Raw genomic sequence first — 56,698 nt, 5'->3', positions numbered from 1 at the left:
ACACACACACACACACACTCCTGTTTGCCCTCTCCCCTCTGCAAAGAGGGACAGTTCTGGGTGAGCAAATGGAGCCACTTCCCAATGCAAGCCATGGGGAGTGGAAGCACCATCCTGAACGTGGCTGAGCCTGAAGACTCCTGAAAAGGCTTCTAGCCAAAACCTACACTGAGGCCAGCCAGCATGGGGGTGGCAGCCATTTGTCAGAGCTCTACCAAGAGCATCCGGGCGCGCTGCTGTTGTCTTTCCTGGGTAATTTGCTCAAGGTCACACAGCTAATCTGTGAGCTCATAAGCATCCGGCTCCAAAATCTATAACTCGTGCATTATAATGGACTTAAAAAATATTCCACCACTGAGTAGTTTGATATGCCTCACATAAAACCTCTGCTTCTTTTCATCAGACTGCTGTAGATCTTCAAAATGCTTTTAAATAAAAGAAAAAATCAATGTGCAACTATGTAACGGTTTAAAATTTTAGCAATAATATTTTAAAACTAGGGTTAGGAGTTTATTACTCATGACTGAAATGAGTCGTCAAGCGGCTGAAGAAGTACCCCAACTGATACAAGCAGGAGAAACAGTAAGGCGTGGTTTCTTTAAAAGCCCCTTCCCAGCGGCTTTCCTCTTTGCTTGTAGTCTTGCAGTTCCCACTAGTGAACACACGGTGGCGCGATGTGCACACATCTTTAGCCCCCCCACAGCAAATGTGGTCACGGTCGCTTTGGATCTCATCTAAGTTCTGGAACATTTCTTATTGGTTACTGCGAATTCTCATAAAAGTGATCGTTCTCAGCCTTGAGAACTGGGAAGTGCAGGAGCTCTGGAAATGCTTACTTACGCAGCTCTGTCTCACTAGCACTTTAAGGAGCACAGACAGTTCTCTATGGTAGCAGTTTTAAGAAGCCCTTTGCTAGACCAAACAGATTTTCTGATTTAGTTCCATGAAGTTCTCCTGAATATTTTATTGGGTGACTTGCTACCAACCTGGTTCTGTATGGCAAACATTCTTATTGTAACACATATCCCATAAATCACCTGTGAAGTAGAATTTAGCCCAATCACAATCCTTTGATCCCACCCCAACTCCCCCAGGACAATATATTCGCACAATTACATTTATCATTTGTCAGCTATACAAATGTTGAATCCTACCTCATTGGATGATATTTCAAGAGTATCATTTATCTTCCAAATTAAAACCTGTTCAAGAATGCATCTTTGAATCTATTGGGAACAAAACCATGAACTGGGTTTGAACGTCTCATTCCTGAGACATCCATTCCACTGATGTGTGCAGCTGCCTAGAGCTGTGCTGGCCTCCTGAACATAGCTCAAAACACCATAGGCCCATATACTCACCTGGCTCTGTAAAAATGGGAGTGACATTCTTGCTTAGAAAGGGTTTGGTTGAGGGGTTCAGACAAATAGGAAACGCAGGAAGTCCATGTGTGCAAAATATTTGAGGGAAGACGAGAAGTCATGGAGAGGTGACTGCTCTCCACACTGGCCAGGGGGCAACTTAGTAAAGACCTGTGTGTGAGGCTGCAGTGGGGTTGAGAGACTGGGTCTTCTTGAGCGGGCCTTGTGCTTCAAGGGGGGTTGAAGGATGCATGGGTTCCTTAGCTAGGAAAGTGGCTCAGGCCTTCCATTATTGTGACGGAGCTAACATGTACATGTGATGTTTGAAAGTCTCCTGGAATCCACTGTCATGATTTTCTTTCCATTCTGCAACCAGAAATAAATAATCAATAAGGAAACCTACGTATGTAGGTTTTACTCAATCATGATGTTTTTCAAAGCCTGTAAAATATGGCCACTACCACAGCAGCAACCAGGCCATTTCTCCCGGAGATCCTGGGTAGCAGAGGGCACAGGATACAAGTGTAGGACAGGGGCTCTCAGCCTTCCTAATGCTGTGACCCTTTAATACAGTTCCTCATCTTGTGGTGACCCCCCAACCATAACATTATTTTCGTTGCTACTTCATAGCTGTCATTTTTTTGCTGTTAGGAATCTTAAAGTATGAGCAGTTCCCATTGGTTGACATCAGGCAACCCCTAGGAAAGGGTCCTTGGACCCCCAAAGGTGTTTCGACTCACAGGTTGAGAAGCGCTGTAGGGCCTGTGCTCTAAGAGAGGCAAGAAGGGTTAGGGAAGCCTGACTGTGTGCTGTCATGTCAGGTGTGTGCTGAGACTTCAAGTAGCAGCACAAGTGCTTACTTAGTTGGCCCAGAGATCACCACTCCCCAAAAGCTTGAGCATCCTCTAGCTTGTCCCTCTGGGTGGCACTCTCAGCCCACAGCTATAGCTACAACAAGAGGCCTTGCCTTCAGAAATACAGTCCCTAGGCAAGGAAAAGATTTAACGTAAATGAAGGAGACTTTCCAGATTTGGAGAACAGAGGAAAAGAAAAAAAAAAAAAGGAAAGCAAGAGAGCCCTCTCCTCTCGAGATGAAAGGTGACCTCCGCCTGGAAAACAAGAGAATAAAAAAGCGCCTCGGAATGGATGTTTTTCCTTTCACGTTTGTTTTTGCAAAGGGTTTTTCTGCCCTGAAAAACAAACTACTAAAATAGCAAGTTGTGTTTTCATTTATAAATCCTTCTCGAGAGGAAATCTAATAATAACAAGGGGTTCCCATTGGACTCCGGCTTATTACATAATGTAAATACTTTCCGGTCCTCTGGGGAGAAGAAACCTGCCCCGAGCCAGGTACTTTGCATTCGTTTGGATTCTGGTTGCATTCACTGTCTCTCTTCCTTTCTCTTACCTTGAACAACCTCTCAGACTGAAGAGGAATAATGCTGGCCCTGGCAGATGTACACTGATTAGACCACCCTCTTCCTTTAGTGACGTTTGACCGGAAATGGAAAGATAGAAACAATCTCAAGTGCCCCCTTTAAGCCCCATGTGCGGATCTCACCAGAGCCGGGCTGGGCATTGGAAAGGTTTTACTCACTCATATTCTCAACTGCTGCTGTGTTTCTCACAATATACACGCTCTGATTTCTCCGTTATCTCTTTTCACAAAGTAGGAAGACTAAAAAATAATCACATAGTGGGTTAAAATCGGAAGTTGAGACCTGAAGTGTCCCCTCCCCCCCCACCCATGTGATGTTGAAGGCTCCCTCCTCAGAGTAGTCCTGTGGGGAGGTCGTAGATGCTATTAGGAGGTGAAGCCTGGTAGCAGAAAGATAATCAAGAACATGCTCTTGGCCGGGCAGTGATAGCACACACTTTCAATGCAGAGGCATGTGGATCTCTGAGTTCGAGGCCAGCCTGGTCTACAGAGTGAGTTCCAGGACAGCCAGGGTTACACAGAGAAATACTGTCTTGAAAAAGCAAAACAAACAACAAAAGAACATGCTCTTGAAATGAATCTCGGGGTCCTTAGGTCCCTTCGTCTCTTGGTTTACCAGCCACCATAAGTTAACCAGCCTCTTTTGCTAGGCGTCCTCACCATGCCTTACCAAAGCAATGGGCATGGAAACTTCCAAAACTGTGACCAGAAGAAACCATTCCTCCTTATAACTTTACCATCACTGATAGGAAATGATGTGGTACTGAGGAACCTAGCACTGGGGTGGTACTGAGGAACCTAGCACTGGGGTGGTACTGAGGAACCTAGCACTGAGGTGGTACTGAGGAACTTAGCACTGGGGTGGTACTGAGGAACTTAGCACTGGGGTGGTACTGAGGAACTTAGCACTGGGGTGGTATTGAGGAACCTAGCACTGGGGTGGTACTGAGGAACCTAGCACTAAGGTGGTATTGAGGAACCTAGCACTGGGGTGGTACTGAGGAACCTAGCACTGGGGTGGTACTGAGGAACCTAGCACTGAGGTGGTATTGAGGAACCTAGCACTGGGGTGGTACTGAGGAACCTAGTGCTGGGGCCCAGGCAGATCTCACACCTGGAAACAGAAAGCATCACACTTAGAATGCTTGACCAGTTCTATTCTGAGGCCACAGAAATGGTAGACAGTTGAAGCTAGCCAATGGGAGAGAGATGGCAACCAGCCATCTTCTCAAAACCCCGCGCTCGGCTATACCAGCTGGGGTCTCATACGCTTAGCTTTCTTTTGACAGGCTGCATCTGAATTCCTGATCAGGAGGACAGCATCGTGAGGTCGACAACAAACTGCTACCATCTTAAGCCACTGGGCACTGTGGTAGTTTGCCGAGGCACAGGTAAGCAGGCTCAGTGCCTGTCTCGTGAAGTTTCGATCAGTTTTACAAACAACGCCTCCACCGTGAGAGCCCCACAGCCGGCCATCGCAATCGTTGTCTTCCCTCTGATGGCTCATTAGACACGTGGGCTTTGAGTCCTTTCCATACTCGTGGGGACATTGAAATCCCTTGCAGCTGACTGGCGTGGGAGTCCATGGGCTTTGGCATCTCTGATCCTCTTCAGCCTAAACAAGTCAGGTGCAGGAGAGCCGCTGAGTTCAGCCTCTGCTGGCACAGCCCTGGAACACGTGCGCCTTAAGCTAACATCGTGCCGCCCTGGTGTCCTAGGACTCATAGCACACTCAAGTCACCGCCTGTACTGTTTCTGTTTGTCTCTGTAAATCCCCCTGCCTCCCTGGACTCACTAGGCAACTGAAGAGAACTGAGTTGAAGGCTGTGCTCAGCTCAGTTGCCTGAGAGCTAACCCACTGCTGCTGCTGCTGCTGCTGCTGCTGCTGCTGCTGCTGCTGCTGCTGCTGCTGCTGCTGCTGCTGCTTGTGAGGAGCAGGGGTTCAGGGCCCTCTCACCAGCCTGCCTGAGAAGCTCTCAAGATCTTCAGTCTTCATGATCCCCAAGTAACCTGATCTTTTAAGCACAGGGTTTTAGGGAAACATTTCTAATGGTGACACCCTGGCCCATTTGAGGTGATAGTAATACTAGAACACAAAGTCATCTTGGTGTGTGTAGTGCGTGAGCTTCCAGAATTCAGAACTGCCAGGATAATGCAGACTGAGTCTACAGCCTCCCCTGGGTGAATGTACTGCCCATCCTCGTGTGTCAGGCAAGTCAGATGCAGGAGAGCAGCTACGTTCTTCTGGACATACTGGACCACTGCTTATACTCACTCTTCACTCCTTACCGCTGATTTTGCCTTGGTAACCCCATCCCTCCCTCTAAAAGCATAAACTTTTTAAGGCATAAATATCCCCTCGCAGTTACACCCGGCAGTCATCCTCTGAAGGGGTCCTGGGTGCTGCATCAGGCTGTGTGGGGCAGCTCAGGGATAACGCTAGAGAGAAGTGAGGTTTTGGAGACACGATGAGGCAGCCTAAATAAAAGCCAGTGGGGGAAGATGTGGGGCAATTATTTGCTTAAGGAATTCTTTCCATCATAGTTTGCCTCTGGCCTAAGAAAGAGAGGCTGGAGACCAGCCAGTTACTGGAACACATAGTTTTTGATGGGCCACTTTCTTCATTGGCTCGCTGGAAAAGGGGACGAATAGCTGAACTCAGAACTTCAAACAGCAGGCCAGGGAGGCCTCGTGTGCTGAGCGACTGTACCCAGCCAGACACCTGTACTAACTCTGTGTCTAAGGAGCACAGCTTGGCCCGAGGACTCCAAGGAACCACCAGTCTCACTCAGAAGCTGTCCCTGCCTGCCTTTCTGCCCCTCCCCGACCCTAATCCTGATCAGTCATCCGCACCCCTTCCAACCAGCTTCACAGTATCTCCCACGTTCCCACCTGGCTTGCCTTGCTCTGGCTGACCCGAACATGTGGCCTACGCTCATTTCTGCTCTGCCCAGAGCTTTGTTAACTTTAGAGGACTCTTCATAGCTTCTCCTTGCCCCATCTGGCTTCCAGCCAAGTTGATGTCTCAGGACGTAATAACAAACGAGCATCTAACCTACAGGTGTGTTGTCCGGTGTAGACTGAACCGCCGGGGGCACTTGGGTGGTGGGTTTGTCTAGTAAGGGTTTCTGCTTTGATGGATTCCTGATACCGCCCCTCTCCCTGTGATCTGTAGGTGAATGGGAAACACGCTAACCCTGTGCTGCAGGGGTGAAGAACCTGAAGCATCCTGAGCAGGTTTTTCTCATCCGACCTTGGGTTCCTTAAGTTGTGGACTTTGCTGCTATAGAGTCTTGTCCGTTGATTTTGAAACCAGAGTGAGGATTAGCCACAAATTAACCCAAGCAAATGACAGAGTCCAGCCTTGATGTTCAAGACGGGAATTCTAGTCCACCCTTTGTTTCCTCTTTATTAAAAGGGTGAGTTTCTGAAAAGGTTTAGCAGCCTCCATGTCTTCTGGGTCCAGACTTTTGCTGGAAGCCTTGCCTTATGAAGGTCACTCACTTTCCCTGGCCCTGTCAGGTCAGCTGAGTTGGCACGCTTGACTCTCAGAAGCCAGTTGTATGTGCAGGCCAGTACATGTATGCGTATGCGTGCATGCTCTCTCTCTCTCTTTCTCTCTCTCTCTTTCTCTCTCTCTCTCTCTCTCTCACACACACACACACACAAACACACACACACACACAAACACACAAACACACACACACGCATACACATATGCATACATGCACACACACATACATGTGCACGCACACACATACTATAAAGACAATACAAAAATCTTCTGGGAGGATGTGCTGCCTCTGTGACTCTAACAGTACCTAGAGCCTGGTTTCCTTGCTTGTCAGGAACTTAGTTAGCATTAAGGACACTTGTTGCCAAGTATGAGACATTTTCCCAGATTTTTTTTCTCTGATTCTTTCACAACTCCTGCATTAAGTAATAGAGGGGATGTTATAGTTTGCTCTGCACCTGACAGTAGTTTTAGATCCAAGATTAAAGTAACATTCATACTAGGAAAAAAGTATGTATTTCACACAGAATTGAATGTTTTGAGTTGACTTGCAAGACAGTTTTTGAAGTAAAGGTTCTTTAGTTTCCTTGCCAGAACTCTGATGAAATCTGTTCATGCTCCGGTTCTATTTCATAATATCCTATACATTTAATTTCATGTAGAGAAGTTGTTAATGAAGCGGGGCTTTGGGGTTGCTAGGGAACCAGATGGCATAGTGTGCACTCCTTTTGAACATCACTCTTTATGTGTGGCTGCTGTGAGTGGAGCTGCATGGGAGGGCAGGAGACAAAAGGGATTATTTTAAAAGTGTTTTCTGAGTTTACTCCTACATTGCAAGAATCTCCAAAAAAGAGTCAGGGGTTTCTTAAAACTTTGGTTTAGAAAATTTACACAATATCTTTCCACAAATCCAGCCCTACAAAGGATAATAGATGGAAAACATCAACATAAGGAGCAAAACTACACCCTAGAAGAAGCAAGAAAGTAATCTTTCAACAAATCCACACAACCTAATTCCACCTCTTACAACAAAAACAACAGGAAGTAACAATTACTTTTTCTTAATATCTTAATTTGAAAATTAATATTACCAACATATCCCAATCGATTGAAATCCAAAAAATATGAGGAATTAGAAATTTATTGACTGTCGTCCAATGGTCTCTCTAATTTGGTAATTGGAGAAATAGATCCAACATTGTACAATCCATATACACTTTCAGCTTGTTTGTTCATGACAGTGTCTTGCTGTGTACAATAATGGTCTTGAGATCTTTTTTTTCCTATCTCAGCCTCTCTATTAGTAGTATTGTTTATTTCATGTTTTTATACTATACTATGGTTTTCAGAACAGCTTATATATTTTAAAAGTATTTATATACCCAAAAGAAATGTAGACAATTAAATTGGGAGGGGGCTTGTAAGAGAAAAAAAAAACCCTTGGTTTAGAAAGAAAGGAAGGAAGGAAGAATGAGCAAAAGAAAGAAGGAAAGAAAGGAAGGAAGGGAGGGAGGAAGGAAGGAAGGAAGGAAGGAAGGAAGGGAGAGAGAGAGAGAGAGAGAGAGAAAGAGAGAAAGAAAGGAAAGAAGATTAATGTCTGCCTTGCTATGGAACAATTGCCCCTGATGATGGAAACCCCTGGTGACAGAGGCTCAGGTCACACAGTAGGGACACCGAGAAGGACATGCAGGGAGCTCTTGAGAGCTTGCCTCCAAATTCTGCGTCTGTGCTTCAGCAGGTGACATGGTGGAGAAGGAACCACCCACTAGACCCTAGATGGGGACCTTAGGTCACTGTAAATGAAAAGGCTGTAAGGGAGTGTTTGTTTAGCCCGACAACATAAGCATATTCTACATTGACAATGTATGCACACGCAGAGATGGAAGTATTCATATGCACATGCTGCTGTGATGCACAGAGGCATACACCACAAAGTCTCATGTATGCATACACAAATAATCCCATAGATACATGTGTGTAGATACATATATAGAGCATAAATCTCTTTCTCTTTCTTGTTCTCTCTCTCTCTCTCTCTCTCTCTCTCTCACACACACACACACAACAAAGACACAGATATATATGTGCAAAGACTCATAGCATAAAAATACCAGACACATAAATACCAGACACTCACAGGAATACATATTCCACATAGACACATGTGTGCAATGCACTGACAAACACCATGCAGACATAGGAACACACACACACACATACACACACACACACACACACACACACACACACACACACTAGATACTAAGATATATGTAAACATACCACTGGCACTCACCTCTACATACAGCCACAGAAGACACAAACACCACAGATACACATCTGACACACAGCAAGTCAGAAACCACAAACACATAAGCCATCTAGATATACACAGATGTGCACATCATACAGATGCACTCATTCATCCATAAACGATGGGGAGCAGAGGAAACTGTGGGTGGGTGCCTATTATCAACAAGGACCCTTCGCAGGGCAGTGGTAGTGAGCGCCTTTAATCCCAGCACTTGGGAGGCAGAGACAGGCAGATTTCTGAGTTCGAGTCCAGCCTGGTCTATAAAGTGAGTTGCAGAACAGCCAGGGCTATAAAGAGAAACCCTGTCTTGAAAAAGAAAAAGAAAAAAGAAAGAAAGAAAGAAGGAAAGAAAGGAAGAAAGAAACAAAACAATATCAACAAAAAAGATAAGGACCCAAATGTCTCAGATGCACAGAACTGGCAAAGCTTTATGCAGGTCAGGCTCAGGCACTCAGCCAAGCTTTCCTCTGGTCCCATGTGTGAATGTTGACAGAGCTTTGAAGGCAGTATCCTCTTTCTGGATGCTGAGAGCCTGAGACTGTTTGACAGAGACCCCGGAGTAGCTAATCCCTCCTCCTGTGCTGTACTTAATAAAAGTCTCGGGTCTTCAGGTTGTCACGCTGTGTGTAGACAATGCGTAGCCCACCTGATCCCAGATTTTCTGAACTTGTGCCTGTGTTGCTGTCCTTTCTTCATCCCTCCATTGCCTTAGTCAGGTTTCCAAGACTAAGCCAAGCTGGATACAAACACATGGGGACAGAAACACAGACACACCACACAGAAAGACATACAGATACACCGAACATACATATGCTCTCACACACTGAGCAGCGTGTCCACCAGGAAGACACTAACACACTTACACACATAAAACACAGATGCTTGTGCACACCTATATTAGGAGGACCAGGGATTGATTTTCCAGGAAAGAAGCTGCCTTAGATTAAGGGCCCTTAACATTTCCTCTGTGATCAGAGAAGAGGGGCATGAATAAAGAGGATGGGGTGAGGAGAGAGAGGCCTGAGGGGTTCTTTCTGCAAGACTGTCATTCCCTGGGCTTATTGGGATGGTGAAGTAAGAATTCCCACGTCAGAGGTCTCTGACTCTCCCGAGGCCACTACATTATGATCCATTGTGCTCTATCAGGACTGGCTGGCTAATCGGAGGAGGACCACACAAGGAACTGACTTTCTACCCTCGACCTGTGAGAGAATAGACAGGAGGAGAAGATACCCATGCAGGCCCAGCCCCCAGGAATGGCCCCGTTAGGACCCTGTGAAAGACAACAGCAGACAGGCAGTGCCTGTCACCTCCCCCATATTTGGTCCATCTGAGGTCCTTGGTGAGTGTTCTTCTAGAAACTACCTGGAGAGCACATGGTAAATGCTTTTACTACAAAGAGGCAGAGCAGGTTTGAGCCTCAAACCTGGCCCTGGCGCGGCTTAGCCAAAAGCTAATGTCAGGCGCATCACACAGCAGAACATACTCTGCATGCAGATGGCATCCTGTGGGCATTTATTGACACCTAATAATAGCATGCCCCAGTCACATGAAAGCTCAGAGGCAGATAATTAGACTCTGTGAAGGGAAGGAGGCCTTGCCTTGATGACTTGTGGAACCAAGAGACTCGCTCTACCTGTCTGTCTTTTATTAGCACGTAATAACATCTCATTTTATGGGAAGTTCCTTCAGTTGGCTTTCCTAATTAGATTTAACTGAGAGATGAAAGTCAAATCCGGCTCTACAAAATCCCTGGGAACGGGCTTCTCTGTGGTGAACACAGTAATTCAACATGAAAGCCTCGCACATCAAAGGTGTGCAAAATAAGAGGAGTATGATTTCTAAAGCTCCACGGGCCGGTGAAAGCTAATTTCAGATGAGCCCAGGGTTGTAAACATCACTGGAAGCCTCCACACTTGGGCTGGCATGGGAAGCATGGTGCATGTAACACAGGCATCCTGACTCCATTTTCCAAAAGCTATTCACCAGTGACCTTTAGGGCAGTGGGTAACCTGAAAAGGTCTTTCTTTTTTGCCTTCTTGAACCTGGATGGGAATGAAACGTGCCAAGATAAACAAGAGCTTATTCTTCATTAAATGAGCTTGCCAAAGGAGAGATAGAGACCTCTTCCTGCTCTTGGAAACAGTTACTCTTTTTTTTCCAGAGCAACTGACTCCTTTTGAGTTTCATGAAATGTTCAGCCACGCTGCCACTACAATTCCGGAGAACTTGGCACTGACCGTAGCTCACCTCTAGCTAGAGCTTACTCGTTGACAGCATATCCTAACGCATACCAAGGCCACATCTGGATTATTCTTATTTGCATGGCCTTCCATTCTGGTTGTCCAGATGTACGGAGCTATTTTTATACCGTTTGGTCTTGTTGAGTTGTAGGTATTTCCGTAAGCTGCCTTGAGCCATTTTTGGAATAAAGTAGGATGTAAATAAGTAAATAAAGAGTTGCTGATTGCACATTGAAGAGTTCAGATGCTTTAACCATACAGTCTAAGCTAGAGCAAGAAGATCCAAGCCAAGAACGCAAGACATCCACTCAAACACAAATAATGCAGCACCAAGACAAGCCAAAGCTAACTGCACAACTGAACTCTCTGCTCCGGGGGTGGGGGTCCCTACTCATCAGACCAGGGACTTCCGTGGAAATAAAACCCAGTGTTGCCTCCAGCAACACTCTCAATAAACCAGGACTTCTCTCCCCCAAGACTCACCTAGTTGGATCCACAACAGTAAGTACCTTCTGCAAGCTTCCATAAGGATGGACTCTTCCAAAGGTAAAAGAACTGAGAAAATATCTTCATGCACTGTGTGCTATTTTGTGGATTATGAACAATGCATCCCATGAACCCTAGGCTCAAAAAGGTAAAACTCTCCTTACCTTCAGACAGCCATCATAACCACATACATGATTTTTTTTTCTTGTCAAAAACATTGAGTCATCTCAAATTCTTTTCTAAGCAAGGAGTGTGGACAAGGATGTGCAGGATGGAGTCTAAAACTTTGCACATGCAATGTGGGCATTCCACCAATAAGCTACCTTCAAGCTGAACCTTCTCAGAGTTTTATGCTGGTGGGGTTTTCTGAACCCCCATGTTTCTGGATCATACCTCTTAAAAGAGATGGCCTCTCTTCTGAAGCTTTGAGGACCACAATTTCGAAGTTGAGTGTCTTATTTTGGAAACAATCACTTCTTTATTTCATTGGAATTAATTCGACTCGGGAAAATATGTGAGTCAGCTTTCTGTTCCTATAACAAATATCTGAGCTAATTAAGTTACAAAGAGGATTTGTTGTTGCTGCTTCTGCTGTTGTTCACAGCTTTAGAGACTTCAGCCTATGATCATCAGCCTATTGCTTTGAGCCTACCACAGCCCAGCCTTAGCAATAGCACATGGTGGAATGAAGTTGCTTACTTACCATCAGGAGGTAAACACAGACAGAAGAATACACTGGGTTCCTCCTCCAAACCCTGTCCTTCAAGAACTCTGTTGACCTAACTTGCTTCTGTACAGACCCATTAACTGCAGTAGAGCCCCAACAGCTCCACTTGAGGGTCAAGGCTTTGCTACCACGGGCTTGTGGACTCCACTTCACACAGGGACTATACAGGGAAGCAGTGCTGTCAATCTTATTTATAATGCCTCCTGCACAGTAATGGTGGGTCATGCAGCATCGTCAAGAAATATTTGTCTGTCAAACTGGAAATTGAGTGAAAAGATAAAAACAGAGAAGTGACTAGAAGCACTGGTGTCTCACTGGGATTGGGAAAGCTCCACTTTCAGAAGAGTAGGAATAGAAAGGACAGGCAGTTAGTTGGAAGGGAACCAAGTGGAAGGAGAGGCGAATATTCAGACAGAACTAGGGCCATGGGTAAAAACAGACTGATTTCAGCACAAGAGAAGAAAGCGTTTCTTAGAACTCCAAGTTTCTAAGTGGAATAAGATGCCTTAGAGAGTTGAGCAATGTCCCTAGAAGTATCCAGCTGGCACTGGGCATCCTCCATCAGTTACAGTGTCAAAGAATCACTACGTTGGATCTTGGTGGAAACTGATGAAATCCAAGGTTTCTTTGCATGCACAATCCTATTTTCTCCCTACACGCTTTCTGCCCTTCAGTAGTGAAAGGGTTAAGCCCCAGTGCTCAGCTTACCTTGTTGCTCACACTGGTCTTGTGAAAATTAGTTGCTGGGATAGATGTTTAGACTTTAGAATACTTGGCTTAAGTCACAGCATCTGGGGCTCACTAACCTGAGCTTTAGTAAGCATGCCTTCTGGTTGAAGACAGGCTGAGTGGTTAGCATGGAGAAACATGGTGACACTTTGTAGGCCTAACAGGGACAGGCGGGGCAGCTGCTTCAAACTTGTTTTTTAGGAGAGTTTTGGAGTGTCACCTGCATAGCTGTGTAATAAGGTTGCAGAATTTCAGACTGTGACAATCACAGTTCCTTCATGTGTATCAAAGGTAATCTAATGACAATAATGAGTGATGCCTTATTCCCACCGGATGTCCTTCTGTGACAGACAATATTGTGAAGTAGAATTAGCTAAAGAAAATACCCTGAAATTGATCCAAACCCACAAACTAAAGTTTGTAAGACTTGGTTAAATGAGTAAGCAGACTTATCTTTGAGGTTCCAAGGATTTTCACAAATACAGGAACGGATTCCACTTCTGCACGTGTAACAAAATATGTTTATGAAAATTAATTTAGAGGGTTAGCAAGGTCTCAGATTTTCAGACCAGGGTGGTGTCAGCATCAGAGATCTTTCTGAAATCAACACATATTATGTTATTCATACAAAAAAGGATAAGAGTTCTAGACAGGATGAAGGAATCCAGAGATAGAAAGCAGATTGGTGGTTGCTGGTGTGTGTGTGTGTGTGTGTGTGTGTGTGTGTGTGTGTGTGTGTACTTTGTGTGCCTACGCACATGTCCCACATAGATGCAGACATCAAAGGGGACCAGAAGAAGCTGTTGGATCCCTTGAAGCTACAGTTAGAGACAGATATGAGTTTCCAAACATAGGTGCTGGAAGCCAAACTTGGTTTCTCCATAACAGCAGCGAGTCTTCTTAACCATTGATCCCTATGGCCCCAAGAGTAACTTTTTAAAGAGGACTTTCTGTGTGATGAAATGTTCTCAAAGTAGATAATAGAGATGATTGTACGAAGTGCTGAAGGGCTGTGTTTCATGGAGATGCACTCTTGAAGATGGTTAAAATAATAAATCTAGCCTGTGTGTTTTTCAGACAGGTAAGTCATTATTCAAATTACACGTAGGCATTGTGTTTATGTAAATCTAGCTGTATGTCACTCTTTCATGGAAACATATGCCAGGATTCACAGAGAGCTTTAATTGATGTCACCTTATCAATACTCAGAGATAAGCCAGCGTGGTCACCCTCTTTGATCACCCATGTGGCCTCTTTCAGTCTCACATATAGTATGGTGCAGGATAGGACATGCACCTCCACTGGTGGCAGATGCCTAGACAGTAACCATGATACTCTCTCTCTCTCTCTCCTCCCTCCCTCTCCCTCCCCCTCCCCCTCTCCCTCTCCCACCTTCTCTCTCTCCTTCCCTCTCCCCCTCTCTTTCTCCCTCTCCCGCCTCCCTCTCCTCCCCCCCTCCCTCTCTCTCAACTTGTGAGTCCATAGGAGTCTCCCGGGAAATTCCATTGAAAAGCAGGTTCAGAAGCTTGAACAAGAGGGCAGAATCATGAACCTGCAGCAAACTATCCAGGTGCTGTGGTGCTGGTGGACACAGAATATGCATTTTACATGTATGTACAGATGTCTTTTATCACCCTTCACAGTATTTTTTGAGACAGGGTCTCCCACTGAACCAGAAGTCCATGGATCTAGCTAGACCAGCACACCCAGGAAGCCTCCAGGACCCTACACTCTCCTCCCTTAAGTGCTGGAGGTACACGTATATCCCACTGGGAATCTGGAATAAGGTCCTTATGGTTGTACAGCAAGCAAGAATTTCACCAGCTGAGCTTTCTCTCTCTGCCCCCCCATCCCCTCTTCTCATTTTGTAAGTTAAGAAGCAGAGTGTAGAGATGTGGAGGACTTCCACAAGGGCTCACATGTAGTGGGGGAGCACAAATTCACACAAGTCTGTCTGTTTGTGTGTGTGTGTGTGTGTGTGTGTGTGTGTGTGTGTGTTGATACCACAGTACACAATAGAGCTCAGAGGATAGCTGTGCAGGAACCAGTTGGTCCTCTCCTTCTACTGTGAGGGCCTAGGGGCTAGAACTCAGGTCGATTCTCTGGCTCAGTGCAAATGTCTTAACTGGCTGGCCAGTGTTTGCGTCTACTTCTTGCCTAGAAAGCTAAATGTACCAAGCAGGAAAGATATTCTACTTAAAAATGGAGTAAATTGACCCAGCTCTACCAGACTTTTTCAGAGAGATCAGCCAGGGAGAAACCATCTCTAGGGCAATTCTGTGATGCTCTCATCTCTGTGTACATCCTGAAGTCAGATGAAGGCAGGGATAGGGGGCTTGACATTATCCTTCTTAGATGTACATGTAGCGTTCCTAATTCCTGCTTGGTTCCTGATTATTTCAATCACTACCATTTTCTCTAAAATCCCAGTGTTTCTCAAGTGACTTAAAATGGAAAAGTTAACATATCAGCTCACCATGGTCTGGAAAAATGATCAAAATCTCAGACCATTTAAGTGAAAAATTGGGTCTAGTGGAAGGCCCAGTTTTTGTGTCTGTGTGGTTCCCTCGGAGAGAGTCTGCTCAGGAGCAAGAAGGATCGCTGGGTTTAAACACAGCTGAGCATTTGAATTCATATGCCCTGCTTATTTATGCTGAAAATGCACACAACTTCCTTTGGTTTTTGGCTCAAAATATCACTTTGATGTTTTATTTATTGATGCAAAAAAATGTGCTTGCCTTTCAAGTGTGTTATCTCTCATTTCAATGGAATTTCTCAGAGTATTAAGAAATGAGCCTCACAGATCTGTCTGCTTGGTTTTGAGTTGGCATGAGATTCCGAAGTGTTATTGGTGCCCCTGGGTGTTTCCTGCCGTTTATTTTCAGGCTAATAAGGAAACACTGAGGTTGGCTAGAGTTTGCTATGGATACTGGCATGTGCAGGGATAGACTCACAGAAGGCTCTTTAGACAGTGCGCTTTGTCATGCCAGGGACGTTGCTTTGTTGGCTATCGAAAGCTTTTGTGTGAGGAATCAGAATGATCTCTCTTCTTTTAGTAAACCTTTCCCGAAAGCCTAGATTTCCATGTTTATAAAACTCTCTGTGACATCACTAAGTGCTTTTCATGATACATAAACAGCAGTCAAGGAAGGGACCAATATAAAACGCCGTACACTTTGGAAAGAAATGTCTTTAAAAGTCTTTTATTTATTTTTCTATTGGTGTGCCTTTTATTGTGCTCCAAGACATCTCAATTTGTTCTTATAATCCAGGATCTAGCTCATGCAACCGAATAACTCAGGCTTTACACATTCGCCCACTTACACTGCTTCTCCCCACCCCTGGAAACAGACATCATTTAAAGAGTTTTAGCATCTCCTTGTTCATAACTGTTGCGCTCACTGAATCGAAGCTGCTGAATTTGAGACAGGTTCAAGATCACTTCTTTCAAGGCCTAACTCTTCCCTGAATCGAAGCTGCTGAATTTGAGACAGGTTCAAGATCACTTCTTTCAAGGCCTAACTCTTCCTTCTGGGCTTGAGAGCCACAATGAGCAACACCCGTTCCCATCCAAAGCCTGGGCAGGATTGGGCTTTTCACCTAAGGAATTTCAGATTTCAACAAGCGGCCCATTCTCTTGAGTTATAACATTGGTGAGGAGATACACACACACCAAGGCTATCCTTTAATGGAGTCTGGAGTTGTGCTTTGACTGTGTTCTGTGCCTGACTGGACAGTGCGCATAAATAACTTTAAAAAAAAAACCCAATAGTTGGTTCCTTCTGATTTTCCCACCAGTTGTCAACCTGCAGCCTCTTTTTCTTTCTGAGGAGACAGTATTTTAACCTCTGTCTCCTATCCCAGGAGAGTCTCTGTCACATCGCCCCCAGCCTGTGGGAGTCTGACCTGCTTGCTTAGACAGGAAGACAATTTGCAAAGAACTTTTAGGCAGGCAGACTCTTGTCCACCATAACTTTGGTCTTCTGAAGATTTCTTTCGATTTGAACTTCTTACTCAGGTTGTCCCATTAGCTGCAGAAAGACTAGGCCAGCAGTTTTCAACCTATGGGTCGTGATCCTTTGGGGGGTGTCAAATGACCCTTTCAGAGAGGTCACCTAAAACCATTGGAAAACACAGATGTTTACATTACAGTTCATAACAGTATCAGAATTACTGTTATGAATTAGGGATGACAATGATTTTATGGCTGGGGGTCACTACAACACAAGGAACTATATATTAAAGGGTCACAGCATTTGGAATAGCAAGGACTTCTAGACTAGGCCTTCTGTCCCTAAAGACCTTGGAAAGTCTATCATTGATTTTAAAATATGCATTGCTTTTACGTAGCTAATAGGTATGGGTGTGCATATACCATGCTGTATCTGTGGAAGTCTGTTGGTTCGCTCCTTCTACCATGTGGGTTCTAGGATCAAATTCAGGTCAGCAGGCTTGGCTGCAAGATCATTATACTGAGCCCTCTCCATGGTAAGTATTACCAAATTCACCCTCAACTCAACAGGCAAAAGTGGATTTATTTTTCCTGCTACTGGGGATTGAATCCAGAAGGATTTCATATATGTTGGTCAAGCATTCTACCACTGAGCTGCATCCCTCCATGGTTGTTTTATGTATTTATTTTTTATTTATTTTGAATGAATGAGCAAAAGTCTGAGGCAACTCCCTATTTGTTGGCCATGGGCATAAGTATCCATTGCCACTGAAGCTTGGGAAGTGAATGCTGAGCTGGTGTGGTGGGTGACAGATCCAGGAAAGTCAGGATACCTCTGTGCTCCCAAACTCCCTTGGTGTCAAATAGCAGTTCAGTGGCTCAAAGGAAGAGGTCAAAATTACTCCAGTGGTGTTTCAGAGAGTGTAGGGCTATGGAGTCTCTGTAAACAGAGATCAGAAACAGAGAACAGACAGAGTCCAAGGAAACCATTGGTTGCTTTGTGAAAGAGACTCCACTACCCAGGATGTCTATTTTCAGGAGGAGGTTGGCGCACAGATGTGTGAATATACACTGCTGCATAGTTTTGTGTCAACCTGACACAAGCTGAAGTCATCTGAGAGGAGAGAAATTAAGAAAACGCCTCCTTGCTTGGTCTACAGAGTAAATTCCAGGACATCCAGGGCTACACATAGCAACCTTGCCTCAAGAACAAAACAAAGCAAAAAAGAAAGAAAAAAAAGAAAGAAAAAAGAAAAAGAAAATGCCTCCAAAATATCCAGCTGTAGGCAAGCCTGTAAGGCATTTAAAACTTTTAGTTACTGAAGAGAGAAGGTGAAGTCCATTGTGGGTGGTTCCATCCATGGGTTGGTGGCCCTGGGTTGTATAAGAAAGCAGGCTGAGCAAACAAAGAAGAGCAAGATAGGAAGCAGCCTCTTTCCATAGCTTTCAAATCAGGTCCTGCTTCCAGGTTCCTGCTTTGCATGAGTTCCTGTCCTGACTTTCTTTGATGATCAATGGTGATATGGAAGGGTAAGCCAAATGAACTCTTTCCTCTCCAACTTGGTTTTTGGTCATATTGTTTCATAAGAGCACTAGAAGCTGTAACTAAGACCGTGTGTCTGGGTTCATGCCTTTGCTTTGGTGTTACTTCACTTCTGTCAGGGTTTTTGGAATTTAACTCAGCATAAGACGTCTATCTGATCATATCCCAGTGATGGAGAGGTCAGAGGCCACAGCTTCCCATGTGTCGTTTCCCTTAAGACTATTGCTATGCTTTCAGCTGAAGCATCAAGGAAGTGAGATAACGACTAAAAAGGAGCCACCTTCATAATTGGTGATTGTACTGCTAGCCAGTGACTCTCTGACCCTCTGTTTTTTAGGACATGTAATTTTATAGGTAAAGAAAGAATGCTCATGAATTTTCTCTAGAATCTGGATGTCTGTGGAGAGCCTTTACTTGAACTGTCTTCACTTGTTCTTTCTGCAGACATAGCCTTACGGGAGCTGTTTGGACCCATAAAAGCTAAGGTGTCTATGTAAAGACTGGGGATGCCTGTGTGGGGGAATGCATGGCCTCTGCTCTGTCTCCATCCAACCTTCCTCTCCATTTTCCTTTGGGATAGTGCCTGATTGTCTGACTAGATTCCTTCTTGCTTTCTGAGTCTCAGTGTCATGTACCTCGAATCTTGTAGGGATGGGGATGCAGTATTCATAACAAAACATTGTATGGTCTGTGTAGGGTACCATGGAAATCATGCATTTTGGGTAAGTTGCGGGAGATGGTAGAATACCAGTTGGCTCTTTTACTTAAGTTTCTTCTTCAACCAGAAGCCACAAGACCACAAGCTGTTTCTGCAGGTCACCATGGCATTCAGGAATGCCCAGCAACCCTGGTTGTGGCTCTTTATGTTGGGCACTGCTGAATTGCCCCGTGTCTGAGAAAATGAACCCTTTGTTCTGTGGCGATTGAAGGGGAGGCTCCATCAGTTTCATTTTGAGATTGAAGGGTGGGGGCAGCTTGAATTTTAGAGTTTGAAGTCTTCATTTTACTGTCAACTCAAGGGACTTTTCTGACTCTTACCAGCAAGCTCCTCAGGAAGAAACGAAGCCTGGTGCTATGCTTTGACTGCGTCGTGCCGAAATTCATGATTGGGAGTCCTAATGCCTCACTGTGGCAGGGTTGGAATGTGGAGCCAATAGTAGGGCTGGAGATCAACGATGGAGCCATAACGAACGGAATGATGCTGTTCTCAGCAGTTCTCAGTCGCATGGAACTGAATTCGTTGCCAGAATAGGCTGGATAAAGCAAGTCCACCCTCACACTCACCTCAAGTTCACCTGAGGCTTGCTGCCAAGTCAAAGCTGCTGAAGACCCTCATTGGATACAGCTGCTCGATTTCAAGCTTCAAAATCTCTAGAACCACAAACCAAAATAAACCTGTGTTCTCTGCCAATCATCCAGCCTCATGTCCTATTACACCAGTGGCCTAAAGCCTAGTTGCAGCTGATCTGTGAGTTCTGAAAGAACCTTCCATGACTTATGACTTCCTCAGATCTAGAATTTACTAGCAGAATTACCCACCACTAACTAACAGGGAGACTTGCCAGGTGCTGAGCACTGAACTATAGAGGATTTCAAACTTGCTATGTAAATGGAATATTCTAGAGTCAGGCATACCTTTCTCAGACTTGTTCCAAGCCAGAGATAATAGAACTGGTCTGTCAGCCCAATATGTTTTGGGTGGAGGCAGAAGGACCATGAATTCAAGGCCAACCTGGGATACATAGTTAGACACTGTCTGAAAAGTAAGCAAGAGTTGGAGAATAGAATTGTGTACTCCCTTTGCAGAGGAGCAGAGTTTGTCTCTTTGCATTAACACTGGGTGGCTCTAAGCCACCTGTAACCCCAGCTCCAGGGATCTCTCTGTGCTGTGTGACACCTGTACTCAGTAGGTATAAGTAAAGGATGTACCTATACCTACCGGTTCCACCATATACACATTAATTAAAACAAGAGAAATCTAAAAAAACAAAGAAAGCATCTTAGTATTGACTTGTCATGGCTTGACAAGCCATTCAAGCCTGGATGATCTCAAACTCCATTGTGGCTTCAAGGTCACCAGAAACCACATAACATCAAGATCCCGGGTCATGTGAAGGACCTGACTCTAGAGATCCTATGGCTGTTAGCATGATATAACCAAGCCAAGAGGAATACACTTGGGAATGATGGTGACACACGTTAGTGTATTGGTGAGTTGTGAATGAGCTGTTGATTATTTCTCTGTAGAGATTTCTATTACATCAGAAAGCGATCACACAAACTTCACAGACTCATCATGCTACTCTATGTATGTGTTGGTATCTATTCATATGTGGCGAATATGCAGCATATTGTTAAACAGTAGAAATAGATGAGTTTAGATGGGTTGCAGTGAATCAAGTGGCTGTAAACCAACTCCCGATTGATCCCTGAAGCACATCTTAGGGTCAGTACAGGTTCACACCTTAAAGACAGTGTTAGAATTCATTGAGTCGACAAAGAAGACATATTTCGTGGGGTTACTTCCAAATTCTTTGTTTATTAAACTTAGTAGACATTAAGTTAGTACTTTCATTTTTTAATAAACCCCCTCAAGTATGCACCATGACTTAAAATATAATCTAAATATAAAGCACTCTGGTACTCCATGCCTTCATTATAATTTAACACCACACTGAATGCTACTGCTTCATAAAGTGAATTCTTAAATACACAACTGACTCTTCTCCTGGGTCCTGGTCTCCATGTCTGCTTTCAGTTCCATCTGGGTTTTCTGTTTCTCTCCCACTTGCCTGCATGGGTCTCTGTGAGCAACAGCACTTGGTGTTTATAGCACCAGTTGCAATAATACAAAGGAATGGGAGGCTATCATTCCCTCCTCCCTTCTAATGTCTGTGAAGCAGCGAACCCTGAATGAGATGGCTCTGGACCTCTCAGCTGGGGCAGAGCCAAGGAAATGCAGAGAGGAAGCTGAGTCAAGCCAGTAATTCTAGTAACAGGGTGACTCCTCATAGACTCCATGGAGCCCAGGGACGGCCCCTAGCAGAGTAGCTCATCTGCGGATGAGTCCCACCCCAATCTCTTCTCATCGGTAAGTTACTGGAGCACTGATGTTCAGTTTCTGTGTGTCAAAGATGGCAGAGTGGATGTGCCCACCCTAACCACAGTGTGAGCCAATGACGCAGGGCGTTGGTTCACTTGGAGAAAACATCATAGATCTCCTTGTCACTTGTGTGGCACTTAGCACAAGGAATCTCCCCCTCCACTGCTGCTTCTGGCTGTCTGCAACAGGAGCTGCTCTGAATTTCCCAACTGGACCGGTCTCCTCTGAGGGTTAAACCGCAGGCTGTATTCTGTAGCCACCAAAGCAAGTATATGGCACACATCTCTTCTCAAGAAGTAAAAACCAGTGCTAGTCAATGGACGTTAAGTTACTTTGAAGCTTTACGGACACCTCTCTACTCAACATGTCTGAAAGTGTTGACTGGCATTAAGGCTGGGACAAAGACTTAGCTGAAGCTTGCCATCTTCTCTTATGTACACAACGACACCCCCATCTTTCCTGTAGTCAACACGGGGTCTGGATGGTGGTCCCGAGCCAACTCTGCACTGGGTTCCAGTGTAGAAAACCTGGAGTGTGGAAGGGATTTGGAGAGATAAAGAGAAGCCATGGCAGAGAAAGGCTGCAGCTTGTCATTTGTATGTTTTAAGCTCAGCTCAGAAATACAGACGGAGCCGGCGGACAGAGAGAAGAAGGCAGCTGCCACCCCCCGTGGGCACCCCTAAGCACTCTAGCTCCAGCTCTCTGCAGACTTAAAGTGCAACCACTGCTATGAAGTTCCCAGGCCACAGATTGGGCAGGAAGAAATTCAAAGCTGAAACCTCAAACACACTGCTCATGACTCAGAGGCTGGGAGAGGGGAGAGAGGCGAGGCAATGGCAGATCTCAAGGTATTCAAGTGCATCAAAAGAATCAATGTCCTTTCTCTGTGTGAAGAAAAGTCATACATGGTAAAGAGTCTTGGTTTAGAAAATGTCTTCTATCTGAGGATGCGCCAATGTGGTAGAGTCCAAAGGCTGACAAAGGCAGGAAGCAGCAGGGGCCCAGCTGTCCTCCCTGCTGCCCGGCCATACAGATGAGCTTGACTGTCTTCCAGTAAGTCTTCGGCTCTAGGTGAGGAAGAGGCACACTGGACCAAGGGCATCTGGTAGGATGTGGCTCTCTTCTCCGGTCTGTCTGGGCTGGAGCCATCGCTGGGCCTCTGGCCATTGAACAGCAGGTAGCGGCCCCGGGCGTCTTGCTCCATTTTGAAGATCTCATATTCTGTGTGAGGTAGTTTGATGCCCAGAGCCACGCAGCCATTGGTGTGTGTCACATCCTGTTGGATACCCACCTGCCAGGAGCCCTCAGCCCCACACTCATTCCCACTGAAGACATTGAGGAGAGAGGCTGTGGCCGCATCCATGGGAGTGACCTTCATGTGATTCACTGTGGAGAAGAGAGATATCCATGACTCTAGGGACACAATGTAGGAGACAGACACTTCTGACAAATGCTAGGGACATTGTTTCAACACAGCTGCTCTGACGGGCTAACCCAATGACCCAGCTACCTTCTTTATTTGGTATTACAAACCAATCCCACTTTTCAGGCATTCAAACTTAAAACCAAAGCAGCAAGCCCTCACTCGGTGTCAGGGCAGGTGTCTCCCACCCCAGCTTCCTTGCTTGGGTGAGCAGTGCATAGAGTGAACATTCCCTACGATGTGCTCACCTTTCCAGCCTGGAACGGGCTCTCATAGGTAGCCTCAGCTCAGATGGGAAGTAACAGCTCTCAGCGTCAAGAAGTAACTGACCCCTGCTGTGTATTCCTCACTTAGGAAAAGGACACAGCATTCAAACAGGCCCAATTCTACCAGAGAGGCTGCTAGATTTCACAGCAGGAGCATTCCTGCTTCTCACATCACAGTGGCCCATGTGATGGTTAGGGTTCCATTGTACCTGAGAGTCATGTGGAGGCCTGGTACTAGCCTGCTCTAGCAGGAAGGAGCTCAGATGGTATTTCCAAGGATGCTTTAAGGCAAACAGGGCTCTAACTTCATCCCCAGATCTCAAGCAGCAAAGATGCCAAGCGGTACCGTGAGATGTGAAGCAGCCGACTTACCTTTGAACACAAACTCTGTGCCACCCATGACCCTAGATGAGAGCACACCGCGGCTGTAACGGCCTCGAGCATAGATGGTGAATGTGGGGTGCTTGCAGACGGGGTCTGAGTAGTGGTAGTAATGCCCTTCCCAGGTGTTGTTGTTGTCGTGGAAGATGAAGTGGCGGGTGAGGAAGAGGACCTCGGGGCGTACCTCGCAGCGCTGGCTCACCCATTCCCCATGGAGGCCAATGGTCAGGTCAGCCTTGGGGGGCAGGATGGGAGGGTGGTGTTCATCGGACCGGTAAATGATGCGGCAGGCTATGCACGCATGGTTGTGGTTCTGAAACAAAGAAACGAAGACATTTAGAGACTTTAGTCTTCTCATGGGATCAGTGTGCATCCCTGAAAATGGGGTCAGGGGCGAGTTCACCACAGTTAGGATTGGGTACTTGGGGCACCATTATTTATACCCGAAACCCCCAAAAGAAATAGAGCCAGACTCTGGTGCCCAGAGAGTAGAGCTCAGTGTGAGCCAGGATGTGTATTCACATATTGCACACGGCTGTAACAGGACAGCCTGCCTAATGTCAGTTATGGCATGGACCCTTTAGAATCCTGTTGAGGTTTCGGATCATCACAAATCCAGTGGATATGTGGGTGAGGGTGTGGAGACACATCCCAATCCTTTGGTCCTAGTTGTGGGAACATAAAATGATACTGCCTTTGTGGACCAGAATAGGATGGTTTCTCATAAACTCAAACATAGAATTACTATACCATCCAGCTATTACCCTAACTACATGTCCAGAAGAACTCAGAGCAAGGGCACTGCCCCACAGTAGCCAAAAGGAAAGCAATCCAGCTGTGTGGCCACAAATGAACGGTGAAGCACACTGTGCTCTGCATGTGTGATAGCAGAGAACTCAACTTTAAAAAGGCAGGATTTCTGCACAAGTTACAACATGGATGGACCTCGAGGACACTGCGCTAAATGAAATAAGCCTGTCATGCACACACATACACTGCTTGATTTTATTCCATTTATCTGAGAGATATTTAACGATGAGATCGAGAGACAGGAGGTGGGAAGGTGACTTTGAGGGACAAGCAGGGAGGTAGAGACAGAGAGCCCGGGTAACAGGCAGAACTTTAGTTTCACAAGGTGAGAGTTTTAGATATGAACAGAGGCCAAAGCTGTTTGACATTGTGCCCTTGAGTGGGTATCCATGAGACAGATGTATGGGTGTATTTCAGCACAGTTACACTTTTTCAAGGGAGAAACTGCCAAACACACCAAGGAAAATGCAGAGCTGTGACAACAGATGAGAGGTATCACGGGGTCCCCTTGAGAAAGTGAATGCAGGAGGTAGAGGAGCCACACAGAAGGGGATGGGGGACCCCTGGGGCATGCACACACCCTGTCCATGTGTGTCTGCAGGCCAAGGTGCACAGGTCTTCAGCTCTTGAAATGCTTGCTTTCCCAGCTTGCTTTCTGCAGCTTATGGTCTACAGTAAAGCTATGCTCTCGCTTCCAGGAGACACTGCCTGGGGAGTGTTTATTTGGTGCCCGTATGGCAGATAGTCAGCTCTGACTAACCTGCTTTCCTAGAGGTTTCAGAGCTGGCAACCAAAACCTGATTGTAGGTCAGGAGGACTGGTCCTGAGACAGCACCATGATATTGTCACCACATCCAAGCCAAAGGACAACTCTTAACCCAGTGGTCTTCTCTACTCTTTAACTCCCTCAAAGTTTGTACAAGACACAAGGGGTGAGCAGAGTTGGATCATAGCCTTTGATCTCTGCCCTCTGGTCAGGAGGCAGAGCTCACTGGGACTCTCAGCTCATGTGACCTCAGACCCACAGTCACACACCTTCACCCATCGGAGAGAGGGACACCCTTGTTTAAAATTTCACCTCCTTCCCCAAGGTAGGGTGGGAGCCCTCATAAATGTGACTTGGCAACGGTGACAAGTTTGCCTTCCTGGAAGATTGTGGTGAGGGTGCGGGGGCAGGCAGGTGGCTGCCACCTGCCTCTTCTACTCCCCCATGAAGCGAAGACTTTGTACTTAGATGGCCCTTTCCATCCATTGGATGAGTTTCGTTACCATGTACAGTAGAGAACACTTCCTTTGTACCTGTGATGTGTGGCTTGCAGATGGTGAGATAACTGTGGGGACAGAGTTAAAGGGGGGAGAGGACAAGCCTTCTCTCTCCCAGGGTCCAGGTGCATTTGCTGGCCTGGGATTCCTGCAGAGGGCTTTCGGGCAAGGGAAGAATATAAACCATGCTCTAGCCTGTTATCAGCAGACCACAGGGTGATAGGAACCAGGGAGATAACAAGTAAACAGCCCATTGAAAGCAGAGCTGAATCAGAATAGAGGAGAATATCTCTGGCCAGATTACGAAGGCCTGAGCCAGCCCTGCTGCCTACCTCACAGCCGGCGGTAGCCACAAACAAGTTATTCATCTCTCTCTACTTCGACTTCCTCACTTACAACAGGGTGACTCTCAGACAAGCTTGCCTAACTGCTGCAGGAGAGAAATGGAGGAGGAAGGTGGTTCCCACTTAGTGTCCCCACTTGGGTAGACCAAAGCAATAGTCATGGATGGTCCTTTGGGTTCATGGTAGGAAGAGAAGTACAAACAGAAGTAAAAAAAGAACCCAGAGTCCTGAGCTCTGACATGCTATGTCCTCTCAGAAAACTGCCAGGAGGTGAAGGATCCAAAGCTTTTGCCCTAAGTGGGTTCTTCTGACATTTAAAGGCCAGGACGGAAAGTTAGGTTGGTGTCTATAACATGTATACTCTGGGGGTCCTGCCGAGAACAGAGTATGTCAGAATATTACCACAATCAACATGAAACCTGTATGCAACGCCATTGAGGCCCTGCCCAACCATGAGAGTCTAAAGCCCCTGCAGGTGGCTTATCACACTCCAGAGGAGGCATCAGAAGCTGATGTTCCATCAGGGTCAGAAACATGGACCCATAGGATTTCTAGTGGTCCACACAGAGCTGGGTCCCTCCCTGCTGAAATCTGCACAGCAAAGATGTTTGCTGCCTACGGCACCCGATTCCCAGAAGGTCTTACAAGGTCCTGTGGGCTGATTCACCCATCTCTACCCCCACTTCTTCTCCATCCCACTCTCCACAACTTCATTTTTCTATATCTGATGAGAGTTTAGGATCATCCGCTGAACCACCTTCACTTCTGGCCTTTCTAAGAAGTTACGTCTCAATCCTGGAAATGATTTGTTTTCCCTTTCTGCGCCAGTATTGGTTCAGGGACAGCTTAGTGCTGATGGAACGCCGCTGAAGATCAATGCTCTTTAGTCCGACAGGAAAAGGTTGGGTGGGGGGAGGCCCCAGCTGTTACCCAGGCTGTACCAGCATGGCACCTGGAGTGGTCAGTTGGTGTTCATGAATAGCACTGCTTTAAGAACAGCGGGCAGGAGTCCTGGGCTCCAAGAGGATTCTTCTGGCCTGTGGTTCTGCCAGATGAACTATGCTCTCGAGATAAAGGGTTTCCACTGGGCAGAAATCAAAAGTGGGCCAGGCATGGTTGAACCTGTGGGTTTGTGGGATTTGGGTTCATGTGCAGTGGCCAGGAGGAACCTGGCTCTTAAGCATTGGTATTACTAAATTCTTTACTCTGGTTACTTTTGTTTTATTGTGGGTTTAAATAAAGGTTGTATAACTCATCATCTTAGTAAATTTTAAGTGTACCATTCTGTGGCGTTAAATACAGTCACCTGGTTAGGTAGCGATCACACTATCTCTAGAACCTTCTCATTTTCTCTAACTGAAATGACCTTCCATCCTTCCCTATCCTAGCCCCTGGCAACCACCCCTGTACTTTTTGTCTTTGAACATGACAAGACTAAGGACCTCGTATTAGAGATAACTAAGGACCTCCTGTAAGGAGACTTATATAGTATCTACAATTTTGTGACTGGCCAGTGTCATTAGCAATTGTATTCTAGGTTCTCCCATGTTAGACCATGTATCAGAACATCCTTCCTTTTTAAGGCCCAATCATTTCATGCAGGGACACACTTTGCTTATCTGCTCCTAGACCTTTAGACTGCTTCTCCCTTGTTGCTGCTGTGAATAACATCATGAGCATAGCTAGCTGCATGGGTATGCATTTGTATTCCTCCTGCAATCATTTTGAGTATATACATAGGTGCAAAATAGCTTTACCAGATGGTAATGCAGTATAAAATAGCTAAACCATATGGCAGTGCAATGTTTGCATTTTTGAGGGAATCGCCTGTGTTCCACAGTAGTTGTGCCATTTGACATCTCTATCAGCAAACTACAAGAGTTCCAATTCCCTCACATCCTTGCCAAGATTTATTTTCCACTTTTTTTCCCCTTTGGCAACAGCTGTCCCAATGGGCAACTTACTATTGTGGTTTAAATTTATCCTTCCGTAACGATTTGATAAAGAGCGTATCTGTCACTTGTAAAATTCTTTGGAGAAGGGTCTGTTTTGCCCACCTCCCCATCCCCTTTGAAGCAGTTTTCCAGTTACCATTAAGCAATCAAAGATGTCATAAGCAGAGGCAGAGTTTTTGGCCTCAGGAGATGATATCAAGAAGGTGACAATTTTAGTCATGAGGGTTGTTAAGGCAATGCTTCTGTTGTGTGAATTAAGTTTTAAAAATTATTCTCTTAAATTCATATACTCTTTGGTGTGAATAAAAATTAAAGGGACCTACAGCAATAGTGTCACTGTAGTGGAGAGCAAAGCCTACACTCTGTATTGCTCTACAGCTCCGTTTCTCGGGCGGCTTAGTGAGAGACCCTTTACAGAGTACCAGACGAGAACTCCGTCTGCAGATCATTCACATGGAAGAGGATTTGCACCATCAGATGGCATTTGCTTTATAAAACTAGTTTTACTAAAATAAATAAATAAATAAAATATTCTGATACAAGATTCCCACTTGAGAAATGTCCTTTCCTAGGCTCGCCAAGTTGGCTCTGTAGCACTTCATTTCCCTCCATGTTAGAAAGAGTTTCAAGTCAGGGCTTCTGCATACACAGGGTCTGAAGGCTAAAATCAGGGGGGCCAGTAGGTGTTCCTTTGCTGTTCTTTACACCCACTATAAAAAGCTCTAACCTAGGGACTTGGAGTGCTACTGCAGAGTACTCATCTGGCATGTTAAGTGATTCTGGGTTCCATGCGTGGCACCAGGGGCTGGAGGAAGACTTAATTCAAGAGGGTTAGAGCTAGAAATAAGCCCCATACAAGTGTCCTCTGAAAAGAAGAACTCATGTTAAAAATGGAAATGGACCCTGCAGTTCCCAAGTACACGGTATTGCTGGCAGGGAGCAGGGTTTGCTTGTCTGCACACTGATCTTGAGCAGCAGGTTCAAGAACTGCAGCCCGTGTATAAGGATATGGGATTCTAAGGCATTCAAGTTCATCTATGTCTTAAGGTTAATGAGAATGCTGGCATATTTTCCAGTTGGGGTAACCAAGGTATATAGAGAGAAAATAACTTGGACCAGACGACCTCACAAACTTAAAGCTGTCTTGGGCCTCTAAGTCAATCCTAGAGGGCTTATGGAACGCTACCTCCAACTCCTTCAGTGCTCAGGCTTGAGGTTCTGCAAACAGCAAATGTCCCCTCAACAAGGACTGTAGCCCCATGGAAAAGGGCTCTGAGACTGATGACTGATGGGGGCTCTTCAGGCTTCTCCTGTTTCCTGCCAACATTTATTTCTGGAGGGTTGGTCAACAGCATCTGCTGACAGTGCCCACTTGTTTCCATGGGCTTCCCAGAATGGAAGAAATGACTTGAGAAGATCTTGTGAAAGATCAATTAGAGGAGCAGGCTGGACAGAGCACGGGCTTCAAAGCAGCCATTCTTGGCTAAAAGTTTTGTTCAAGGAGAGAGATGGGAGGAGAAGATGGAAACTTCTTTTCCTAAGGCTTTGCTCCATTGGATAAAAAAAAAAAAGAAAAGTATTCATGATTCTCATACAGAGACCCAGGGTAGCTGTAAACCTATGGTGAATGCTCTCCAATGGCAATTTGCTGTGTGCTGGATGACATTTCTGTTCCAGACAATCCGGCTTCCACATTAGTCCTTTCAAGCCAAGACCAGAGCGCTCCCCCTCACATTCCCTAGGTCCCCTGGCAGAACACTGCCTAGCTTGATGAGGCTTCTGATGGACAAACTGATAGGGAGAAAGGATCATAGGATATTTAAGGAGCTGAATAATGAAAGTCACATTTATCCATCAGGAGAGATGCTGTCTGTGGGAGGAGGCATCTCACAATGCTTTCCGGAGATAGATCCATAGTCAAGGAGATGGCTCAGTGGATAAGGACCCTTGTTGCCAAGCTCTGTTTGTACGTATACACATAAAGTAAATAAATAAGTGTAAGGAATAAATTTAGAATTGGATTCAGGTAACCTATGACCTCTGGTTCATTTTGATCCCTTAAAGGGGCCGGGATGACTTCATGGATCACAGAGGAAGTTTCCCGCCTGCTCCCCTCCTCTCTCCCTAGCTGCAGAGGCATACTTTTTAAATGGCCAATTTCCTGCTTCTTGGGGGTTTCACTCTGGCCTCTCAGTGTTTTTGCCTTTTAAGGGATGAAATGTTTACCGCGTGCATTGTCCTTGACAACAAATCTTTCCTAGCCTGCTAACTCCTTAAATAAAGCAACCCTGCATGCCTGTTTGTCTGCCAAAACCCTCTGGAGGAGTCAAGAAATAACAAGATCTATATCTGCAATCAGGGCATGGCCGCCTCGCTGTAGCACAGCCTTGGTGTAATGCTTACCACCAAGCAAGCAATCCCAATGGCCAGCACCCTGTCTGTATATGCACCATGCAGCATGTGCTGCCTAGTGAACACCTTGGCCCAGGCATGGGAAGAATTTTCATTAGGAAAATCTACCTAAGAATGGTCCTGGGAAACTCTCAACCCTCGGTCTTGCACCACCTCATCCATCTCCTACCATCTCTGCAATGCCCTATCCTTTTCCCACTCTGGTGGAAGAGAAAGCACACAGGGTCCTTCCACAAAAGCCCCTTGTCCTTTCCCTGAGCTGGTGTCCTGTCCCATTACCCAGGAGTCCCGTAGCGCATGCTCAAGGAACTAATAACAAACCTAGCCTGTAGCAGCAATGGGCTGAAAAAGTCTACTGCCCATGGCCACCTGTTCCAGTCCCTCTGATGTCACTAATGCCAGGAAGTTCCACAGATCACTGTCCTTCTCACACGCGCTCGGCCCTCCCCATGAATGGGTTTCTATCTGAGGATACATCTAAATTCAGATCAAAATAGCAAGGGAGAAACACTGCACCTGTACTGAACCTACACGTGTCTCTGCTTGCAGTATCCTGAAGGGTACAGTATAACAGGCATTTATATAGACTCGGGCTCTCTAAGACAAGTCCACTAGAGATGTGTAAGTATATGGAGGTATGCAGAGCTTCCATGCACACATTACACCATCATAGGACTTGAGCTGTCTTTTGATGTCTGTGGGGTCTTGGAACCAGTGTCCTGAGGACAATGAAAGCCACCATTCTTAAACAAGACTCTGAATTACAAACTGATGCTGGTTCCCAGCCTGGGAGTTTCTGTAGAACTGGAGAGTGTGTCAGAGCTCTGCCCCCTTTCTTGGTCAGGTGCCGTGAAGTTCTCATGTTGTCCTCCTTCCCACCCCCAGGCAGCTGGCCCCAGGCAAGTTTGCTAGGCCAGAATATTTAAGAAACGCAATGCCTGGGGGTTACTTTTAGACAATCCTTTTGATTTGCAACCCTGTGGATGAATCTGTAGAGGATTTTGGAGAACGAGCAATTCCATCAGTTTAAAACTCTTGCCATTTCCAAGGCTCCTGGCCATTATTTGCTTTTAATAACCATTTCAGTCTATCACTGCATGAATGAACTGGGTGTACATTCCAATTATACGGCTCTCATGAATCAGGGCAGAGGGTGGTACTGTGCTGGGGTTGAACTCCCACTTGGAGCATCTTCTTAGGGGTTATTTTAGGTCACCTTGATTTTTCTTAAGGAAGAGTAGCCAATTTCCTCCTGAAAGAAATCCCCACACACCTGAGTCTGCAAACAGATCTTATTTGCCAAAGGACTCAGAGCCTTAGAGCCAAGCTGCAGAAAGCCTAGAAAAACAGGCTGCCTTGAAGTTTCTATTTTTACATGGTGTCCTGTTTCCACAGGGGCTAAGACTAGCGGTTTCAAACTCAATTTAGCGTTAAACTAAGTTTCAGCCAGGTCTCCATGGACCAGCAATTAGGGAGAGGCAACAAGTTCAAAGCTAGAGATCCCAGGACCCCTGCACGGGCGTGTGTACTCTTTGAAGAAATTCTCTCCCAGTTGCTTCCTGTCCTGGGCTAGACAGCCACAACCCAGCCCAAACAACCTGCTGCCGGAATGTCCCATGGACACAGGCAACTGGGCTTTACCATGCCCAGTGTCTAGAAAGATACTGGCCAAATCCATTCACCTTCTCCTAGCTGGCTTGGGGAAGGATCTAAACACTTCCTGAGGGGCATCGCTATGCACCAAAGCCCAGAGCTACAAGACAAGGGAAGAGAAGAATGGGTCCTTTCAGCTGCTGAAGCCGTCTTACAGGTCTTGCTGCCATGCTGGCTAGGCAGCCATAGTGGTCCCACAGCATAGGTCTTGCTGAGTCAGGGACCCCGAGCCCTCCTCCCAGTGGCTACCAGCCTTATTTATGGTTTCACTATTCCTTATGATGCCTCCCTGGAATTTTTTTTTTCTTTTCTTGAATTTTAATTTTCCCTTGCAATGGTGTTTAGGTTCTGCAAGACCATGGTACAAATGACAAAAGGCACCTAAAGGAAACCTCAGGCTAGCCACCCCGACCCTTCCTCAGAAGCCATTGCTAAGTTCCCCTTCTTCATACCCTCTGTTCCTCCCTGTTTGCAAGCATTTGGTTTCACACAAATGAGATCACTTTGCACATGTCGGCCTTCCCCTTATCCCTTTTATAAGAAATGTTCTAGATAAACCTCACTTCCTCAAATTCTTTCCACCATTCATGCTTCTGGAATCTTGGATTGGGACCTGGGGTTTAAGGAGGCTGATTCTTGAGAACCTAGATAAATGCTCCCACAACTGCCTCATCAGAGAAGGGAGGAGACGACAGGACGATGTGTCTCATGGCCGAAGGCAGCGCTTGTATACTCTCCAGCCGGCCATTTTCATTTCTCCAGGAGCTGTCAGCCAGAAGGGCTCCTCTCTCCAGCTCAGGGAGACAGGACGGACAGCGTCTGTGGAGTTCCTCCATTTTAAAGGAAAGAAGTACGGGGGCTCTAAGGGGTCAGAAAAGGGACACTTGACCCCTGCTGGTGCCAGCAGGACAGCTTTGGACTAGGACTAGCTCCCATTTCCAAATTCCCCATGCTTGCCAATTTATCCAGAGTTCAAGAAAACCTTTTAGCTGTTTAGAAATAAAGACTGCCCCAGAGAAGGTCAGCATCATGCCCGTCACCCTGAAATCCCAAGCCAGGCTGGGATAGCTAGCTCCAAAGACATTCTCCCCCAGCCCCGGGAGTCATAAGCCAGTCGAGCTCTGACCTCGATCAGGTAGAAACACTAACCTCGGAATAGGTCCTCCCAACCTGGACGGAGGACCATAGGTAAGAGGCTCATCTAGAACCTTCACACCCTGGAGGTATAGCACAGAAGGTGGGGGAGGAGATTCATGTAAAAAGGGATGGGGCGGAGTGGGGGTGCAGGAAACAAAACCAGTTCTCCTCCTTCTGGTACTTAAAAGGAGCTTAAGATAGCAAAGAGCCCAAGTGGGCACATGTGGGTAAGGAAACAGAGCCTGGCCCTGGGCAAGCAAACAGTGGCACAAGGTTAAGTAAGGGGCAGAGAGCCTGGCCTGGCTCTACCCATGACAACTGAGGGGATAGGTTTTTGCTGTTTTTATTTTGTTTTATTTTGTTTGTTTGTTTGTCTTCAAGACAATGTCTTATACTGTAGACAGTAGGCTATATACTCAGGCTGGCCCTGGAAGTCACTATCTCACTGTGTAGCCCAGTCAAGCCTCTCAGCAATTCTGCCTCAGCCCCTTGAGTGCTAGAGTTAGTCCTGAGCCTACGAACTAGGCACACAGCTGTGTGCTACTCACTGGAAGGGGCGCGAGGGATGACAATGGCCCTGCCTGCTTGGCGGGTTGCCATAGCGATTGGAGTGACAGAACAGGGGCGTGTTCCTGGCTAAGGGGGTGTTGGTGGACCACCCAGACCACACGAAGTCAGTCTGTCAGTCTTTCTTTACTCAAAGGACACCTCACATGTAGGTGTGAAATCCCCCACCCTTCCTCCACTTCGAATCCAATTCTAAGAAAGATGGCGTGCATCTGTGACGCTCACTGCAGAGTAGAGATGGGGCTACCTGCCAGGCGGTACTAAGAACAGAACCGGAAGCCAGCAGTCCTTACCTGCTTTTCTAAAAGATCTACGGAAGCCTGGCCTAGAACCATGCCCCCAGCAGCAGGCAGCATCCTGTTCAGCAGTTCTAACACCGTGAAGGGATGGAGCTTGAGGTCCCTTGCCCATCACAGTAAGAGGATACCAGGCCTTCCCTAAGTACCACAGCTCCCTCTGCCTCTTGCTGCTTCTGAACATTAAGGACAGAGCACAATGGACTTTCCCCCTCCTCCATGTGGGAAGGAAACTCCAGGAGGCCTGCTGGTCCTACTGGTGAGCTGTCCACAGCAGTGCACCATCACCTCAAGCAGTCTCAGGCTTGTGTGCTTTTGGGTCTCCATGAGGCATCACCTTGCACATGGGGCATAATTTTCCTGATTTTAATAAAGATGATTATTTAGTAAAGCTCCTTTACATGAGTGTACAATGGCAGATGGAAAGAAAGGCAGCCCTGGACCATCTCCAGCAGACAAGTACCTGAGATAACCTGGTTAGTGATGAGTGAACTCAGAGGGACCTATGAAGAAGGCTTTAATTACTGAAGAAAACTCAGCCACATCCACTGTTCTTAGCTACATTCCAGCAAGGCCAACTAGCGGGCCTGGTGGATGCTATAGAGAAAATCCCCTGACCACTCCCACCGGCTTGAATCTGTCTGCTTACCCAAGCCCAGGACCACAAGACATTAACTGACATGATTTAGAGCATAGGGGAGGAAATGTCTCATGAATTCCAAATACTACTCGAACATAACTCTAATAATGAGAATTATAAGATGTAATTGCTTCCTGTGCTCCCCCGTCCTCCTTCTAATTGCAGTGACTTTCCAAGTCATGTAATAAAAAGGGAAGACGGGTCTTATAAGAAAGAGATTTGGTTCAAGTGTTGGCCTTGAAATTTACCAAGTGTATGACAAAGACACCTGACCCAAGAACCTCAGAGGGCAATGACAGCATGTCTCAGGAAGCTGCTGACAATCTGGAAGCAGGAACAGGTAAATGACCACAGGGAAGTCTAAGGTCCTATGGGACAGCATGCCACTGTCCCAATAGAAACACTGTTCCTTCCACCTTCTCCAGTGTTGGGGTGTCCTGCTGATGGGAGTCTTTCCCAGCATGGTCATGGTACCCCCTCATGCTGTCCTCTGGGCTGTACAGAGCTACTGAGATGTTGGAGTTTATTGTTGATGGGCATCACAACTACTCCCCAGAACATGAAACATGAAACATGGGGGTGGCAGCCCTGAGCTCCCAGCTACATGTCCCTTCCCAGCCTTCCACGTTTCTCCTTTTGCTCCTCTATGAGGTAGAACCCTACATTCCTCAGGTTCCCCGGGATCTCTCTGACATGCCCTATGGACGCCCTATTTTAGTCAAGGGGATGCAGACTCTGCTTGGCTCTGGGGCTAGGTGAGTACCTTGGCATTCTGCAGAGGAGGCTGGTAACTGGACGGCCGGTAGAACACCCTCTGGGTGGCGTCTGTGTGGATGTCACCCAGGAAGAGCTCCTCTACCAGGTGGTCCAGGCTATGGTGTGGATACTGCTTCTCCACACGGATGAGCTGCAGCTCATGCATGGCAAAGTTCACAGCCTTGGTGCACTCGTGGCTGCTCTCCTCCTGCCACAGGTCATAGGCTACATCCTGTACCCAGGGACCACCAGGAGCCAGGAAGCCCGGGCAAGTTCGGTTCACCAGTCGGCTGAGTTGTTCAGCAACTGCCTCTGTGTGACAGATGACCTGGACGCCGTGAAGCTGGTAGTCAGCCTCAGTGCCCCCACGGATGATCCAGGATGCCTGACGAAGCCGGATCTTGCCTCGGATGATGAGAGTGTAGGTGGGGTTGGTACAGCGGTTGCTGCCATAGTAAAACTGGTAGGCCTTGAAGGTATTATTGTTGTAGAATCTGTAAGACCTTGTGATGAACTCTGGACCCGACCTCACTTCACAGCTGTTGAAGACAAGAACAAGGGAAGAGCTTGGTAAATCCAAAGGCATGTGGAAGACAGCGAGGACATAACAAGTCATGGCCATAAGAAGAACAACGTCTTCCATGTGCTTTACTAATGTCAATGTATTGAATCTTCACAGTAGCCTAGGTACCATGTATGACTACCATCTATCGTTGAGGAAACTGAGGCAAAAGATGAGGAGCCTCGTACAAGATCACATGAGCCTGACGGTGAATCTAGGCAATGCAGCTTCAGTAACTGACCCTAACTACTCTATTCTAAAAGATTTTCACACATTGTATGTGAGGAGAAACAGGGGCCCCTTTAGGGAAGCCCCCTCTCTCTGGATAAGAGGGAATAGTGTGCTGCTGGCCTACACCAGGAACACCCACCTGGTAGATGAAGCACAACTAGACTCGTGAATACCTCAAATCCGGGACCTTGTCTAGGCTGGTACGAGATGCCCTTTGTTCTGAAATGGAATCTTGGCAGAAATGGAAGTCTGCCCTTCTATCTACTCAAAAGTTTTATCCTCTCAGTGGGAAAAACAGTAAGAGGCAGTTAAATGGAAGCAAAGTTAACATAATAAGAGAGACCGGGATTCCTTTGGTGTGTGTTGACTGACCAGGAGGAAATGCCCTTAGATAGATGCTAGGCTCCCAAGCCAGAAACCCTGTGACTGGGTCCTATGGAACAAAATGGCTTGACAGGCTCAGGGCCATCCTCACAGGGTTTGCCACCAATCCATGTGGACAGAGCAGAGTCTGTACAGTGGAGGCAGGGACTCTTGAATCACTGCCCAGAGTTTGCCCATGAAGCTTTTTAGACCCTGGTTTTTCCAGTTAGGGCTTCTGGCTCATCAAAATTCTCCCTCTGCTCATGAACAACCCTGAGCTGAGCTGACAGCTTGTCTAAATCAAGCAAGTGGGATGCCAGCCAAAGCGGGAATGCCGGCCGGAGCACAGGTGCTTCCCAAAATTGACAGCGACTGGGACTTTTAGCTGGCAGACTGATGAACGATAACTACTGCTTAATATGGGTACCTTCTGTTATGTAAATACATCTGTTAATGGTAAATAAGGCTTTGTGGATGTAAAATACATAGTCCTTTGAGCACTGGTCATTGGAGGCAGAAGGGTCAAAGGCTACCCCAGGCTTTTGACCCAAAGGAACTGGAGTTGAGGGTGATTAGCGACAGAGGTCAGTGGAGGTGGAGGTGGGAAGAGCTCTTCTTTTTCATTTTTCTTTTGATCTTTTCCTTTTAATCTCAACATCAACAATCTGTGGGCTCTGTCTCCTGAACTTGGTGCATCTCAGACCCAGCCATTTCTCCATTGCTCTCTCATCCTTTGCAATCCAGCCATATCAACTCTGGCCAGAAGTGTACGCATCTCTCAAGGGTCACTGCCCAGTCTACGATTGCTCCTGTGTATTTGCTCACAACTGTTGCAGGGCCCTTTAATAAATTTGGATCCTATTTTAAGCAGCACTTCCAAGTTTTCTTAGATTAGAATACCTGTAAGCGAGACACAGTGGCACATACCTGTAGTCTTACTATCTCAGAGGCTTAAGCGGGAGAAACATTTAGCTCATGAGTTCAAGGTTTAGCCTTAAGCTAAGCTAGTTCAAGGGTAACAAAATGAAATGCTGTCTCAAAACCAAACCAAACCAAACCAAACCAAAACCAAAGAACAAAGTCAAACCATCATCCACAAGAAGTCTACTCTAAATTAACAACAATAACAGCAACAACAAAAAGACCTAATCTTCAAGATGGCAAGATAGCTCAGAGCCACCCTGCACAAGGGGAGCTGGGTTGCAGGGCTGGGATCAGTGAGGTCTCCTGGCTGATCAAGCCATGCCCATTCTATATCCAGCCATAACTGCTACTTTCTCTACATAGATAACTCTTCCTGCAGGAAGAAAGCAGACTTTCGGGGCCCATCCTGGTTCTAAAGCAAGGCTCTCTCACACTCTCCTCCTAGAGAGTCATTGAGCCTCTGCTCCTCTGGGTCCATCTGCAAAATCTCCGACAATACAGACCAAGCCTGTTTGAGCTATAGATACAAAATATACACAACTGCTGGCCACACAGCAGCCAACTAATAAATGATCATTTTCAAGTTATAACTTCACATTTCAAATGTATCTGCAAAGAGTTTATCACAGTCATTTTAAGAGATCCATTTTTAGGAGCAATAAATCAGTTTCATTATTTTATAGGATTTCTTTTGTCTTATGTCCACATGTGTTGAGTTATTCCCGGAAGGTCTCTTGGGGCTGCTCTCCATATCCCAGGGACTATGCACAGGGAGACGTCATCAGGTCCCAGTTAGTCTTGTTAATGCTCAACCATTTAAAGGGTAGAAAGAAAATCGCTGATCCGCCTCTAGGCTATTTTTAAAAGCTCTAATGGAAGATAAGCCAGAGCTCAAACTAGGATAAATCTCAGCTTCGCAGCACAGAAAAGAATCTAAGAACTGGCTAGGAAGGGCAGCTCTTAACTCACTCTTGGTGCCCTGAAACCTTAGATTAAATTACCAGAATATGGCAAGAATATTTAGACCCTAAGAAGCTTTGCAGTCATGTTTCAGGGTTGGTGAAACGCAGTCGCTTAATTTCACTTGCTAATGGTTTCTCTTTATACACGAGTGGTCCCACAGAGTTCAGTAAACAAGGATCTATTCACTCATACTGTGCAGTTCCCAGTGCTATGGCTCCATGGCTGCCTCAGAGTAAGATTTCTACAGTTCTTAGTTCTGTTTGCATAACCAACCATAATGTTCAAGAGCTGCTTGGTTCTCTGTTGCTGTAGACCATGCGAGGCTAGCATCTAAACCCATCAGAGGGTCTTCCTCAGACCCTGCTCCCAGGTTGCTCTCTGCACTTGCTGTCTCAAATACAGCTCTTACCCTGTGGACACCCAGTGGCCCTCGATGGTTGGGGGCATCTGCACTGTGATCCGTGCACCATTGTGGAGGTGCTTGAGCATATGATGGCACTGGGACTCCTTGAAAGCCCTCCAGGCGCTTTTCTCTAAGGACCGAGGGTGCGATCTGCTGTCTGGATGAAGGAGGGCAGAGCCCTCTCCCAGCCCTGAAAAAAAAAAAAAAAAAAGAGCAGAAAGTAAGCGTGAGTCTGGTAGGCCATTCTGCCTGCAACTGAGAGTGACTGCAGTGGGAAAAGTGTGCCTACTCTGCCAGGCTGGGCACTGTGCCTTGCTCTTTTGGAACTCCATGCCAGAATGAGGAACACTCTTGGAGACCCTTTCCCAGGTGGAACGGAGGTCTGTGAGAATCAGAACCTGGCTTGCTTGGGGCCACCCAGCTAGTTCTTTGCAAAGCCAGGGTTCAGGTACATTTACTTAGGTTTTTTTACACACTCACAAGAACTTGTGTGGTAGAGCCCTGAATGGACCTCACCAGGTCAGTTCTAGAAGCACTGAAAAAGAAGGGGTGGAGCTGAAGAAAGAGGAGGGAAAGGGGGATATCAAGAAGGGTACCTTCACACACTGACATATTGAGGTGAGGAATAACAAGAGCAAAGAGATCAACAGTGTTGAAAACATAGCCTAGCCGATGTGGAAAGAGAAGTGGCTAGGAGACAGTTCTCAAATGCCTGGCTGGGACCTGCTTCTTGGCTAGCCTCCCATATGCTTGCACCGAGTCTCCTAATTTCTGGCCACCACAGACTCCAAATGGATGCCCTTGTTATGGTTTATCTAAGAGCTTATGAATTTGAATCTTGGCTCCCAGATTGGATGTTAAGAGATGGTAAGGCCTTTTAAGTAATGAAGTCCAAGAGTTGTTATCAAGGGCATGGTGGGAGCCGCCCTAGATCCTGTAGGCTGCTCATATTCAGATATCTGCACCCCGTGTCTCAAACACTAAGAGGACAGAATGAGCTGTCAGTGTGCAGTCCCAGCGGGTAGAAGATATATGTCCCTGAATCTGAGCTCTCATGGCTGCTTTTGGGAAATACTGCTCTGTTGGACAGAGCAACTGCTTCTTCTTAGCACTATTCAAACACAGTGGGGAGCCATGAGTCTAAGGCACTGATGGGCTCTGTTCGACTAATGAAAATCTGAGTCAGAGACTCTTGACTTAAGTTGATGGTGATATGTTATGGTTTGAATGTGGGATGTCCCCTGACAGGATTATGGTTTGAAATGTTTGTTCCCTCTCTGGGAACATTATTTTGGGAAGCTGTGGAACCTTCAGTGGGTAGAGCCTTGAAGGGAGAGGGAGGTCACTGGGGATATAGGCCCGGGGAGGTGATAGCCCTGGCTCTGGTTCTACTGCCTTCTCTGCTTTCTGTCCCCTGTCACATGACCCCACCACCATGAGCTGAGCTAGTCTGCCTTGTCTTCCCTGTCATGGAGGACTGACACTCTCTGAAGGAAGGAGCCAAGTGGAAGTATTCTTTATTGTCAGATATGGTGATGCAAACATTGCTAATACATGTGATGCTCAGTTTAAGGCCAGGACCACTGTTTTTGGCCTGAGCTGCTTGCAGGCAATAGTAAAAACAGGCAATTGCCATCATTATTATAGCAATATTGTGACATCATTATTAACAGTCATACTTATGCAGCAAGGGTCTCCACAATCCAGGGAAGCTTCCTCCAGTGATTCTCCTAACATTACATTCCATCTCACATGTACTATCTCAGATGGGCAGCCTGGGCAATGGAGGAAGAAGCAAGCTTGCTGAGCTCAGACCTTTGCTTTTTTCCCCGAATCACCACCTGCTAATACAACAGCATAACCAACACACACATACACACACACACACACACACACACACATAGGAGAAAGGACCCTCCCCCTGTTGTTGTTCAGCTCTGATGGCACTGGGCCAGGACTAGTCATGAGTGAACTACTGGCAATTCTGTGATGGCCATCATCTACACCAAGTGCTCTCTCATGCAGCACTTAAGCACAACACTGATCACTTAATACCTATTTGTCTGACATCTACATTGACCTTTCATTTGGTTGTGAACTAATACAGGGGACAAAAGTGCCATTCATCGTACCTCTACCAATGCCAACAGCTATAATTATCCTGATGACAGTAAACAAGCCCCATCCCTTGTCAGGCAATCAAAGAACAAAATGTTATACAACTCACTATCTGGTGGATCGATGATATAATCAGTTATAATGTGGCTAACTTCAAATAGACTTTAATTAAAGACCTAAAGTATGAGAGGACAGGAGTGGATTCTACTTGAAATGGGACTCTAGGCAGTCAATATAGATGCCAATATCTTGGGGATGAGCAAATTGTGTCCTGAAAGCTTCATGTGCAAACTTCTTTGCACTCCATGGATGTTTTCTCATAAACTCCTGGATCTTAGAAGCCAGGAGCTCAAGGGACAAGGCTGAAGCTACCAGAGCTGGGTTGTCTGAGTTTGAAACTGGATTTGCTGCTTACAGGATTTTATTCAACTCAAGACATCCACGGTGTCTGAGACGCATCGTTCCTTTACTACCAGCAACGAAACACTTGGCTCTAACAATGGCATAATGCTTTAACAATGCCCATGAACCATTCACAGCAGCCTCAGATGGCTTTGACGTTTGTCTGTTCCAGGAGAATTGGTGAGTTTTCTGGCCTTTGGTGTTTGCTCTTCATGTGTCTTGGTCACAAAACACAAACACAGCTTCATGTTTTTGTGGGTGTCCTTGTGTCCAAGCCACCAACACATGCTGGGGGAGGAACTATGGCATTGCAGTTATTCTTTCCATAATAAATATTTGCCCCGCTAAGGGCTTATTAACACCCCTTGCTCTGTTGGGAGACCTGTTTACTCTGAGGAGTTTTGTTCCTCAGGCTTAGAGTCTTCAGTTGGCTATGGACAGAAGGCATGTGTGCTGAGTCAATAGTTGACTCTTTTGATTTTCAAAACCAGTCTATTCTAAGCAAACTCAAGGAGTACAAGCTACCCACGCAGGAAACAAGCGTGGATACACGAGGAGCAACAGTGTCCAAAGGCAAGAGCAATGCCATGGATCAGGACTTCAGCTCAGCGGCAGAGCACCCCACTCTTTACTACCACTTGAAGACCAAAGAGACTGTGAGCCCCACCCACCACCTGTAGTCACTCACCACAGAGATCTTAAAGCAGAAAAAAAAGGGGGAACGCCATCTTGTGGTTGGTGAAATACGCTATAGGCTGATGAACTCACACAAATTACACAGCCTCTCTGAGCTTCAGTCCACTTATGTGTAATGAGCCCACTCCTCCTGGGCTGGGTCTAATTTAGCACGGTGCCTTTCATGCACCGTTAATACTATTCACTAATAACACTCTTACACCCATCTCCAGAAGTCTCTCCTAACAATTAAAATAACGGTGGTCCAGAGCTGGCCTCCCTCTGAGTTCTGAGGAGAACGAAGTACTCAGAATTAAGCTTGGGCTGGCAGACAACATTTTATGGTTCTGAAGAAGAAAGCAAAGAGTGGGGCTGGCAGCCAGCAATCTACAATGATTCCGAAGAAGAATGTATAGCACCGGGCACGTGGTTGTTGACAAGTTCTGCTCAGCTTGACAAATATCGGTCAACTACTTGTGTATTTTAGAGGCAGGGTGTACAAATATGAGTTAAGGTAAGTGCTGTTGTCTCAGTAATCTGGTTAGAAAATGGGTAGAGATGATTAAGGAGGACTCTTGGAATACAGCCAGGTCCTCAAAGGCAGAGGCAGGAGTGATGGGTTGCAGTATCCCCACGGGTCACTCAAAAGAATGGAATCACACAGGGAGGGAAAGTTATGCTTGTGTTCTTAGCAGGTGGCAAGAGAAATAAAGTCTACCATGGAAATCACTGGAAAATAGGAGACCAATGCCAACCTAGGATGTAGCTCTTGGTCACGAATACACCTTAGCAACCAGGTGAGGCAGCCATTTCAACCAGGGGACACATGACCAGCAGATGGAGACAACTCAGCCGGTGTGATAGTGAATTTATGTGTTAATAATTGTCTTCATTTATTTCCCATTGTTAAAGGAAGCTACCTGAGGCTAGACTTTTTTTTTTTTAATTAAGTTTATTTTCGAATACAAAGTATGTCATTGACTTTTGCTTATCTCTGCTGGGGGCTGTGACCCTTCACACTGTGCTGGATCCCAGCTTGCTTCGTGGCACTGAGTTGGGAGTACACTCAAAAGCAGGTAGGGGCCAAGGATCTGCTATAGCCACTTGCTCCCTGAGATCACAGTAACTCTCTTCAAGGGCAATGTCTCCAGTGACTCAATCACTTCCCACTGGGCACCCCCCCCCCAGTTTGGGGGGAAGAGGCGCAGTAGTGGGGATCGAGCAAGCCTAGAGCTTTACACGAGTAAGCCCTTCACTCCTGAGCCACATCCCCACCCTTAGCCCTTTTACAGGGTCTCAGTTGCCCGAGGCTGTCCTTGAACTCACTCAGTAGCTCTCCTTGGCCTTGGTCTTTTGAGATTTCAAGAAACCGTGATTACAGGCATGTACCAGCACAGCCTGGCTTAGGCTTCGCCCTTTCAAGGTTCCACTATCTGACACCATTACACAGCTTTCTACACATGAATCCTTGAGGAGCATACCATGCCTGAAGTATAGTATTGGTTTTGGCTTCTTTCTCTTTGCAGGTGGATAAAACCATCTCTGGGGTTTTGGGGGCTGGCCTTTTTTAAAGTGCTAATTTTGTTTGATGTTTAGGAATTGAAGCTTATTTGATGTACCAATTTCATTTTTGGGGGGAGAAGCTAAAGCCAACATTCTTATACCTCATTTCAAGGCATAGATAGCCTTGGTGTGTCAGTCAAGGAGCCCAGCCTTAGACTTCTGGTCAATGCAGGGACTTTGTGGTCACACAACACTTGACAATTCACTATTTAGAAACATTGCCTCATTTGGTCAACTGCTACTACCACTTAGGCACAGGGGCAGTCTGAGGTAAATTTATAAACAGTTGCCCACAGCACCCATTGACAGGGAAGCTCCTATCACTGTTCCCAGTCCAGGGGAATTCTGACTAAGTTCTCAAAGGACTTCTCCAGAAAATGATCTCAAGCATGGCCTGGACCCAAATAAAATCATTATGGCAAAAGGGTAGGTTCTTTTGAAGGAATGTGAGGGAAGGGTAATGTGAAAGTCTGGAAGAAAACTGTTCGCTTATTGAAAAAAAAAATTAAGTTCTGTAAAGTTAAGCATTTATAGGTTATCAGGTTCTAAATATTATGCAGACCTTGGAGTTCTGTATGGACTGTGTGCATAGGGATAAAATCATGAGTGGCACACTCCTAAACAGGGAGGTGGATTACTGCTCCCAGGAATCCTAGGTTTTGCTATGATCTTACCCACCAACATACAGCCATGAGCTACTTAGCTACTACAGTAGGAAGACCCAACAGCAACATAGACAACCCAGATATGCTTGAATAAGAGGAAGCACAAGGTTGACTTACACTGAAGTTTGTGCTCCAAATAACAGAAGTTGGAGTGCCCAGCTCTTACATCACTTGAAAGCACAGATCACACTCTTGGAAGGTGGTACTTAACAGAGCTTTCACAGGGAGAGATGGAGCTGGGGTGTCCACTGTCACCCACACATCTCCTCCCTAGACCCACAGTGCTATCAGGAACAAGCCAGGCCATTGAGACACTAAAGAAGACCCTTGAAGAGATGGGCTGGAGGGAGAGGCAAGGGTTGTTCAGTTTCTGAGAGACAGCATTCATTTACTCAACAAAGATCTAAAATAACAACCATGTTTCGGGTTTTTTTTCTTATACAAAGTTCATTGTTGACTTATGGGGCTAAATCCTTGATTTTTTTCAATATTTAAAGAACTCAGTTATCTACAGATCCTGGTTTTCACATGCCTATGTAGACCGACTGGGAAGAAAATTCCAACACATTTCATAGATAGCACAATGCAACATTCACTGGAAAACACTACTTTTCAAGCACACTTGCGTCTGAAGTAAACTTTGGTCAGGTCAGTCTCTAGAGTTATATGCTAATGGTTTAAAACTTAATTTAAAAAAGTAAATAAACGTAATATTAACACATTGGCCATAGTTTCTCTGGGCAGAGGGTTCTGAAGGATCCTTCCCTCAACGCATTTTGCAGTTTTTCCTATTTTACATAATGTGTGTGCCTCAATAATCAGAGGGGTAAGGTATCTCAAGTCAGCACTAGTGTTGATATAGAAAATGAGACTGATGAGCTTAACTGCAGGTAATTACTTACCCATGAAATCGCCCTGCCCAATTAAACGAGCCGTCATTACTGTAAAGCATGCTTTGAAGTGGATACAGAGATAAGCTCCAGCACAGCTCCCAGGTCCTGGAGTAAGAGCTTGTATGCTGCAGATGGTACCATGGTGCATACCACACTCTTGGTTTTAGTTCCAAGTTTCTGTCCAGCAGCAAACAAAAACTAAAAGAACTGTTTATACTGTCTGCAAACCTTCATACAGAAAATATTTACCCTTTAGAAAAAAATAATAAAGCAAAAAATTTTGAAACTTCTGGCTATGTTTGATTTTAGTAGGTATATTTTAATGCCTGCCAAGGCCTTTGGACTGGATATGGGCTGAACAGAGATGGCCAGTTCCTCTGTGTCTATGTGGTATATATCACATTTATGTGATATATGTTCATACAGCATACATATATGTACTGTGTATAGTATATCACTATATGTTTGGTATTTGTCTTAATACATGCTTATGTGTGGTGTTTGTGGTATATCATGTCTATGCTATCTATACCATATATATATATGGTATATGTGTTTATGTACATGTGTATAATATGATCCTTGTGCTATATATAGTATTTGTATGTGGGCAATATACATGTTGTTTTATATGCTGATGTATGTATATGTGGGGGACATATATGTATACTATATATGGTATGTGTTTATGTGTGATATTTGGTGTGTGTGTGTGTGTGTGTCTGTTATACATGTGGGATTCCTGAAAGGAGACTAGCACAATGACCCACAGTTGGCCACCCTCCTGGATCTGAGGTTCGCAGAATCGTTTCTTCACTACCAGATATTCTTCAGGAATTCTTAAGAAAATGGAAAGCTCCTTGCTTAGCCCCATACCAAGTAAGCAGTGACACACACTGGCAGTGGACCTGCAGATCAACTTTTTTGAACAATGGCTAACTGGATGGATCAAATTGGAGAGCCTTCACAGAATAGAATACACTTACTGATTTCTCATATGGATCATTTCTCACATTTAAGTAAGACCACTCCGTTTTCCAGAAGCTGGGGAGAACCCAGCAATAGCCTGCAACCATACACTCATGACACAGTAGCATGCAGCCCTGCCAGGCGGTGGCAGGTGTCTTCCTGAAGTTTCCTCTGGGACCACTTCAGCTCAGGCACACCTGCTCCGAGCGCTCCGAGCCTCTACCCATCACCCCCAGGATGCCAGCTCCTATCCCTGCTCTGACATGGTTTATGTTTCCCTTTGACTGTATCAGTTGTCACGTGTCCCCAAACAGTATGCAGCTACATGGTCACATCACACATGATCATAGGACTGCTCAGCCACGTATGATGCAAGCCCATCTATCTAACAAGAGAACATTTAACATCGGTCCTTGCTCCTTACTGTGTGTAAGCAAACTATGATTCTTTTGACCAGGATTACATTTGATGAAAAAGAGGGAAGAGAAACAGGAAAGAAAATGTTTTCTCGGTTACAAAGATGATTGTCAGTAAAATGCCATTCTCAAGATCTCTATCATGCTCCATTTCAACGTTTTCTTGAAATTTGTTGGTTAAGCACTGATTTGGCAATTGGCAGTTTCTAAAAGTCTATGCCCTCCTCCCTGCCTTCCCCTCTCTTCCCCCTCTGTGTGTGTATGTGTATGTGTGTATGTGTGTGTGTGTGTCTGTCTGTCTGTCTTCTGTGTGTAGGGTCATATGTGTTTATTCCTGTGTGTGGAAGCCAGAAAACAACCTCAGGTGTCAAGCCTCAGATACTACCATCCAACACTCTCTCTTTCTCTCTCTGTCTCCCTCCCTCTCCCTCTCCTTCCCTCCCTCTCCCTCCCTCTCCCTCCCTCCCTCTCCCCCCCCCTCTCTCTCTGTCTCTCTGTCTCTCTCTTATCCCAGATAGTCTCTCTCATTGGCCCACTATTCAAACAGACCAGCCTGGCTGATCAGAGAGATGTCTGCTTCTACCTTACCAGCACTGGGATTACAAATATGCTCATGTGGGTTCTGGAGATCAATTCAGGCCCCACTGCTTTCGGGCAAGCCCCTAACTAACTGAGCCACGTCCCAGCTCCTACACATCTGATAGAATAAAGCTGAATCAAAGGGAAGAATTGAAAAGCTCTCCAATCCTCTGAAAAGTCAAAGGGTTCTACAAATGTAAACAGTGTTTGAGAAACACCTCTCTCCCAACATCTGCTCCACTATGGAAAGGTGCTGGTTATAAAGTCAGTGTAGCCCCCTATATTCTCCACACCTCCTGCTAGCCTGTGTCGAGGGCTGAATGAGTTTTAAGTTTTGACATGTGAACGGAATTGCCTTCTCAGTTAAGCAGAGAAAGCAGTGATAATGGATAGCTGCCAGCTGTGCACCTTTGTGACACTCAAGGGGTTTTATTTGGATTAAGAAGTGCGGTTGTTTGCAGAGTCTGAGGGGGAGGAAAGCAACGTGACAGGCACACACTTGTGCATCACACTTTGAACTTGGGTCTCGAGCTACATCCACAGTTGTATAAGAGAATAAAAGCAAGAAAGCCTGAGGTCCTGTGAGGGCTCATTTACTCAGAGATAGGGATGTGGGGGTGGGGCGAGTGACTTGTGACTTCCAATGAATTGAAATCAAAGTGGCTACGGAACTGAACAAAAACGGGATCCCATACATGATGACACTGCCACCAGCACCCTCCTCCAGGTCCTTCAGAAAGCCTTTCTGTGATTTCCTCTTTAACCTCACTTGTCCATGCGGCAAATCTTCTATCCTGGCAGTCTGAAATGTATTAAAGTTGCTACACGCACATTTATAACAGATGACACTTGCTGGTATCTACACAACTGCTATCACAAATAGTCAAATGGCATTGCATGCTTATTGGAACAAATGCCTACACATCAGGAAAGAAATCATTAATCCGCTCTACTATAACTCCTGTCTTTTATTGAGCAGGCTCTAGCTTTTGCCACAGAATGTTTTAGAAGCCTGTAGAACCCCTATCTCTTAAATGGGGCTGCTCCTCATGCCATTCTCTGGGCTTAAGTTGATCAATATCCATTTTCTGTTAAAACACTTTAATCATATAAAAATTGTGACAGGAAAGTTTTTCAAATCCCTTCTGATGCTTTCTGCTATCCCAACCTTTCTTAGACCATGAGCATTTGAAACTTGTGCTTGTTTCTTGCACTGGATCCCACAACCCCCTCTTGGATCCAAGTAGATAGATCTTTGGGCAACTTCTGTTTTAATAATTGCATCGTTGCAAACCCACCCAATGTGAAGTTACATTACTCTGAAAGTTTATCCAGGTTGTCCAATTAAGCTCTTCAAACCTCCCTTTTTTATCTTAAAAGTTCTCTTCATAAACACGCATGCATGCTCTCTGGCCCCATTCCTACTCACAGCCCAGACCGACTCTTGCAGCTCCTCCCTCTGTCTTGTTCTTCTCCTGGCTCCAGTGGGGAGACTTCCCCAGATCCCATGGAGTAATCACAGACTCCTGACTTCAATGTGGGAGATTTCTGGCCACACTGACCAAACGATACACTTGTGTCTATGGGCCAGCTACTCCTCTCTCAGTTGGATTGGTAAATAGGCATATCAGAACTGCCCCTGTTTCTCTGGAGGCAGCCAAAGGCTCAGAGCTGAGCCATGGTACATTTGTGAAGATGGTCCCTGAAGCTCAACTGGTAATGATTTCATGCAAAACAATCTATGGATATGAAACTTTTAAGTAACTCTTTATTTGACAGCACTACTATGTACTATCTCCACATGCCCCCCCCAACAGACATTGTAACAGGTTTTTTTTTTTTTTTTCAACGAAGGGCAATTTTCCCTGTTTCATCCTCTCTTTTTTCTTGCATGTGTGGCAGCTGCTGTTTGATCTGCTCATTGGCTCTGATTTGTTTCATGTTTCAGCCAAAGATTAAAACTGCTCTGTAATTCTAAGCAGATGGGCCTAGAAGTCCAACCCTATAATTATACATTCTCTCTCTTTGCCCTGGAACTGCAAGCCTTCCATTCTGACTTTTAAGATGTTGCGATGGCTGGGGCTCCGTGTACACCTTTGGCAATCAATTGCTCCGGCAGGTCCACAAAGCCTGGGGGGGACTTCGAAAGCTGTCCCAAAGACTACAAAGAAAATAGCACCCCATAGAAGCCTGCCATTCCCTTCCCTTCATTCTCTGGGGCACGGGGTGGGAGTGGGGGTGGGGGATCTGTTCCATAGTCTTTGCCCCAATAAGCCAGCTGCAGGTTCGGATGGCTTCAGAGGATGTTAAGGAAGGAGAGAAGTGAAGCCACTGGGCTGAAACATCAGATGTCTGACTACTGCCCTGGACAACAGAAGGACCACACCACTGCCTACCACAACTACCAGCAACCACCTGTCATGAAACACGCTTTGTCCACCCCAAATGCAATTGTCTTATTTTCCACGGTGCAATTTCAAGAACCCTTTTCGAGAGCAGATGTCAGTGGTTCTGCAGCCTGGAGAACCAGCCGCAAGGAGCAGCACAGGAAAAACTTGATCCCACACCAGTGTGAGGGATCTGGGGATCCAGCTCCTTTCAGTCTGGCTTCCATGATTCTCTACCAAGGGTCTCCTTGCGCCCAGAGAACCCAGCAGCACGCTAAGCTTCAATGTGGCGGAGCCAAGGTGCAGGCCAACTACAAACACTGGTCCTCAGACAGCAGGCAAACATCCGCGAGACGTGTCCTCCCTATAAACCATCGCAGCTCTCTCTTTACAGTCTCGTAAAGGGCAGGACCTCACCGAGAACCCCTGCTGCGCTCTGACACCGGTGGAAAAGGGACCGCAAAGCCTGCGATTCTGTGACAGTTTACAGCTGGAAAGGCCCTCCGAGTGGATAAAAAAGTTTTCCCTAGGCTGTGCAGCTACGGATGTGAGAGATAAAACGTATCTGGGCGAGGTTCGCATCCTTCTAGAAAGAACACTGCAGCTACAAAAAACCACTGTGGGCGCCGCTGGGGGAAGGGGCTCTGCGCCCCGGCCGGAAAGGGCAAGTGGGTACACTGTGCACTCAGCGACCCGGCGCGACTCTTCGGCGGGGCGATGGGAGGACTGAGAACTCCCCAACTCAGCCATCCATCCCCGAACTCACCATGCAACAAGAGGGCTGGGAACAGGTATCCGAGCAGAAGGCGGCGCACACGGGACATCTCCGGGCTCCTCCGGGCCTCGCCGTAGTCCCGTCTCCGTCCCCTCCGAGCGCGCGAGCGGGCCACTCCGGTGCGGGGCGCGCTCGGCTCCGCAACCGCAGCCCCCTGGGGGGCGCCCGCCAGGCCCGGCCTCAGGCAGCGGCGCGCCCCATAGCCGGCGGGCGCAGCGCGGGACTGCGGGACGCGCGCTCCCTCGGCGCCGTCCGGCCCCTGTCCGCGCGGGACTCCGAACCGCAGCCCAGCCTCTCCGCGTCCCGTCCCGGCCCCTTGGCTCCCAGCCCCAGTCCCGAGGCCCGCCCCGGCCGCGGCGCACACAGCTCCGAGGTACAGTGGCCGCTGCCGCCGCCGCCGAGTCTCTTCATATTTGCAGAGCGCCGCGGGCGGCTCGGAGGCGGAGCCGGGGAGGGGCGGGGTGTCGGCGAGGCCACGCCTTAAGTCACGCCCCTTCTCCCGCTCTTCCAGCCCTCCCTTCTGCTTGAGAGCTCCGCGCCTCTCCGCCTCTTTGCTATCTCCTCCTACTCCTCTCCCACTTCCTCCAAGGCTCCTCCAGCTCTTTTGGTCTTCTCCCCCTTCTCCCTCAAAGGCCCGCCTTTCCCGTCTGCCTGGGCACTTCTCCACATCTTCACCCCCTCTTCTGTTCTTCTGCTCCGCAACTGCTCAATCTAGAATACTGAGACCCTTAGGCCAGGCAATTACAGCTCGTACTACCGTCAGTCACCTTCTATTCCATTCATCCTCGCAACCTTAAACCTGTACAGCTCTGGACTCTTCCTCTCCATTCCTCTTGCAGAAGTCACTTGCAAGGGAGTGGTGTGGATCTTTAGTACTTAGGTTTTTAGTGGGATCTCAACTAAGCGGGCTTTTATTAAAAAAAAAAAAAAGGAGGCTGGGTGTACTCTTTCTTGCGTGAGAACTTACAGAGAGAAGAGATCTATCAGAGGGCGTTGAGCTCTGGAAAACTGCTGCGGTGCTGGGCTCTCTGGAGAACACTGCGTTCTCTGCAAATACTACCAATCTATGCCTAGGAAACACCAAAGCCTTTGTAGCGGGCCCCTACTTGACCAGCGCAGGGTTTAGAAGGCAGGCATCTTTTCTCTTTGCCATCTCTTTTCTGTTAGGCTTGTTGAAACCGGGGAAATTTTCATAGAAACTTGAATGGCTCCGTAGTCGTTTTCTCTCCCAGCATGAAAAACCACTGTGAAGCTGCTTTAATTTGTGGTCTGTGGTCTGCTCAAGTTCATATTGAACTTTATATCCCAGGGCAATGAGCTTCCTCTCCTCTCATAAAGTGCTCCTGTACTGAGCACTCCTGTAGCTGACTTACCTGGACAGCCCTTCCTCTACAAAAGTCTTCCCTGGGCCTCCTCTTTTTCCATGGAGGAAAAAAAAAAAATACCAGACTTCAAAGATGACCATCAGGTCACCTCCTCCTCAAATTGGGATAAAGAGCAGACACGAGACCAGCTGGAGTGAAAAACATTTCTTGACTGAACTCTGCTGGTGTTTTTCCTAATAAAACACTTCAGCTACATGCTTGATTTCCCAAGAGGGTTTTCTGCCCCTTTGAACAATGCAATAATTCAACTCTTTGGGCATTAGACTTTCAAAAGTAGCTGGACCTTAGCATTGGACAGTTCCCACTCTTCTAGGTTCTTCTCTGTGGGCTGTGCACGAGTGTTCTAATGTGATGCTACTGATAGCTTTGGATGCATTTTCATCCCTGTTGCTACCTTTCCATCATTGATACAGGATCATAATGCATAGCAGCTGGAGGGTGCACAAGGATCTTAAGAGAATTATCCATGCCACTGTTTGCAAATCTTGAAGATGAAAGAATCTCTGTGTGGGGGAAAAAAATCTCAGAAATGGTGCCTGAAGAGAGCGAGCTGTATTTTGTCTTTCCTGCTCTGTTCAGTTTTTCTGGGCTGGACATTGTAACTTACTGGCTATTGATCACCCCAGTTGCTAGACCTGAGTAGCCAGCCATTGTATAGAGAACAATGACTTTGAAAATATGAATGTTTCCCAAGGATCAATCAGATTTTCATCTTAAACCTGAACTTGTTCCTTCAGAGATGTTGGACAGGTGGAAATGGCATGAATGCTTAAGTGCATTTGCCCACTTAAGCAGAACATTGGACCTGTTACCAGGAACACTTATGACACAGTACTTAATTATTCTACATCTTTTAATCTTTTGATGTCTTTTAGTCTGTTAGAATATTTGAAATGAGCTGACAATATAGGAAGGACTTTGGAGAGTGGTGAGTTTCAAGTAAGCAAAACTATGGAGATCATTCATCACCTATCAGCGGAAAATTACGTAATGCACTGTATTTCAGTCATTATTTAATTGTGTTATTTAGATAATAAAACAAAAAAGAGTAAAACCAAAGGCTAGCTGTAATTTGGCATCATCCCCGACACTCAAGTTCTTTCAACTTTTGTTTTCCTAGCTGGTCTTGCTGATGTGTCATAAACAAAGCCTTGCATGATGTCAGCAGTTTGAAATTTGTTTAGTTGTCAGTTGTATTTTCCCAATGCACTCTCACAGATCTAAGTGCTGGACCATCTCAACATGATTATACCCAGAAATGTCCCAATGGACTCCTGCCTTCTGCCTACTCCAGATCCACCCCGACAACAGAACTCATTCTCTGCATCCCACCCTCCATCCCTCTCTTCCTCCTCCTGCTTTTCTTCCTCTTCTCCTCCTTCCTTCTCCTCTCCTCCTTCTTCTTCTCCTTCGTCTCCTCCTCCTCTCCTTCTTCTCCTTCTTCTCCCTCCTCCTTCTCCTTCTTCTCATTCTCTCCCCTTCTCTTTCTCCTTTCTCTTGCCCTCCTCTCTCCTTTAGACCATGACTCTATTCAATATGTTTCCCAAGCTGACCTCGAACTCCTAGAGTCAAATGATCCTCTGGCCTCATCCTCCCAAGTAACTGGTCTTGCATTTGCACTACACTCTAGGTATGGAGTAGCTTTTAACCTTTGTTGCTAGTATACCTACTTCTAGAGAATAATAATGAAAAAGCACAGTATAAATCTGTCCTGGAGTGACTATGTTGGGCTCTGTGCCCAGAGGAACAGAGTTAGAAAGAGCTAAAGAGATGAAAGGACAATTGTTGACTCCAGGATCCTCAGAGCAATAAGTAAGAGCCAGGTGGTTCAGGTCTTGGCAATGATAGAAAGGACCAAGAAACAGATAGCTGAACCAGATTCTCCAAGCAGAATCAGGAAGCATGGTAGAAAAGTCTAAGACCCCTCCCCCTCCAAATCCTTTGAGTCTATTAATGGAGGTGAACATGTGTAAAGAGCTATGTTCTCAGCTACTGGTACCCTCCAAACTCCCAAGATTTGTGCCATTCTCAACACATACACCAGCCTATTCTTGTGGACACGTCCCATTTGCTGTGGATTCTGAGCAGGAGTCAATACTATAGTGGGTATAGTACAGCTCACAGCATCCAGGGGTCAACTTGGCATGATTTGCAGTGGTTGTTGGAATGAGATATCCTGCAAAAGTGTCTGGCATTTGAAGGCTTGGTGCATAGTTGGTAGGTATATAAGGGGAATTAGATAAGATGGCTTTGTTGGAGGAAGTGCATCATTGAGGGCAATTTGTGAGGCTTTAAAATACTCAAATCATTCCCAGTTGGAATTTTGCTTCCAGTTAGTGGTTTGAGATGTGAGCTTGCCACTGCTCCATCCATCTACCACCTCCTACCTCCACTCCTCCATCCTGGACTCTAACCCTCCGCAACTGTAAGTCCCCAGTAAATCATTCCTTCTAGATTTGTATTGTTCATGGTGTCTTATCACAGCAATAAAAAAGTAACCAATACACATACACAGGATGTGTCACAGCGTTTAGGCACCCTAAAACAGAAGGAACAAGCCTGATACCACCGTTGCTCAACAAGTGAGACCCTCCCCTGGCCCCATGTCACCATTTGGTTTTCCAATACAATTCTTATAAAAATCAAGCTAACAGAATGTTATCATGTGAGCCACTAGATACTCCAAGGATTCGGGGCTCTCTGTTCTTGAAGAAACTGATTTATTTAAGGGAGTGCAAATTAATGGAAAACATACATCCCAAAACATGCTCAATAACAGACACATTTGAAAGCACTTTGCGACCTCTCTTCTCAGAGGCTGGAAGAAGTCCCCAGGAATGGGTCTCCTCACAACATGCTGGGTGTCTGAGCCAGGTCTGTGACTTGAATAGATTCCTAGAGACTAGAAGCAGGGAAGGTTGGAAATTACTGTCTTGGCTTTTGTCTTCTCAGCCCAGAGCCAGGGTATCCTCAGAAAGGATTCTCCTTAGAGCTGTAAATTTTAAACACACTTCCTAGATCAAACTTGATTTAAAATAATACAACAGATTAGATGTAACTCCGAGTGGCACAGACTCTGACCTTAATCAATTACATGTCACATTGCATTTTGGATTCTGGGGGCTTCCAGAGGAAATTGAGGAGGGGCTTGAGAGGGGGACCACTCCTCTGCTCAGTAGTTCATTTATGGTGTGTGCATCCCAGGTGTGCTGGCCAGCCACAGAGGACCAAGTGCATCCAAAAGCATGCACATATGAGAGTGATACAGCTTAGCCTGCCATTCGCCATCTGCCACCAGTTTGTTTGGTGTGACTCATGGGAATTTTCAGACCTTGAACACTTGGGGGTCATGCCACAAGGTCTGTCGCTGGGAGATTTATAACTGTGATTTCTAAAACTGCCATTCTTGTAAGATGATTGTCTGCCTATCTAAGAGCTCGATCTGCTCATTTGGAGCTTTTGGCATTTTGAGGATAGAAAAAAAAAAAGAGTTGATTCTTGGATTTTATTATTGTTGTTGTTTTGTTTTGTTTTCTTCCTCCTATGGTGTCTTCACAAGTCCTTTATAATGTGGTCTGTCAGCTGGGTACAGGAGACGTGATAAGCTTAGATGATCAGTGCAGAGTCTTAGTTAGGCAGTAGAACTCTAAGCCACTGAAAAGACACAGTTTGACAGCCATGGGAAGACACAAGAACACGGGCACTCATCAGGGCCTGCCAGAAAGTGTTATGATATACCTAGATGTGAGCTCTAACCCCTTGCAACCATGTCAAATATGGCTAGACCAAGGACATCGCTGAGTGGTCAAGCATTGCTTAGCATATGCAACACCAGGAGTTCCATTCCCAGCACTGCAGGTAGCAACCACAATGACAACAACCCAGGAAGATCAAGAGCATCCCTAAATGCTAAAGAGCCAGGGAATTTGGCTGTGTGATGTTGGCATGTTACTCCAACCAAACTCCAGCATCATATTTAACCGGATGCCTGCACATAGTTAAGCATTCGATAGGGGATTATCAAGCATAACTCATTGACAAGAGTACATTTATACTATACCCTGCATTCTCAACCATGGCAAAATTGCCCCCCTCAAGAGGGTGAAATAATGCTTTCTTCTATTTATAGCTTTTGAAGATTATTTTATTTGGTACTATGGGTGGCATAATATTAACAATTCCATATGAACCATACTCATGACATGACTTAGAACCCATTATTTTAGTTTGTCATTATATAAAATTTCACCAGCACAGGCTTGGCTTGAAAAAAGATGTAATTCTGAAGGTTATAAAGAGATTAAGATAATGTGCTTTATTTATATTTGTATTGATTGTTAATGTGAATCATATTCAAAAAATTAAAAGCTTAAGTCTGTGGATGAAATTAAAATCACTTTACTCTTCCTTTAGCTGAGCAGCTTGCCATACACAACTACAACTTGAGGTTGCTTGGCAGAATTTCAACATACGTACTTGAAGGAAGTATTTATTTGAAGATAAACTTAGAGAGCTGAATGATAACATTCAGACAGAATAAATCCAATGATATGATGTATTCTCCATGTATTAGTTACACTGACTCCTTATTTGATAACACAATTATTGATTCCATACATTTCCCAGAGACATAGGTAAACATATTTCCACCATTTGACCACCATCCAAAGACCAAAGTCAAAGCCAAGAAGAAAACTCTGCTCTGAATGGCATGCATTGAGTCCTTAGTGTCTTACACAGTGATGCTATGGCTCCCTGCATGTCCAGCAGCTCTGCCGGAGCTCCTTTGTCGTTAGTTTATCTAGCTCAGCTCTCTCAGCCTATCTTTGCAGATGGAAAATAGAGGCCAAAGAGTTCAAATGGTCCACTGCAAAGTCCCAGTTTCATATGATTTCTTTCGTAGGTTTGCAAGGGCCACATTCAGCTTTAAATATCTATCATGCATTTCCTATCCTGCACCCTCCCTGTCCCTGTCCTCCCCAACCATGGTTGAGAATGCAAGGTATAGTTTCATGTGTGAAGAGGGAGACAATTTTTAGATTGGATATTGTGGGAAGCCCTGCTGTGCTCTCGGAGATTCTCAAACCGAAACTACAAGTTGACAGCTAGTCT

General features: G+C 46.0%; 1 protein-coding gene across 1 annotated transcript; it reads right to left on the bottom strand.

The window, feature by feature from the left end:
• Positions 1-20,826: 20,826 nt before the first annotated feature.
• Positions 20,827-50,587, bottom strand: Apcdd1 (APC down-regulated 1). Its single transcript, XM_031365847.1, has 5 exons — positions 50,193-50,587; positions 38,766-38,949; positions 35,321-35,852; positions 23,472-23,793; positions 20,827-22,796 (listed from the first exon to the last, which is right to left on the bottom strand). Exons 1-5 carry the CDS (start codon positions 50,248-50,250, stop codon positions 22,348-22,350), a joined length of 1,545 nt encoding a protein of 514 aa, XP_031221707.1. The 5' UTR covers positions 50,251-50,587; the 3' UTR covers positions 20,827-22,347.
• Between the last annotated feature and the right edge of the window lie 6,111 nt (positions 50,588-56,698).

The sequence above is a fragment of the Mastomys coucha genome, unplaced genomic scaffold (assembly GCF_008632895.1).
Source record: "Mastomys coucha isolate ucsf_1 unplaced genomic scaffold, UCSF_Mcou_1 pScaffold13, whole genome shotgun sequence".
Lineage (NCBI taxonomy): Eukaryota > Metazoa > Chordata > Mammalia > Rodentia > Muridae > Mastomys > Mastomys coucha.
This window is presented reverse-complemented; position numbering and strand designations above follow the sequence as displayed.

Coding starts and splice junctions, on each gene's coding strand:
- Apcdd1 (XM_031365847.1), bottom strand. CDS start 50,250: ATGTCCCGTGTGCGCCGCCTTCTGCTCGGATACCTGTTCCCAGCCCTC. Junction 35,853..38,765: donor GGCCACTGGGTGTCCACAGG/GTAAGAGCTGTA, acceptor TGTCTTCAACAG/CTGTGAAGTGAGGTCGGGTC. Junction 22,797..23,471: donor CACAGAGTTTGTGTTCAAAG/GTAAGTCGGCTG, acceptor TCTTCTCCACAG/TGAATCACATGAAGGTCACT.